This window comes from Vigna unguiculata, chromosome 4 (genome assembly GCF_004118075.2).
Source record: "Vigna unguiculata cultivar IT97K-499-35 chromosome 4, ASM411807v1, whole genome shotgun sequence".
Classification (NCBI taxonomy): domain Eukaryota; kingdom Viridiplantae; phylum Streptophyta; class Magnoliopsida; order Fabales; family Fabaceae; genus Vigna; species Vigna unguiculata.
In genome coordinates this window covers 31382979-31449700 of record NC_040282.1, presented here as the reverse complement: position 1 = coordinate 31449700, position 66722 = coordinate 31382979, and the positions used below count along the sequence as shown (strand labels likewise).

At 34.0% G+C, this 66722-nt stretch overlaps 6 protein-coding genes across 12 annotated transcripts; 2 read left to right on the top strand and 4 right to left on the bottom strand.

The window, feature by feature from the left end:
- The first annotated feature begins 9778 nt into the window (after positions 1-9778).
- Positions 9779-10641, top strand: LOC114180744 (glutamyl endopeptidase-like). The gene is made up of 3 exons (XM_028067039.1): positions 9779-9938; positions 10227-10369; positions 10456-10641. The coding sequence occupies exons 1-3, from the start codon at positions 9779-9781 to the stop codon at positions 10639-10641; spliced, it is 489 nt and encodes a 162-aa protein (XP_027922840.1).
- A 15595-nt stretch (positions 10642-26236) lies between these two features.
- Positions 26237-27196, bottom strand: LOC114182371. Its single transcript, XM_028069241.1, has 2 exons — positions 26641-27196; positions 26237-26552 (listed from the first exon to the last, which is right to left on the bottom strand). The coding sequence occupies exons 1-2, from the start codon at positions 26812-26814 to the stop codon at positions 26262-26264; spliced, it is 465 nt and encodes a 154-aa protein (XP_027925042.1). The 5' UTR covers positions 26815-27196; the 3' UTR covers positions 26237-26261.
- A 269-nt stretch (positions 27197-27465) lies between these two features.
- LOC114182370 (DEAD-box ATP-dependent RNA helicase 39-like) lies at positions 27466-34319 on the bottom strand. The gene is given in 10 exon segments (XM_028069240.1): positions 27466-28058; positions 28522-28570; positions 28687-28816; positions 29633-29775; positions 31434-31574; positions 31795-31935; positions 32018-32206; positions 32279-32374; positions 33820-34086; positions 34089-34319. Coding segments are annotated over 10 exon segments (1842 nt in total). The 3' UTR covers positions 27466-27603.
- Positions 34320-40771: 6452 nt separating this feature from the next.
- LOC114181356 (small ribosomal subunit protein S13, mitochondrial-like) lies at positions 40772-42738 on the bottom strand. Its single transcript, XM_028067782.1, has 3 exons — positions 42535-42738; positions 42210-42443; positions 40772-41324 (listed from the first exon to the last, which is right to left on the bottom strand). Exons 1-3 carry the CDS (start codon positions 42592-42594, stop codon positions 41172-41174), a joined length of 447 nt encoding a protein of 148 aa, XP_027923583.1. The 5' UTR covers positions 42595-42738; the 3' UTR covers positions 40772-41171.
- Positions 42739-43164: 426 nt separating this feature from the next.
- On the bottom strand, positions 43165-44769 carry LOC114180743 (pentatricopeptide repeat-containing protein At5g59600-like). The gene has a single exon (XM_028067038.1). The coding sequence runs from the start codon at positions 44767-44769 to the stop codon at positions 43165-43167; it is 1605 nt and encodes a 534-aa protein (XP_027922839.1).
- Positions 44770-62424: 17655 nt separating this feature from the next.
- Positions 62425-65112, top strand: LOC114181203 (hexokinase-1-like). 7 transcript variants are annotated; one of them, XM_028067585.1, is made up of 6 exons: positions 62425-62737; positions 62929-62999; positions 63135-63599; positions 64120-64270; positions 64348-64530; positions 64789-65112. In XM_028067585.1, exons 3-6 carry the CDS (start codon positions 63409-63411, stop codon positions 64846-64848), a joined length of 585 nt encoding a protein of 194 aa, XP_027923386.1. In that variant the 5' UTR covers positions 62425-62737; positions 62929-62999; positions 63135-63408; the 3' UTR covers positions 64849-65112. The 7 variants fall into 7 exon arrangements, with proteins under 7 accessions (XP_027923386.1, XP_027923385.1, XP_027923387.1 ...); XM_028067584.1 differs by having other exon boundaries at positions 62900-62999; XM_028067586.1 differs by lacking the exon at positions 62929-62999.
- The last annotated feature ends 1610 nt before the right edge of the window (positions 65113-66722 follow it).

The window sequence follows — 66722 nt, the reverse complement described above, 5'->3', positions numbered from 1 at the left end:
GTTCTTCTTACCCATATCAGTTGCAGACCTTATTTTGGGAGCAAGTTGGTTGAACACAATTGGTCCACATATTACAGATTATGATATATTGCAATTGAAGATTTTTAGGAGGATGGTAGATTTCACACATTATAAGGGGATTCTAGCTTGGTTCCTGAACAAGCTCAACTTCAATTACTGAGGTTTATAGCATGCAAGTTACCCGCACAAATGGAGCCTGAACTAGCTTTGTTGTTGCACACCTATAGTGTTGTCTTTTATACACCCACCATTTTACCTCCTCAAAGATCTCATGATCACGCATTTCCCTTGCTGGAAGGATCTCAACCTGTTAAAGTCAAGCCTTATAAGTATTCGCACAGTCAAAAGGAGGAAATAGAAAAATTAGTGAATAGCATGCTTGTTGGAAGATTTTCTCTGTTGATAATTATTCAACAATCTAATTTCTGTCCAATTTTCAATTTTGTTCCTTTTGTTTAACCATTTGACTAGTTTTAACCAAAATTTGTTCGGAGTTGACTGCTTTGACCATTTAACTGCCGCATGAGAGGCTGCCACGTGACATCCCTTTCTCTCTCTCTAATTAAGGTTTTGCTAGGGTTGCTGCCTCAAGGGATGGATGATTGGTGTTCGTTCTGCTGTGCCTTCGTCTTCAGGTGCGGCTACCGCAAGGGATGGAGGGGCGCGGTGCAAATCTATTCTAACGAGATGAAAGAACGCGTGCCATTGCGAGGAAGGCTTCGTGGGATCAATGGTGATTCTGCAACATTCTCTAGTAACACTTGCATAGATCTCGTGTGTGAACTGCTTCGTGCAGGTGTTGGTTCATGGTTTCAGATCTATGTAGTAGTTGCAATGAAGATGGTGGTCGCTCGTAGTGGATCTTGATGCAAGTGCATGTTTCAAAACTGATATAGATCCATGCTGGTTCGAAGGTGTTGAATCTCATCTCTGGTCCGTTCAGGTGCATGATGCTTCCATGGCTGCTACTGTTCGATTCTTGTTTTGGCGGGGGCAGTGTGAGGAGATTTGATTCGTGTTGGTTGTGTGAACTAATACAGGTTAACATCAATGGTGGTGACATCACGTTTCTATCGTCGATGAAATGAAGATAGCGAATTGTGGTGGTTTGGCGCGACGTTGAACCTTGCAGGTTCCATGGTGGTGGCACGTAGTGGTTGCCGGCGTTGAAGTGCATGTACTGGCAACGTTGAAGGTGGCGGAAGATGCCTAGGTTTTTGGCTGGTTGTGGAGAAAGATGGAAGGTTGAAGATGATGAGGTGTCACTCTCTAATGCAGATGTGTGTGCAAGTATAGTGACATGTGTTAGCATATGGTTCGCCAGATTTGATAGGCGAGGATTGCCAAACATGATCTGGTTGAGTTAGGTTTAAGTGGTAAGAGAGATGTAACTTAGTAGAAAATAGGGATGCATAACAATTCCTGAATTATTTCTTTGGACTTAACTTGTAATGTGGAAAACTTTTAAATCCACAATTTTAATGACCTAAATTAAATTTCAGTTGCATCAACAAATGTTAAAATATCCAATAATATTTTATACAACTAAAGTCACTTTTTATGTCATTTTACCATATAAACTTAATAAGTTCAATAATCACAAATCTTGATTAAATTAATCCTTAAGCACAAAAAATCAATTAAATAACTAAAATTAAACATTAAACGAGGACAAAAATATGAACTCATCACTCTTCTTATCATCATAGTTTAGCAATGACGCTATTGCTGCTTTTGGTAGGCTTCCACTATCCATAAGTTCATACATAGAATATGGTTAAGATCCCAGTCAATTACAGGACTCTTTGAACAGTTATTTTCGCAATTTAAAGCAAATATATTGAAAGCTCAATAATATATGAAAATGCAGGCTGATAGAAAGAGACAGGATTTGCACTTTAAAGAAGGAGATTTGGTTTTGGTGAAACTTCAACCTTATAGGCAACATTCTGTTACCTTAAGGAAGCATAAAAAAATAGGAATGCAATATTTTGAACCTTTTCCAAGTGTTAGAGAAGATTGGCACGGTTGCATATAAGTTGCAATACTAGAATCGACAAGGATTCACCCGGTTTTTCATGTGACACTCCTTAAACCATTTCAAGGAGTGATTTCGTAGCCTTATGTTCCCATACCCCTTACATCAGCAGAGATGTGTTCACTCCTCAATCATGTTAAAGTGTGGGACATCATAATTATAAAAGGACTTAACAAGGAGGTTTCACAAGTATTGATTCAATGGGAACACACTGATGTCATGGTTGCTATGTGGAAAGATTTCCAGGACATTGTTGATTCTTATCCTCAGCTCAACCTTGAGGACAAGGTTGTTCTTGATGGGAAGGGCAATGTAACATGTGTCAAGAAAGAAGGAGAATTAGTGCCAAATGTCGTTAGAAAGAGTGGACACATGGTTGTTGATCCAGGTGAGAGGAAAATCAAGATAAGCACAAGGCTATAAGGAAAGAGAATATATTGCTGAAAGATTACGTGTGAAGGTAGTCCAGGTTTTTGCCCCTTTTGCTTTGTCTCTGAAATTCTTTCCCCCTTCTAAAACCCTCATCATTCTTCTTTGTCCCAATCTTAATTATGGCCGGTATATCTTTTGGTAGAGGTGAATCGCAGAGCATGAATCGAAGAAGGCAAATGGCCGATAGAATTGAGTGTTGAAATTCAATTTTAATATTTTTTTGGCACTGTTGCACATTGCGCTTTTACTTTCAATAATATAAATAGACTGCGTTACAACTTCCTTTATTTTGTTGGCCAAGTCCAAGTGTTTTTCAGCAACTAAACTTGTTACCTTCCCTGCATGAGAAAAGAACATTTTAGATATTCCAAGTAAAGCTACATATCTGTAACAATCACAATGCAATGTCTAATGTACAACTGTAATCTAAGTTATGATGACTAAGATGTAATAAGGTAGCATGGATCTGGTATAAATATAGAAGAAACCTTGTATAACCCGATATGATACATATCAAGATCTTTTTCTTCCTTTCTTTGCTTTGGTACAAAATGACCAATTTTTTAGCGTAGTTAAAAATGCTGCATGTAGATATTTAAGTCAATTTCAAGGTGACTGCAAGTGAAAATTCTTTGCCAAAGTATATACCAACCTAGGAACATTGACCACAACTTCCATTTTTACAAATATTAATGCAATACTGCTTGTAGAATAAAGATCATGATTATCAATTCATGTAAATGAATAAATTAAAGCTTAAAAGATTTTAATTGCATCTTAACTTTTAAAAAAATTCTCAATTAGGTCCTTTTCAGTAAAAAAAAATTACTAACATTGTTAATTGCATGCACATGTCAATATCTGATTCTTTTAATTTTTTAATTTTTTAATCGTTTTTTTTATTTTGTTACCACGCATCATGTCTCTTGTGTGACACGTGACACTGTTAGTGCCACATGGAACTGCCTACACACACTATGTGTGTGCATGGAAAACAACATGTATATATAAATTATTTTTTTTAATTAAAAAAAACAATTTCTTACATCATTTTTTATTCAAAATAAGAACTCATGATATAAGTCAACAATATAACAATAATATATATGAAAGAGTAACATAAAGTTTATCTTCAACAATAATATATAAAAAAACAAAAGTTACCTTTAGTCAAAATGTTCCTCCAACTTTTAAAACCTATAAAGAAACATTCAAAAAGTTAAAACATGTTAATGACAATCAACTTATTGCCAATTAGAATTCAATGAAAATAAACTCAATTACTTGTAACAATGAAAACATCTGAGTCAGGTCATCCGCTTGATTTTTTACTAAAAAGATAGCACGATAAGTAATATGTAGCATCTTTTAATGGCGAATACTCTAACCATGAAGGAAATAAGCTAAACCATGTGTACTGAAATCTTCTTGGATGATCATTTTTACCAGACAACGAATAATTTTCTAGATGCATTTGATATGGACCCCATTTTAGATAAGCCCTTCGTACCTCATCAATTTGATTTGGTGGGTATTGTCAGATTTGAAGACGCTTCCCCAGATCACGTTCTAAAGTATTCTCAAATTCATTATATGTAACTTTAGGAACCTTAGAGAGTTGTTTTTCGTTTTCTTCAATATTTGGATTATCATGAAGTTTCTCAATTTTAGATGACATAGATGCATTTTTTTTCATCTTCAACACAAACCTTCCTCTTGAAAAAAAAATCAATTCTTTTACTCTTTATCATAATTTTTTTAATATAAATTTGTCAATTGTCTTACAAAAAGATAAAATTATGAATACCTCAAATTAAATCTTAAAAGTAAGACTTAATATTTTAAGAAAACTAATAACTTCTAAATAATTAGCTTCCTTTACCTTAGAGTAGATTCCTAATCTTGCTCTTCCCTTACACAACTTCAAATCCTAAAATAAATCTATCTACACAAAGAAAAGTTTGATCAACAAGTAAAGCATGATTTTATGATCTATAACAGATAGATATATGCTTAGAGCATAGAAAAGCCACATACAAAAAGAAAACAAATTGCTTAAAAAAAAGAAGGGAAAAATGAACTTACTCAAAAGAAGAAATTGTTCAGTCCAAAATGTTCATTAACTCTTCAATTTTGTCGTAGTGCAATTTGATTTTGAAAATAATAAGAAAATGATGGTGAAAATTGAGATGGAAATAAAACGAGAGAAAGAGATGGAAGGACGGAAGAGAAAAACCAAATAAAAAATATAAAAAATTATAATAGAGAAAAAAAAACATAATTTTTAAATTTTAAAAAAATTTCTAAACTAAATTAATATAAATAAAGTAACAATATATAAAGTAGTAACGTATAAATAAAGTAATAATATATAAATATGTTTTTTAAAAATATATAAAAATAAAATGAAATAAAAGTTAATTAATATAAATAAAATAATAATATATAAATATTATTTTTTAAATAAATAAAAAAAAGTAAAAAAAATGGACGGGGGGCTTCCCTCTGTCGTAACCTTCTTCTTCCGCCTCTGTATAAGAATGGGTAGAAGATAAGCTAGTTGTAATTTCATCCTCAGTGTTATAAAGAGTAGAAAGATATTTTTATCCGTTCATCTTTGAAGCTTATATAGTTCGCATGCATGTGAAAGAGTGTTACACTGTTTTCAACCAGAAAAGCTATGCTAGCCAAATGCTGGACGATGGATCCATATACATTATCCGTAAACCATAAATATCATTCAGTAAATAATCCATTAATGAAGTGCAATTTATAGCCATTAGAATTGGAATAGTGTTCATGCATGATGGTGTTGACTTGAAAAGACTTCAGCATAAGGAATTATAAAGCCAGAATCATTGCATCAGATGAACCAGACAGCAGTTGCTGAGTTGAGGACCGGTGATTTAAATCTGAAGATTAATCATATTCTCAAAAATTTGAATTTTATAAAGCTTTAAAAAAATAAGACCAAAGTCTTAATATTAGAATTACATTTGAAATATTTATTTTTGGTCTAGTTTTAAATGATTTACCTTCAATCTTGGAACTATATTTAAATAATTTATCTTCGTAAAATTTATCTTTTTTTCTCTATTTAGTTCCAATCTTTTCGATTTCAATGCATCCATGAATATATTGTTGTTTGCACTAATTATTTTAGCTGGAGAGGATCTGTGTTGTTGAACATGGGGAGTTAGGCGTGGTACTAATTTGTTGGTTCAAGTACTTATTGAATTCATATTTTTTTTAAGTGGGTTGATTTATTTGTTATTGTGAAGTATTCTGCTTTGGTATCAAATGAATTATCCTCAATCTTGGAACCATATTAAAATCCAACTTGTTTTTAACTGTTTTACCAGTTTGACCGGTGCGTACTTGATGGTGTTTTTAATAAATAGCTAGATATTTTCTCTTTTTTCTTGTTAATTTAAAAAATATTTTAAATCAAATTTTAAAATATTTGTTATATCAATCATGTTTAAGAATGCTTATTAAAAACAAGTATTTATAATTAATTACCAGTTACTCCACCTTTAAAAGAGTTATTCTAAATCCTAATATTTGAATAAGTTATTATATAATTTTAAATGTTACAGAGTTTTAACCGAATGGAAGGAGAATCGAAAGTTTTGGCGATTGAAATACAACTTTTAGAGACAGAATTGACTGAGCTGCTTCAAAATGTGAAAGCTCCATGGATGAATTCCACATGCAATGCGTTTATATGGTATCACCAACTATCCATGAAAGTAATTCTAAAGCTTACACACCTCACATTGTTTCCATTGGCCCTTATCATCACAAACCATATTACCTTAGTAAGGAAGACAACAATTTTGAGACAATGAAAAAGCTTAAACTCAAGTATGTCAAGGGATTTATAAATCGAACACAACTACCTATGAGAGAACTTGCTGCTAGAATTAAAATTTTGGAAGAAAAAATTCGAAGTTGTTATGTAGAGCCAATTAAATATAAAAGTAATTATTTCTTGAAGATGATTTTAGTTGATTCTAGCTTCATAATTGAGTTTTTACTAAGATGGCATAAACTCGAGGATTGGTTGGAAAAAGACCCTTCGTACCTCAACCAGGGATGCAAATGGATATTGGGCATGACTTGATGCTACTGGAAAATCAACTTCCATTCTTTGTTCTTGAACAACTTTACAGCCTCACTGGTGTGAATGAGAAATTTCTTGACATTACTTTCAATTATTTTGAGATGAAAAGTTTAAGAAACATGTGTCCAAGAGAGAGTCCAAAACATTTCACTGATTTGTTAAGATCTTCTATAATATCATCATTGGTTATCTAAAGATTATTGCTTAATTAATTATTGTTGTAGATTTACAAATTAATTAATGTAAAGTTTCAATTAATTTGTTGGCGTTTTCACTTTCAACCAAAGTACAGTCTCAATTAGAAGTGAGAACTTTTAGATTATGCACAATAAATTCAACCAAAGTACAGTCTCAATCAAATTTTACTATGCCTAACCATGTCTATTCTTTTACCTCCTCACCAAATAAAAAGCTTAATTAATCAAAGTAAAATCTCAATTAATTTTCGTTAGAGTAAATACCTTTAATCAAAGTAAAGTCTCAATTATTGGTAAAAACTCATTTATTCACATGAAAGTTTCTAAATAAAATCAAAATAAGTCTCAATTAAATTTAAAAACCCTTAGACTCATATGATCAACATGCATATAGATTTAAAATCATTACTTTTTACGTGATTCAAAGATAAAAGACATAGATGAATTAAAACCTCAACAATAATAAAAAAAACAAAGAAATTAATTGATCTAACCTCAGAATCCAATTAAGAAATTACAATGGAATCAACCCAAGAAGTTTAGAACTCCATGAATGCAAAATAAAAATAAAGATAGAAGAATGGAGAGAGAGAAAGGAAACGAAATTAGGCCCCCTAAAGGTTCCTAAACTCCGAAGTCCCGAGCTTGCCCTTTTCTACTTCTCCCTTGGTCTCTTTATATAGGCTTTGGGCTGGACTTTTCAATTGCTAAAACCTCCCAAATATCTTTTAAAATAAAGATAAAGATAAATATTCACAGATATTTGGAGAGATATAAACTATTTGACAAATATAGTTGGTTAATAATTTATGATATAATTAAATTAATTAATTATTTAAAGATATATGATAAATTATCACCAAATAATATTTGTATTAATTTTCTAAATAACCCATTTTCAATCCTGTAGTCCAATTTTGTAGAGACATCTAAAAATATCAATATTTACAAATAAACCCTCTCCTTTGACCAGTCTTTGACTTTTTGACCAGATTTGACCAACTTTTGACTAGTTGACTATTTGACTGTACATCCATTGGTAGGATGAAACGTGGCAGTTCCTCTCCCTCTCAAAAATTAGGGTTTCGCAGATGCAATGGAAGCTTGAGCTGCTGCAATGGCGGCTGCCGGCGCACGGTTGCTTCTAGCAAGGGGTGCTGACGGAACTATGTGTGGACGACGAACGGTGCGCGTCACTAGTGCGGTCTTCTTCTTCTTCCATCTGGTGCGCGTGCTCTCTGTATCTGGTTCGTTCTCGCTCGCGGAGAAGATGATGGTGGCGCTACTGCATTTCTGTTGGTGATGGTTGCGCTACTGCGTTTGCATCGTGGTCGCGACGTGAACGAAGGTTGAAGATGGTGCAGGTTCTGGGTTGTTTCGCTGCTGAATGCGTGGAGGTGCGCTGGTGGCTCGCGGTGGTCGGGAAACTTGTTGCTGGCAAGGGTGGCGGCTGCAATGGTGATGGAAGGAGAGGAGAAAATTAAGGTTAGGGTTTCATGTGAGAGATGGAGGAGATGATGACATGGTAGTGTCTAATTGATGCATATGTGTTTGCAAGGATTAATGCCACGTGTCAGCGTATGGTTGGCCTGATTTGAAAGTTGAGGATTAAATGGTAGGAGGGGTGTAAATAAACATATTACGGGGTGTAGAATAGGTTTTTGGTGAGACCCATTTAGAAAGAGGAGAGTGTATAAGTAAAAACTAGGGGTGCATAAGTGATTTTTCTAGAACTTGCTAATTTCAGCCTTATTTAAAAGTAGTTTGTAACTTTAATCAATTTATTTTCCCACCTTGAATGAGCTTAATCTTAACTTCAAATGCATCAACAAACATTAAAATATCCAAAAATAATTTATGCAGCTAAAAATCACTTTTTAACACATTTTTATCACACAAGCTCAAATAGCCTAATTGTTAGAATTATCAATTAAATCACTCTTTAACCACATAAATTCAATTAAATACCCAGAATTAAACACTGAATGAGGGCAAAAATACACACTCATCAATAGGCCCCTAAACATTAGGGCAGAAAATAAGTGGGCCTTACACTTAGATTACAATAAAAATTTTAACTTGTAAATACTCTCTACTTTTAACAAGTATTTAAATAATATATCACTATTTTCATTATATCATGTAGTTGAAGGAAACTCTAATAGTGTGTTTGGATGAGGCAATTTAAGAGAGTAATTTATTTATTTAGAAAATTTCAATTTCTTTTAAGTAAAATGATTGATTAGATGAGGAAATTAAAAGGAAATTGAAATTGAGAAGTTTTAATAAAGTATTTCAAATCACTAAATAGTAGAATTTGAAATTTACTCAGGAAATTGAAATTCCACACTTTATGGAATTCTTCATTGTTCAAGATTAGATGTGTCAATTTGACCCATACGACCTAGATGACTTGGATGGGCTGGGTTGGGCCGACAAACACACGGGTCGAGCCAGCCCGATGACCACACGAGTCAGGCTGACCTGACGATCTTGACAGACCAGGCAGAAAAGAGTAGGTGGGACAACGATTAAGGTGGGTTGGCGGGCCCAACTACCAAAATGAACTTGATGACCCAAACCGAACAAGCGGGCCAAACGACCCAAATGGGCCCAACGACCCACACAGGTCAGACGGGCCCCACAACCCAAATGAGTAAGGCAGGTCCCATGAACCAGATGGGTTGGGGGGCCCAACAACCCCAACAATTCGGGTCGAGTCGATGAACTTAAAAAGTTCGACCGCCTGATGGCCCAAATGAGCCTGACCGCCCTGATAATCTAAACAGGTCTAAATGGCCCGACGATCCGGATGACCGATTGGCCCGACAACCTTAATTGGTCAAGCGAACCTGATGAATAAGACGAGCCTAACGACCCAGATGGCCATGTAAGGCTGATGACCTCGACGAGCTTGGTTGCACTGACTACTCAAGCTAGTCAGGCAAGGCCGATGACCTTGACATGCCCAACCAACCTGATGACTCAAACATGTCTCACCGGCTCGATGACACAGACGAGCCCGACCAGCTCGACAACGCAAACAGGCTCGATCAACTCGACGACACAAATAGACTGAGTCAAGCCGATGACCTCAATGAGCTTGGCTGCACTGACGAATCAGGCTAGTCAGGCAAGGCTAACGACCTTGACGAGCCCAACAAACCCAATGACTCAAACATGTCTAACTAGCTTGATGACACAAATGAGCCTCACTAGCCCGACGATGCAGACTAACTCGATCTGCCCGATGACCAAGATGGACCAGGTCAAGCCGATAACACAAATAGGTTGGACCCAGTCGACGCCCTATAGAAGTTGGGTCGGCCTAAAAACTCGGACGAGTCGAGCAAGAACGACGGCCGTGACGGATTCGTCCAACCTAACGATGCAAACAGGCCCTATGACCCAGACGGGATTGGCCGGCCCGACGATCCAAACAAGTCTTGCCAGCTAACCGACGTAGATGGGCTTGACTGGCTCGATGAACCAGACGGGCCAAATCAAGCAATTTCCCAAACAAGCCGAACTGAGACAACGACACAAACGAGTCAAGTAGGGCCAACGACCTTAATAGGTTCGACCTGCCCGACGACGTAGATTAGCCCGACGAACTCGACGATCCAGACGGACTTGATCAGCCCGATGACCAAGACGAACTTGATCAGCACGATGACCCAGACAAACTTGATCAGCCTGATGACCTAGACGGGCATGATCGGCCCGACGACCCAGACATGTCGAGCCGTGTTGATAACCCAAACATGTCGAGTCGTGTCGATGATCCAAATGGACCGGACCGAGTCGATGACCTTGACAGGCTTTAACAGCACGGCGATCAAGATTGGTTGGACTAGTATGACGACCCAGATGAGCTGTGTCGGCCCTATTGTCTAGATGACCCCATGGTTTATTTTTCGTTTTTTTGGCCTTGTGGAAATTTTTAATGTCTAAAATTGTTCGGTGAAATTTGACCAAATTCCACTAAGTCGGACATGTCTAAAATTGGCCAAATTTGGTCGAGTTGACTTTGGTCGAAATGTGGTCAAATTAGGCATAGTGAGCCCTAGCTGAATTAGACCGAATCGGCCTCGACCAAAATTTTCTCCGAATAGGATCCAATCGGCCTCGAGATAAATTCAGCTGAGACGAGCTTGTCTTAAATTCTTCCAAATTTGGTCGAGTTGACCACGATCGAAATTTGGAAAAATTTGGTCGAGTCAACACCGACCTAAATTTTGCTGAATGTGACCGAGTTGGCTCCAACCTAAATTTGGCCAAATTGGATTAAGTTTACACCAGCCAAAATTTGGCCAAATTCGGTCAAGTCGGCTCGATCGAAATTTGACCAAATTTAAATATTTTAAGTTGACAAATATATTTGTTAAATTTAAATTCAAAATTTATGTTTTAAAATGAAATTTTATCTCATAAGAGAAATTGAATTATTTTATTCAAACAAGAAATTGAAATGTGAGGTATTCCAATTACTCTATCCAAACAAATTATTTAGAAAATGAAGGGAATTCAATTGCAAGAATTTCAAATGCAATGCATTTCAATTTCTTAGAATTGTTGAAATGTTTCATCCAAACACAAGGTAATTTTTTTCTACAACAGGACGGATGAATTTTTTACCAAAGTTTGTTAATACAAACATCCTTTCTTTTACGCTTCTCGAACCAAGTAGTGTACGTTTATGTATTTTTTTTTTTTTCTAGAACATAAGGCATTGTGCATTAAAATTGGAAAATAGATCGTAAATTGCAAGAAATATAAAATTGTGAAAATGGGTTTTGAACTAAATATAGAACTTGAGCTTTGATCAAATGGATTTTGATCTTTGTTTCCAATAACCTTTAATGTAAGCTAGATTAAGGTGATCACATTATACTCCTTAGAACTCAATCTTTAATCCAAATATGAGTGTAGATAAAATGCAAAGATTAAAATTATTCAAATAATACCCAAGAACATGTTCTTTAGGTCAAAACTGGAAAATGAGTTTTCAAGCATCATTTGTACATTCAAATTGTATAAAGTGTAAATGGAAACTATAAATTGGACTAGAAAGTAAAGACTCCAAAGCAATGAAAGAAACGTGGAAATTGAATTGCATTAAAAGTCGAATGTAAAGCCCGGTTCAAGATTACAAATACAATGAACTCTAGGTATTTTCTGCTCACATCGTAGTATGAACAACCAAGGACTTCACAACACAAGCTTCTTCCCAAACCCAAAAGACTAGAAGTAATCAAAATCCTATAACTAATGAAAATTGTAAGGTGTTATGTTTATGAATGAGTTGTTGATTTATGTTATGTGTTATGTGTAACATCCCGTCAGAATATTACGAATTTTAATAATAAATAAAGAAATAATAAACAGTTTCATTTAATAATACCTCATTTCTCAAAACGCGGAAAATTTAAAACTTTATTAGATTAACAAATGATTCGAAATCCATAATTACAAAACTGAAAGTGTTATCAACTAGGCCATGAGCCTTACAATTTATTACAAATCCAACGATATAAAACTTAAACATAGAACTCCCATGACATCACCAGCACCACCTGCATCAACATCATCTACTCATGTGTGCCGCGCACACGATCATCGCCAAACACAAGCAGATAGGGTGAGCTTAACAGAATAAGCATACAAATATATTCATATATATATATATATATATATATATATATAAGTCATTTATATATTTCATGCAACATGCCAAATAAAATCCCTCTATCGATTTCATCTCCCCTAGCCACAACCAGGTCATTCGTGTTCTACCTCTTTTAGTAATTACCCCAAGGTGACTTGCTGTCATACTTATCGGCCACAACTGATAGAGCATGTACGGGAACCATTGTTACGGATCAAACACCGCAACGCCAAGTGGAGTTCCCAAATACGAACATAGTTCGTAACATCCTAAGACTACCAAACTCGTTAGCTAACTACTGAGGAGGGCAATCTCTCTAGACCCATCCATACTGGCCACAACCAGCACACTCCCACCGGCAACACTCACCAACTTGAGCTCAACTCAAGGGTTTCTCGTGTTCATCCGCCATCCCGAGCTCAACTCGAGGGATGCCATTTCGAGCTCAACTCGAGGAATGCTAAGTGCTTAACCCCTATCCCAAGCTCAACTCAAGGGATACGTTCCGAGCTCAACTCAAGGAACACCAGCAATCCCACCTTTGAAGCATCACCAAAAGCCTTGTAGATCACACATGTAGAATCAGCCACTCAAAGTTGCAGCAACAAAATTGTCTGGCGGGGGACACGTACCGCCAGGCACAGCCGCTTCCAGATCGCTTAGCGGGGGACGCCTACCGCCAAGTGCCAAGCGCCTTGTTGCTCGTTGTTTCACCGTCACCGCCTGACGCATCATCCGTTATCGCCAGGCGCCACACCCTCTGATGCTCACTGGGACTACAGTTATTGCCTAACGGTCTAAACCCACTGCCAGACGTTGTATAAGTACCTGCACAGTTCTAGTATTTGAGTATTTCTGCACATATTTGATTCTTCACTCCAAGCATCAATATTCACGATGCCTTTCACCAATCCAGTCGAATCGCTTCCCTAGTGGCTAACTTACTATCTAGTTTCCTACTTCCATCTAAGACCAACCGTCCAAGCGTACAAAATTGGTTTTCTTAAGTAAACCTTATTCATCACTCCATAACACAATGTACTCACAGTGCTTATTCCTTAATATCATAATTAACTCAATACCAGATTCACTCTATAGATCATGCACACCCCTCCAAGTTAACTAAATAACAAGCAAGATACTCCACTGTAGGCCAAAGACACAAAACTACCTACTCTTACTACCACTTCTCCCTGCTGCCTCAACTTAAAGCAATTACACTTATTGATTAACAACAGGACCCTAAGTGATTCCTCTAAAATGGCACCACACCATTTTTCTTCCCTTATTATTAAACATATCCAAGGTTCATCTAAGTATTAATTAGTCCCAAATACATTAAGAACATCCTCCACTTGGCTAATTCTATTTAGGCTTAAATATACATTTAGTCCCTATTTTTGTTGATTTTATTCAATTTGGTCCCTATTTTCGTTTTATGTTCAATTAGGTCCTCATTTTCCTGAAATTATGGTCAATTTGGTCCTTTTCACTAACGGTGTTTAAATAGTTAATGTTTTTGAACAGTACATGCCACGTGTCAGCTCCTAATTTTTTTTAATTTTTTTTAATTTTTTAATTTTTTAATTTCAAAAAAATGGTTCACGTGTCAAGACACAATTGTGTCACATGTCAATGCTAGTGCCACGTGTCAGTTTGTGGTAGTATTATTATTTTTTTTGTTCAATTTAGTCCTTATATTCGTTATTTTTGTTCAATTTAGTCCCAATTTTTGTTAAAATAAATCAATTTTGTCCATTTCAAATTGACACTAAATTTAATATTTTTTATACAAATTATATTAATATCTTTTTTAAAATTGACCTTTGAATTTATTATTTTTTAAATTCAATTATAAATTATTAAATTTAATTATAAGTTGAATAAATTATTATATTTAATTGCTAAATATTTTTAAAATTGATATATAAAAATATTTTAAATATTCAAAATATTTTAGAAAAATAAACTAATATTTGTAAAATTAACATTTACATATAAAATATTTTAGATTTTAATATCTAAAATGCAATAAAAGTATTAAATATTTTAAATTTAAATGTGAATTTTAAAAATGTTAATATATATTTTTAAAATTTTAATAATTCTATTTTAATAATATTTAAATAATTATATTCTCTTTAACCATTGAATCTAAGAATTATATTCAATTAATAATTAAATTTAAAAAATAACTAATAATAATGTCAATTTTAAAAATTAAATAGTTCTATTTTAATAAAATTTGGGACTAAATTAAACAAAAATAACCAATATAAGGACTGAATTGAACAAAAATAACGAATATCAAGACTAAATTGAACAAAAATAAATAATACAACTCTAAGCTACATGTGGCACTAGCATTTGACACGTGGCACAATTGCGACTTGACATGTGGACACTTTTTTTGAAATGAAAAAAAATTTTAAAAAAAATTTAAAAAAATTAAAAAAAATTAAAAAAAAAATTAAAAAAACCAGGAGTTGACACGTGGCATGTACTGTTCAAAAACGTTAACTATTTAAACACTGTTAGTGAAAAGGACCAAATTGACCACAATTTGACGAAAATGAGGACCTAATTGAACATAAAATGAAAATAGGGACCAAATTGAATAAAATCAACAAATATAGGGACCAAATGTATATTTAAGTCTTCTATTTATAGAAACCTATACCAATTGCGGAAATAATCCTGACCTCTACCACACTCTAATTATTATTAATTTCCTTCAGCACCATTAAACCATTCCAATTCTTTCTAGTATAATTCACACATCAATCACCCTAGGTCTTCTTTCAATCATGTTTCTTCATAATAACTCGGTATTAACTTAGTTTTCCACGGACCCAATTTTTTCTAGGCACCTTCCAGCCACACAGATTATTTAAACTGCGTTGGCGCCTGACAGTTCATTGCGTGCCACCAGGCGGTGCATAACCTAAACCCTAAACCCTAAACCTGTTCCCACTTGAAATCACTCATCATCATAAAGACTCACATTCCTTTCACACTATTAACCTTTTTCCAGCATAATTACCCCACGAACCTTCCTTAAACCACAAATCCCCAATTTTTCCAACCATGTCAACACCCAATTTCGTCCAGCTAAATAAATAATAGAATAAATAATAATAATTTGTTTTTTCAAAAATGGTAAAAAAATAATAAAAATAAATAAGTTTTTTTCTTTGGTTTTTTATTTGTCTAAATAATAATAATAGGATAATAATAGTAATAATAAATAAATAAAAAGAAAAAAAAAGATTGTTTTACTCTTTTATTTTTTTTCTTTTGAGGCTTTGTTTCTTTTTTTAGCCCAAAATACTTTCTACACCCACACCGTTTCTTCTTGCAACTAATGGCAGCCCAAAATTTCCACTCTATGCTTTGTCGTTTCTGCTCCAGATTAAGAAGTTAGTCTAATAATTAGAAATAGAATATGATATAATATTTATAATCATTTACTCTGATTTTGTGCTATGATTTTATGAAACCTTTTTTTCCAGATAAAGAAAGTAGTAATATGATTCAAAGCAATATCTCTTTTACTAATTAGAATCAGTTTTGCTGATCACGTTTGATTTTGTGCTTTGATTTTTCTGTGATTTGATTCTCATAATGTGATAATATTAAAACCAGTTTTTGCCTTTTAAATTTCTTTGTAATCAAGACTGACTTTATTACGAGATTACATTAGATTTATAATGTTGTGTATATAAACCCGTCAAGCAAAAGAATAAAGGATTTTTTTTCTCTCATGATTTTGAAGACCTCTTTCTAATCCTAAGCACACAATTTCTTTTAACCCTCGCATATCAAAAACCCACTCACCTCCGATCACCACCCCCACGTGCTTCTTGCTTCTTGGTGTTCCAACGTAACTATTGTAAATCCGATCTCTCGTTCAGGTTCATAAATTTTTAATTCTTGTTGTGGTATGTGGTCTTTGTTGAGATTTGGTTATGATCTTTGTTGAAGATTGATTTTTTACCATTTCTTCTTGGTGTGGAAAAAACATTATTGTCATGCATTTTGGGGTTCATTAGTTACGAATAAATAAGAGATCTCATGTTTTAACATTTTATGAATATGTTGTGTCATGTTTTTCATATTAAGTTTTTTAAAAACTTTTTATTTAACATTTTACAAAGAATAAAAAAATATGTTTAATCCTAAACGTTATTTCCTAATCTTTTATTTATTTATTTATTTTCCTAATGTTTTCATAAATTGGATATAAATAGTAACGCTTTTTTCGTATCATATCTTATTTCGAAAGTTTTTCTCTAAAGAAATAATAATAAATAAATAATTTAAATACCCTTTTTACTTTTAAAATGTATAAGTGCTTGTATGACCGCTCGCGTCGTCTTAGTACTTAATACCTTCGCTCTTTTATACAATTACTAAAAGGAAAATACAAAATCTTCAAAAATAAAAAAAAAGGCGATATCAACCTCTTCAAACAAATTGTTTTTTTCAAAAAGTTTTTCATAAAGAACTACGTGACTCTGATTCTCCATTATGAATGGAGATACGTAAGAGCAAGGAGTAATCCTTGTCGGGCCCAAAAAACAAAAAAAAAAATTTGTTTCCTTTATTTTTTCTTTGTCATCTTTATTTATTTTTATTTATTTATTTATTTTATTTTATTTTATTTTATTTTTTTAAATAAACATTTAAAGGAGACCACATTAATTTGTATCTTAATTAAAGGTACTGTCTTAAGATGGGCGTTGTAGGATGCTAACACCTTCCCTACGCGTAATTAACTCCCGTACTCCCAAACTTTGTTTTCGTAAACCTTGCTCTTTTTTATGGTTTTTCATAGTTTCCTATAATAACTATGGTGGCGACTCCAAAATTCTTTTTCAAATTTTATTTTTGGTTTGTCCTCTCGTCACGATTTCGGTTGTGACAAACCATAAAAGCCTTACTTCACTGTTTCATTCAATCACACGCCCTATGACGTGAAATCATTCACCATTTGACATTCAAACAACCCAGATCACAGAAAACATTAATTTCGAGCCAATTTGCTCGCATCGCCTGGCGGGCCACTCGCTACCGTCGGGCGCTTCATATAAACCCAAAAAAAATAGGGGAAACACTATGTGTCGCCTGGCGGCCGGGAATATGCCGCCAGGCGGTTCCTTCTCCAGGAACCCAGAGACGCCAAAACATGATGAGCCGCCTGGCAGCTATGCATAGCCCGCCAGGCGGTTTCTGGAAATTTTCCAGAAATACATAAATTCAAGCAAAATCAAATGACATTGATAATTTACAAGATATAGCATGAGATTTAGACTTAACATATTTTAGAACGTGTAAAACTCCCCTAACCTAGAATTCCTTTGCTTAAAATATAGTGCTTGAGTTCTTTCCTTGACTTCCAACAATTCCTCTAAGCTCTTCCACTGTCTAGCCCCTTAATTCCACTCCCTAATCATTCACATGATCATATATATATATATATATATATATATATATATATATATATATATATATATATATATATATATATATATATATATATATATATATATATATATATATAATCACACAAATAACACATAAATAACATACATAGGACTTGCACCCAAGTTCTCTCACACAATCAAAGTACTCTCAACCACTTGAGCTAGTACTTTTTCACATCATACATGTTAGAATTAAATGCCATAAAAGCTCTCCCTACCTGCATTTATTTATTAATTAATTATTTATTTAATTAATTAAATTCTACGGGTCTTATATTATGTATAGGTGTATTAAAGATCTTTGTGCAAGTGTGAACACATAGCAAGTAGTAGTAGATCTTTCTTTTATCAAAGATGACTTACAAAATGTCAATCAACATATCCTCTGATAACTAACTTTGATCCTCCAAAATATAATGCAACAATTGAGCTTCCTTTGTGCATCATAGTATTGTACAAATCATGGCATACATTCCCACAATAGATGCATACAATAATTAAGACAATTTAATCCTCTTTACCTCCATAACATGACTCATATACTTGATAATACAATTGATAGAAATTGGGGTAAATTTTGTGTATAATCTTGCATGTTCAAGCATTGTAAAACTTTTACTAAGTAATTCTTTGAGAAATTCAAATCCTCTTATATTTTGTCTTAGTGAATTTCCATCCTTAAAATCTTGTTTGTTGGTTTTAAATTCATATCAATATTTGTTGTGGCTATCACCATGTTATCCACATACAATCAGATGATAAAATAATTCTCATCAAACCTATTATGTTAGGTACAATAGTTTGAACTCAGTCTCATATAAACATCACTATTAATAATGGAATCAAATCTTTTACAACAACACCTAGGTGCCTACTTAATGTTGTATAAAGATTTGGTAAACCTTTAAATTAAGTTTTCTTGTCCTTTAGAGCCCTATAGTTGAATAAAATATATCTTCCCTTAAAGTTCTTTGTGAGAAAAAAAAATTATACATATAATTTCTCAATATGTAAACCAAATGCAACACACATGAACAAAACAACTCTAATTGTTGTTATCAATATAATAATTAGCAAGAATATATAATTGAAGTCAATATCTTCATCTAAACATATCCATTTACTACCAATATATCACAATATTGTTCCACTTGATGGTTGATATATCATTTGATCTTATTGACCCATTTGCAACCTCTTAAGAATTTTCCATGTTGTGGAGCCTTTATTTCTTCATGTTTAGTCATCATCGACAAAGAAGCATTTGGACCATTTAGTCTTTTGAAAATTTGAAAGCTTTCCTTCTATAGTTAGAAGATAATACACATCATTACAGTTATCATTGAGCTCAAGAAATTTGAGCCAAGTCCAACCTACCACGGGTTGGTGGGTTAAACAGGTTGGCTCACATATTTAACCAAAATCCAAAAAGTTCAAATCTATTTTAAAATTTTGTTGTTTCTCATTTTAGAGAATAAATAAATTATTCATCCCAAAAACTAAATCATAATTCTAAATAAATACCCCTTTCTACCTTAGACTCGAACTCGTACCGAGTTGGCTCACAAATTTTAACTCATTTTGACATCTCTATACATCATGCCTTTTCATAACATATTTTAAGTGCTAAAATGATTTAAATTCATCTCAAGTTGAATGTTGTAGTCCTCCATTATTAATCTCATTTGGCTTTTCTTCTTCGTCTCCTGTTCTAACATGGAAGAATCATTTAAAGACTTTTTTACTATTTGTAATATGGTATTTTTACTTCTTAAAGTTGTCATTTATCTACTTATTTTGCAGTTCATTTTCTACAAAAACTACATTCTAACTAGTAAAATCTTATGGTAGTGACATCTCATAGATGATACTCCTTCACATTGTCACCATAGGTTAAGAATATACATTTTCTAGATTTTATGTTTGTCTTTTTTCTTTCTTGAGAGTCACAATACATACATAGAAGAACCAAATATATGTAGTACAAAATAATTAGTTGGCTTTCCTTCTACATCTTCTTCTATATCTCCAAAACAATCATTGTTAGCGATGATCGATTTATCATACATGTTATTTTAACTACTTTTGCCTTAAAAAACTACATCACTCTCATTGTTCTCAACTAGCTCTTGTCTATCTAAAAGATTGTGCATCCACTCTATGTCACCATTTTTGTTAAGGTGTATAAAGAATAGAAGACTACAAAAATTTTCGTAATAACTGACAAAAATGAATTTATTGGTAAATTAACTAGTAAGATTCGAAGGCAAATTAGAATTTGTAATACTAACAAATATTTTCGTTGGTACCTATCTAACTGTCAATCCATCACTAACTAATAATTCTAATTATCCAAGTTTTATGAAAAACTTTTAAATATTAAAAAGAGATGAATGAGAAGAAAAAAAGAAAAAAAAAGATAAAGATGATTGAATAAAAATTTTAGGGGTGTCAAATTTAATTTTTTTTATATCTAAATTATATTTTTCTAATTAAATAAAAAACTTTTCATTTTCTTTACTTAAATCATTATCATAGAGTGATTCATGTATGCACTTTTCAATTTCTAGTATTTATAATTCATTGAATTCACACAACAAAAATATTTTAATTTCTATTCTAATCCAAGATTATCCTACTAATTCATTATGAGCAACGAAATTTGTAATGCAACCCAAGATATATTCATAAATTTTACCATATGCAATAGAAAACACAAAACTCCTTAAATTTCATACTTTAGAGTTGTACTAATTTGGGTAAAAATATAATTAAGGTCTATGTCAATTACATAAAAGAATTCCTAAATCATAGTAAGGGTTCCTACTAATTTGGGTAAAACTTAATTTGGAAGAAACATCGTAATAGAAGATCATAAATTTAAAATACATAAATCATAATAGAATACTAATCTTGATTTATGAGAGATATTGTGATAATATGTTCTTCAATCTCTCTATCCTTCAATCTTCGTTCCCAATTTATCTCCGTACTTTTCTTTCTACTTTAATACTTTCTTGATGACTTATTGAAAAATAATTTTATTATGACCAGAGATAAAAATCCTAATTACTTTTATTAACCAATACCTATCAAATTAGTTTTTATTTTTAAACAATAATGATATACAAATAATATATATATATATATATAGAATTGTTAGATAGTTTCCTAAATTTAATATAAATAATATTATTATATATAAATATAATTTTAAAATATATAAAAATATATATTAAAAAATTATAAAAAAAAAAATTGGGGAGCATGACTCTCTTATGTCCTAATAAAGGACCGCCACCGATGGCAACCACATTGGTGACTTTAGGATGGTGTGGAGGCACAACAGTGAGACATGGTAGGTAAAAGAAGGATGAGCTAGAAGTAATGGTGATATTATAAACAAAATTATATTATTTTCCTAACTAAAGATAAATAATAGTAGAATAATATTATTTACAAATTTACATTTTGTTCTAATTAATGAATTGCATCACATATATATATATATATATATATATATATATATATATATATATATATTCTCAATGTCTCAATGTACAAAAAATATAAATACTTTATTATAAATAAATAATATTATTTTCATATTTAAAATTTTAAATCAAGATAACTACATACTTTTTATAAAAATTGAATTGAAAAAATCGATTGGGGCCAAAATCCGTCCCCTTTTCTGGCAAACATGACTTTCACTTTTCAGTTTATGAAATGTTTTTTATATATTATATTAGGGTTAATTATGTTTTTAGTCCCTCAGCTATTATCGTTTTTTGGAATTGGTTCCTCTCCCAAACGTTAAACCATTTTGGTCCTCGTGATTTTGGAACTACTGACTTTAGTCCCTAATTTGTGAACGGCGTTAAGTTTGTGACTGCGTGGCAAACGGCGTTCCACCTAGGCTGGTCATCTGATGACACGTGTCTACTCAGATGCTGACACGTGTTAAATTAATATTTATAATTCATAAATTAATTTTTTTTTCTTCATTAAGTCGTTTAATAATTATTTTATAATACAAATTTTAAAACTGTGAATTTGAGCACGTGCTTGGCATTATGAATTAGCAGCGTCATTCTCTGGTTCCTAAGTTAGGGAGAAAGATTTTCTCCGCGAAAGCTCATTTGCTGTGCCGGTGAGAGTGGAAAACCAAACGTCGAGATTCCATTCTGGGCGTGGTTGTTTGAAGTTGTTGGCATAGCTGGTGACTGGCTTTCTCGACGAGGTTGCAAGAGCAGAGCATTGGTTGGAAGCAGAGGTAAGTTCTTTCCTTTGTCACTCTGATTTAGGGTTTCAGTGGTTTTCATTTGGGGGGAAATCTATTGCGCATTTGGAGGTCCAATTTGTAGCGGCTGTGTTAGTGTGAGTTTGATTTGTGGTTGGGTTTGATGGGTTTAGGGTTGTGTTTTGGTTGTTATACAGATGGCTTTTTCAGTGGTTTTCCGGCACATGGGGAAGTTTGAAAGATTTAGGGGAAGGATGCTGCGTTACGAAGGTGGAGAGGAGCATGTAGTTTGTGGACTGGATCCAGATATGTGGTCGTACTTCGAAGCATTGGGTATTCTGAAGAAGGATTTTAAGTATGATGGAGAACTTTATATGTGGTGGAAGCCGAAGAAGGGGAGAATGGATAGAGATCTAAAGCCATTATGTGACGATAGACATGCTTTGGAGTTGGCCGAATATGCAGAAAATAAAAACGAGGAGGTTGAGATTTATGTGGAGCATGTGGTTAGTTCTGCTCAAGTTATTGAACTTATTGAAGGGGCTGTTGTTGGGACAAATGAGGAGGTTGTTGCTGCTGTTAATGTTAGTGTGATACTTGAAGAACAGGGTGTTGCTGGGGCAAATGAAGAGGCTGGTGTCGCTGTTAATGTTGGTGTGATAGATGAAGAAGAGGCTGCTGTTGCTGGGCCAAATGAAGAAGAAGAAATTGTTGTTCATAATGGTGGTGAGGTGAATGAAGAAGAGGCAAACGCTGCTGCTGCTGGGCCAAATGAAGAAGAATCAACTGTTGTTCGTAATGGTGATGAGGTGAATGAAGAAGAGGCAAACGCTGCTGCTGGGCCAAATGAAGAAGAATCAAACGCTGTTCATAATGGTGGTGAGGTGAATGAAGAAGAGGCAAACGCTGCTGCTGCTGGGCCAAATGAAGAAGAATCAAACGCTGGTGTTGAATCTGGTGATGAATCTGGTGTTGTTTCAGGTGATGATCAAGGTGATGAATTGGATGAGAGTGAGGAAGAAAGACATAGAGATGATGATGACTGTTTTGGGTTGGAAGATATTCCACGCAGGAATTTTTCTCAAGTTTTAGACAGGTGGAAAAAATTCAAGCAAGAGTGGAAAACTAGGAAGAGGTCAAGAACAGCTATTATACCTACAGCTGAAGGAAACCAAAGTGAAGGTGTGGGTACTTCTACCACACAACAAAGTACTGCTGATCATGAAATATATGCGAACTACAGCACTGATGAGCTAGATAGTGATGTTGACATTGCTTATGGGGATGGTGGCAGGAAATACCCAATATTCATGGGCGAAGACATGTGCAAGGAATTCAAATTCAAACTTGGGATGGAGTTTTCTTCCTTGAAACAATTCAAGCAAGCTTTGATGGAGCATTCTGTGTTGAATGGCAGAGAAGTTAAATTTGTGAAGAATGATGATGTCCGAGTAAGGGCTATTTGCAAAAGGAAGTGTGGATTTTTGATTTTATGCAGCAAAGTTGGAGGAAGTCAAACTTTTAGGGTGAAGACCTTGATTGATAGTCATAATTGTGGCAGAGTTTTTGTTAACAAGAATGCAAACAAGGAATGGGTTTCCAAAATTGTAGTTGATAAGTTTAGAAATGTTGGGAGAATGACAGCCAATGAAATAATTGATGATGTCCGAAGGTCGTACAGTGTTGCAATAACCCCCTGGAGGGCTTGTAGAGCAAAAGAGATTGCAATGGACATTCTTGAAGGAGATGGGCAAAAGCAATACAATATGCTATATGATTATGCTATAGAGCTAAGGAGAGTGTCTATTGAAACAACAGTTAAGATAAAAATTAATCAACCTCAGCCCATATTGTAGCCACGGTTTGGTTCTTTCTATTTGTGTCTAGATGGGTGCAAGAAAGGGTTCGTGAATGGCTGTAGACCATTTTAGTTGTTGTGGCAAGGGATCCAAATGACCAGTACTTTCCACTGGCATTTGATGTTGTAGAGAATAAGTGCAAGGAGACTTGGAGGTGGTTCCTAACATTATTGTTAGAGGACATTGGAGACATTCAAAGTAATCGATGGGTATTTATTTCGGACCAGCAAAAGGTAAATTCAAATTCATGTACTTAAGTGTCACCAATTAAATTATATGTATGATTGACTTATTGTATATGTACATTTTACAGGGACTGATGCAAGTATTTGATGAACTATTGCATGGAGTGGAGCATCGATTTTGTCTAAGGCATCTGTACAGCAACTACAAGAAGAGATTTGGTGGTGGTATAGTCATTAGGAATCTCATGATGGCTGCTGCTAAAGCCACATACTACCAAGGCTGGGAAACAAGTATGGAAGAGCTCAAGAAGGTCAATCAAGAAGCTGCTGAATGGTTACATGCAATTCCACGTAAGTCTTGGTGTAAACATGCATTTAGTGCATATTCTAGGTGTGATGTCCTCATGAACAACTTATCAGAGTCATTTAATAGCACTATATTGTTAGCTAGGGATAAACCGATTATAACAATGATGGAGTGGATTAGGACATACTTGATGAGTAGGTTTGCACATTTGCGGGAAAAATTAACTGCATTTACGGGTGTTGTAATGCCTAAACCTAACAAAAGGCTAGATAGGGAAATAGAGAAAAGTGGAAACTGGTTTGCTGTTTTGACTGGAGATGGTAAGTTTGAAGTTACACAAGGATTCACCATGGATAAATTCATAGTTGACCTCACAAACCACAGCTGCACATGTTATTTTTGGGACTTAGTTGGCATACCATGTAGACATGTCGTGGCTGCAATCAATTACAGGGTAGAACAGCCCTCTGATTATGTGCATGCTTATTACAAAAGGGAGGCTTATGAAGCTTGTTATGGGTCACCAATTTCACCCATTAATGGCCAACAACTGTGGCCTAAAAGTAATGGACCACAAATCCTACCCCCAATATTTAAGACTCCTCCTGGGAGGCCACGAAAATTAAGAAGAAGAGAACCTGATGAAGATGTCAGCCACTCTAGGTTAGGGAAGAAGCATCTTAGAATGAAGTGCAGTAACTGTGGCCAGTTTGATCACAACATCAGAAGCTGCAAGCAGGGAAAAACTAACAAGGTAAATTTGTCTATCATAATCAAATGAAGTACGATATAATTATGAAGTTGAAACTAATGACTGTGCGGTCTTTGCAGGGAAAACAGAAAAGGAAGAAGTTTGCAAAAACTGCAGCTGCTACTAGCAAGGCATCCGGGAGGAACACCACTTTAAGATCTGCTACCACCACAAGCAGGAAATTTAATAGGAAAGGAGGAAGGTCATGGAAGCTCCCAAGCGGCGCACCAACTTTAGGTTCACAAGCAAGTTCAAGCAACCCACCTAGCGGACAACCTATGTGAACAATATTGGGAGTTGTGTTTTGTAGTGATGGTCACATGGATATTTTGAAGTAAATGTATTTTTTGTTAGCTGTGATGCAGAGTTCCAGTTGTTGTTGTTTTAGCTTTAGCAGACATCTAGGACCACTTGGATCACTGTTTTCAATAGTATATGTCATGCACTGTTAACAATCATGGGCAGGTTCTAAATTGATGCTCCATTTTCTAAATTGGATTATTAAAGTGTACAAATTTGGGTTAATGGTGCCAAATATAAATGGCCGTTAATGGTGCCAATTGGGTTATTAAAGTGAACAAAAGCATGTGTACAAATCTGGATTAATGGTGTCAATTACAAATCAGGGAAGCAATGCGAAAAATTCTTGCTCGCGGGCACATTAATGGACTTCAACTGATTCAAAATATGACCAATTAAATCTGTTCAAAATATCATACCAACCATTCATGTCATTACTGCTCCCAATATTAATCCAAATCAATAAAATTTTTTAACAACCTTAAATTCAACATTCCATTCCAGAATCTAATCTAAATAACCAGCTTTAACAAACTTAAATTCAACATTCCATTCCAGAATCTGCACTTCATAACATTGACAGAAACAAAAACAGAATCTGCACTTCAATTCAACAACCCATTCTAGAATCTGCACTTAAATTCAACCTTATTCCTTACAATTCGTCTTTAACAGAAATAGAACACAAAGTATGACAGTAAAACCCCAAGATAAAATGAACAAAAATAACTTTATTTCTCCCATTTTTCTCTCCATCGATAATTTCTTCTTTAGTTTGGCATTCTTCTGCAACAACTGAAGTATCACTGTATCACTGCCACTTAAATTTTCATTCTCTCCTTCTTCACATTCAGGCTTTCGTTCGTCACATTCAGGCTTTCGTTCGACTTCACCTTCTACCGCATCAGCCCATCGGAAATAGTTACAATGTGATTCAGTCTACAAAACAAAGTAAGAAATTTTAGAAAACTGAGACATGCCCACAAACAAATTCACCAAAACACACACCATAACAACATATACGTACAGCCCAATTTCGACACCTGAAGAAAAATCTGTCATTATTCTTTGTAGTAGTTGCTTTAAGAAGCAATAATTGATCACCACAACCACAAACTTTTCTTCCAAAATGAGAAGATCCCACTTGCGCAGAAGAAGACGAAGACAATGGACAACCCTTCGACCCAACACTCCTCTTCATTTACAAACCCTAAAACACAAAAAATTCCCAATTAATCAAATCAACCTACCTTTATGTTGATCCACAAATCTTGAGCACTTCAATATTCTATGATGGCGTGGTAATGGCTTTCTATTTCCGTTCCTTCAGATTTCAACATCCACATCTTTCTTCCAAACTCTTTCTCTTCGATGGCGTGGTAATGGCTTTCGATGGATTCACAGACTTCCACAAACCTAACGGTTCCACACTTTAAAAGGCCAACTGCACGTGCTCAAAATGAAGAAAAAAAATTTAATTTATGAATTATAAATATTAATTTAACACGTGTCAGCATCTGAGTAGACACGTGTCATCAGATGACCAGCTTAGGTGGAACGCCGTTTGTCACGCAGTCACAGACTTAACGCCGTTCACAAATTAGGGACTAAAGCCAGTAGTTCCAAAATCACGAGGACCAAAATGGTTTAACGTTTGAGAGAGGAACCAATTTCAAAAACATAATTAACTCATTATATTATGATCCTCTACATGGTTGTTTTAGTCCATATGCTGTAACGACATACAAAATATTCAGAAACTGCTAAATTTTGAGGGAAGTAAAAGCATGAATTAAAATCTTATCTAATTAAATGTTTATCCATTAAATTATCATGTGTAATAGCTGCCAGAAAAAGAAAAAAATAGTAAATTATTATAATATTATAATAATTTAACTACAGAATACTTATCTAACAGAAAAATACTTATCTAGTACACAAAATTGAGAGGCATTTACTCCCAAGATACAAATATGACGCACTATCCACTTCACAAAACCGAACCATTGTTATTTGAAGATGAGTTTTTTCCCCGAAACCCCACAACATTAAGTTTAGAATTCGTAGATTTGGTGGCACTGACCACTTTAGTTGTTTGCCTCCTTTCTGAAGATCCTTTTCTGATGGTGCTACTTGCACTAGAAGATTTTCCAGATTTTGAAACGTTAATCCCTTTTTTCATAGATTTGACTGGTGAAGCTTTCCCAGATTTTATACCTGATCTATTATTTCCAGAACTGGAACGACTACCAAATTTGCCCTTGACTTTTGAAACTTGAACCATTTTTCTACCCTTTCCCTTCTGCTCTGTGTTTTGGGTCCTTGCAGTGTCCCTTCGAACACTTTCTTTTGTGATAGCCTCCAAACTCTCATTCTTCCTTATTGCTTCCTCTATTTTGCTGGCCAAGTCCAAGTCCTTCTTAGCAACTAAACTTGTTACCTTCCCTGCATGAGAAAAGAGCATTTTAGATCTTCCAAGTACATCTACATATCTGTAACAGTCACAATGCAATGTAATCTAAGTTATGATGACTAGACGTAATAAGGTAGCATGGATCTGGTACAACAAACAGAAGAAACCCTGTATAACCCGATATGATACACATCAAGATCTTTTTCTTCCTTTCTTTGCTTCGGTACATAATGACCAATATTTTACGGCAGTTAGAAATGCTGCATGCAGATATTTAAAATCAAATACACAGTAATCAATTTTGTCTTCTAATTTATAAGCAATTTCAAGGTGACTAAGAGAACATTTGTAGGCAGATTGTATATGCAACCTAGGAACATTGACTGCAGCTTCCAACTTTACAAATACTAAGGCAAATATACTGCTTGCAGAATAAAGATCGAGATTATTGATTGAGATAAACTGATTAAATTAAATTATATAAGAATTTGTTACCTTTTGCACCCATACGAGCAGTTCTACCTGTGCGATGAAGGTAGTCAATCTAAAATAGAAAGGAAAAAGATAGGTTTATAGGCAATTCATATCAAAAGGGGAAGGCAGAAAGAAGGTACTCTGACCTAATAGGCCACTAAATAAATTAATAGATATGATGCTCACAGAATTCAAGGGGAAGTCAAACATGACAACATGATCTACATCCAAGTCTAGACCCCTAGCAGCCAGGTCCGTGCAAACCAACGTAGGACAATCATCACCATCACTCTTGAACTTTCTGAGATTTTCAACCCTGAATTTAAGGGAAAAGCACTATAAATAAGTGGGCATGATATGAAACAGAGCACCGGAGAGGCAGTGGTTCAAATGGCATCATAGGCTCAAAAGCTACCATATGCAATTTTATAGTACACAAATTCCATTTATTGCTTGGCCCATTCTTTCTCTATTTTCTTCGGTCATTAATCAATCTAGCTGCCTAGTATCAGGTCAATGAGTTGTCTAAGCAGTGCCCATCTTCTTTAATGACATTTTAATTTCTGTCATTGTATTTGAAACCCGTTACAAGTTTAGCAAGAATTCATGTATAGTTTTTATATGCCTTTGGTCAAGTGGGTTTATTTATAACAAGTTGAGGAAGTGTTCAGAAGTATTTATTGTCACGTAATGAGTAAAATCTTCTTGGTTAATTTAGCAGTTATTCGGAGTCCCTAAAGCAGAGGGTATTGTTGTCTTCTGATCATCGAAGTTTTAGAATAAAAACAGGCGTGAAGTCAGAGTATTGTATCATATTTATTGTAAGCCTCATTGGTAAAATATATTTGACATATTTCACTTTCTATTACGGTATTACCTCTTTTCCATGGATTGAATTTCTTTAAAGTGACAAGATGCACCTAATTTGAAATAAAGTAGGGAGACGCACCTACCCCTTCTAAACTTGCCCAGTTCAAATCAACATTAGATATACCCTTTCACTTTACATATCTGCTCATTTTAAAGCTTAGTCAAATTCAACAGCTACAGTGTGCCTATTTCTGGGCAGCTTAATTCTGTGCCATAACAAAATAAAGAGGAAGTAGATAAGAATTTCAATATAGCACATTACCTTTGCTCTGCTGGTACCTCACCATGGTAGTTCACAGTAGAAATCTGATTTTCACCAAGAAAATGATCCACAGCACGACTAGAATCCAATGTATTGCAGAAAACCATCACCCTGTTACCCTTTGCAAGGGTTGGTTCTAGTACCTACCATCATGTGATCAGAAAACATATAATGAAAACCCAATAAATCAAGAAAACAACCGAGCCAACTACAATGATAATGCCACACACGTAGTCAAAAAATGACTTAACCAACCAGTTCACTAAAACAATAATTAGCCAAAATTCAAGTTTAAACCAAAGAGAAGTTTAAAAGAACAATTACTCAAATTTCAAACATTAAACAATTCAAATGCTGAAAAAGTACAAAATTAAAAAAGCAAAAAAAAAAAAAAGAACACCCAACCTAGCTCACCATGGGTTGAACTTGGGTTGCCATGAGCAAAGTGAGCTTGGCCAAATTAACATGGGGTCTTCTTGGTGAGCCAATTTTTCACCAACCCAACCCAATTAAGACTTATGGTGGGCTAGGTTTGTGATTCCTTTTGACAGCTCAAAGTCTATGATTTGAAAAGCATGCACCATAGCTTTTATTACAAAACAACAAAAGCGGATAAAAATGTTGAATGTGAACAGAAAATAAAAGAAAAATTGCAAAAAAGTAGAAGTTTCCTCAACTGAAAAAAATATTTCATTTTTCTTGTAAAACTAAAGATCATAATTTGGACACCCTTACTAGAAGGAAAACTTACCATAACTGGGAACACAAATAAAAATGAAACAATGCAATATTAGAATATTGAATGTGTTAAAGTTCTCAGTGAAACACACACACATCAATAGATCAGCAACATTACAAATTTAGGGTCATATCTCACCTTTTGCGTAGCCAAGTGTTTAAAACATGCAATAGGCACCAAATATTGCAATTTTCTTCAACTTTTTAGAAGTTTTTATGCTTTGTTGTCAATCCTCAGATAATATCTTAGTTAGTTGTATTGTACAGATATAATATAATAAAAACATTCATGTGCCCTTGCCTATTAAGCTTAAACTTTTGAAATATAGTTGGTTCCTGACATGGTTTAGGATCTCTACGAGACCAAGTGGTCTAGACTTAGATGCTTGCTACTTCCAGTATTCTAAGAGAAAATTGACTTCAAGATAAGGTATGTGGCCCTGTGCATTATTCACATGTCAAGCTCAATGGATAAATCATTCATGCATCTTCACATAACAGATCTAGCTTTTAGAGTAGTTAGTTCACAACATTATGTGTAAAGTCATTTTATAATCAAAGAAGTCATGTAGTACTCTTTTAAAGTTGTAATTAACATTATTCTAGTACTCTCAATAGTCCCATATTACTTACGAGTTGGGACAAGGGTAATTTAAATACACTTTCATCTCCAAGACACCTTTAAGAAGGAAAAAACTATGAAAAGAGTTCTGGATTCCAAAGTGGACAATAACTTGAATACGGTGATCAACCCTAACAATGTTATCTTAATGGACTTGGGGTCAGACAAATACAATCATTAGTAACTAGTATACACGTATTCCCTCTATTATATTTTTTAGAGTTAGTTGGTACCATCACATCCTAACTCCAACCAATAACAGCCTAGACTTATATTTCATTAGCTAAAGTGAAAGAAAAACAGCCTGTGTGAGACTTAATCCCAGGACCAAATAATCCCAAACAGACTTGGTGCCACTTGATTACACATCCGAACACAAACTAAAATTATCAACCATAGGTTGACACATGTCAAACACACCAAAATATATAATAAGTATACCTGCAGTAATGCTTCGAGCTTGTTCTCAGAACCTGAAAGTCTAATAAAATCATGACGAGCAGAAGAAATTTTTTTATGCAATGTTGATGTGCGCAGATGAACAATGCCTTGAAACTCCTCATCAATCAGCTTTTGCACAGCCTGCAAGACTCAAAGAAATCAATACTGAAGTTCATTGTCAAAAATTGATCATGAAAAATGCATCACACTGAAATATAATAGGGATTGTCCAGAATTCAAGAAAGTGAAAAACAACCATCGGACTAACATTTATACATAAGGGCACCCATATTATGAATAATCTTCTGAACCATTAGTATTTAAATTGCATGTAGCCAACAAGAATATGGTGCTCACACACCTTTGTCATGGTTGCAGTTACCAAGATAGTCTGAAAACCAAGGCCATCAGGTTTTGAAGCACGACTTTTTAGCGGGCCCAGAAACTTGCGTATATCAGGACCAAAACCCCGATCAAACATTGTGTCTGCCTCATCCAATACCTGCAAAGCAAAGACCATCATCAGTAAGTGAAGCTTAAACTCATTGTTGTCTATTAAAAACTGTCAATTGTGACATACTCACCAAGTATTTGATCTCACCATACACCATGTTTCCCTCATCAATATGCTGAAGAACCCTACCAGGGGTACCAACTACCATATCAATGGGGTTGTTAAGGGAATCCTCCTGAGGCCTAATCCGGCCACCACCACTTACCATGGTGCACCTAAATCGTGCATGATGGCTTATCGATTTTGCTACTCGAAAAACCTATAAAGCCCACTTCACATTAATGTAATCCAACTTAATAGGAGTGATCTATACAGCTTAAATGCAGTTTACCTGCTCAGATAACTCCCTTGTAGGACACAGCACAACAGCTCGTGGACGCCTGGGCTTCAACATTATTCCATTCAATTGTTCATCCCGTCTTAGTAACTACAGGTACGTCAACAAATTAACAGTGTCTCAGCAGCTACATAGATGCTACACAAGTTTGCCTAAGCTAAATCTAAATAACATTCCAAGACAAGTAGGTGCAAACATTATTCACTTTAAGATTATAACAAAAGTTATTTTCCGGAAAGTGAACTATATGGACCAACATATTTTCTTGTTTGGTTAAAAAAAAAAGTAAACTAAGGAATAGCAAAAACAAATAGTGAACTAGGGAATCTTATTCTCATTTCAAGGTATCAAAAGAGTGATTAATTTTTTAAGTAAACTAAGGAATAGCACATACTCATGTTTCATACAAGTTTTGCCAAAACCAACCCTGCATAGGTTTATTCTTGTTGATTCCCATGAAAATAAAATGTTTGTCTCACTTCTTATTCCCATGGTGAAAGAACTGTATTTTACATTCTCGTGAAAATGGAAGTTACTTTCTAACATAACTACTCATCTTCACTACATTTTTCACACTCCTACTTCTATTTTTCAATTCAATATACTTTAATTATTCTTCTGAAATTATCAAAAGGCAGCCAAACATGCTCATAGGATCAGTATTCCTCCTCATAATATCACAGTAGATACAATATTATACCTTGAAAACTCTTTAAAGTTTAAACATTAAAAATTAAAAATACATTCATATAAAGTTTAGGATGAATGACAAATTTGGTCCTTGAATGGGTACATCAATGTCTATTTTAATTCTTAAATGTGTAAATCGATGACAATTTAGTCCCTAAAAGACCAAAAAGTATTATTAAGTACCTGAATGTGTAATTAAGTTTTGCTGGACCACTTCATCATTAAGATGGAATATTTAAGAACCAAGTTGATACTAAGTTATATTTTGACAACCAATTTGACATTAAATAGTAAAATTCAAAAACCAACTTGTTTGTAAGTTAGACAAAAGGATGTAATTGTCTAACTTTTTCCACATTGGGGACAAACTCGGAACTTTCTTTCCTTCTGGTACTGAATTTTCACACATTCAGGAACCAAAATGCTCATTTAGCCTAAAATTACGTAGGGGCATTAGTAGTGTCTAATACTCTTAAGTGTACACAACATGGCGAGGTTACGATCTTAAAATTTTTAGATCATCTCAAATGCACAGTTCATAGCCAATGGCATAAGTTTAAAATTTGTGTCTTACATGACACCTTATTCGAACATGCTAGTGTGACATGAAACGAATCCGAAGACCTGGGACTTAGTTCACAAGAATTAAAAAAAATGGTTTCAAGTTTTGAAAAGTTAAATTACAAACAAAAAAAAAAATATTGAAGTGTAGGATTGCATTGAAACAAAAATTCCAAGTTATCATAAATTATATGAGGGAGTATAATATAACTAACACTCTTGTATTGGAAATGAACTTAGTTAGCTCACAAATTTCCATTTTCAAAACGAATGCAGAACAACACCTGAACAAGAGGAAGCAAGTAGGCGAGAGTTTTGCCAGAGCCAGTATGCGACCCCAAAACGACACTCTTCTCTTCCAAAACGGCGGGGATGCCAATTCCCTGTATCTCAGTGGGTACTTCGATGCTCATTTCCCTAACCGCCCCCATAACTTCCTCACTCATTCCCAACTCCTCGAAACTGGCAACCACCTTCTTCTCCTTCTTCGCCCTCTCTTTCTCAGCCTCAGCAAAGGCGGCGCCCCTGGCCTTCTTCCTCGGTTCGGGGCGATTCTCGCGGCATCCCTGAGGTGTCGCGCCCGGAGCCTCTCCAGGAGTAAAGAATGCTTCGCGTCGGCGGTTTCCGGCGCAGCAGCGACGGAGCAGAGTGGGCGGAGGCGGGGGAGAAGTGGGAGGGGTTTGCGTAGTGGGACGCGCTTGGCGAGGAAGCGCGTGAATGAAGAATAAGAAGAAGAGGAAGAGAGGGAGAAGGTGAAGAGGGTTCTTCCTGTAGCTCCCGCCATGGATGCAAAGTGTGGGGGTTTTAGGATCACATAACAGAGAGGTGCTTTTAGAAGCATTGTTGATAACACTTGTTGCAGGATCAAGATAGTTTTGCAAGCCAAACAAAAGCAGCATCAGATATTTTAAAATTTTAAAAATTTAAATTAGACTTAGGAGAAGAAGACATATTTAATTTATAATTTTTTATATAAAAAATAATTATGTTCCAAATGTATAGCTGATAAGATACGGATAGTAGTTCCTCTGTATCTAAAGCTGTCAAAATAGGTTACCCGACCCATTAAGTGGCCAATCCGTTATGGACCGAGCCGGGTTACCCATCTACAAGAAAAAGAGAATGTTAACTAAAAATATTAAAAGATTAAGTATTAAATAATTAAATTATATATATATATATATTAATTTAATATTTAAAATTTATTGGCGGATTGGTGAGTCAACCCGGCTCATCACGGGTTCAATCCGAATGAATCGGATTCTTAATGGGTTGGATTCATTTTTAACCCGTACTGAAATTTGTAATTTTTTTTCAACCCAAGCCGGCCCGAACCCGTGATGAGGCGGGTTGGCTCGCGGGTTATAACCCATTTTGACGACTCTATCTGTATCCTACTTGCTGAATAAATATCTGTCTCATATCCGCAGTCATATCCGTGTAAGTATCCATTATGCGGGTCACATATTTTGTTTAACATTCACAGGTACCCGCAGTATTTAAAAAAAGAAAATTTAATATTTAATCTACTTTAATCATAAAATCAAATAAAAATACAATGCTTAACAATCATAAATTTCAAACAAAGTGTAAATAACTCATTAGTGTTGAATAACAATTTACAAATAAATGGAGATATTTTAAAACCAAGTGATCCAAAACAACTCATTCAAAATCAATATATTAATGTTTTAATCATATTTTTTTTATTGTTTTTACATTTAAATTAGAGTAGTGGGTACGGGTATTCATAGATATGGATCCTATAATATTCGTACCCGTCCCATTAATTCAAATATAAAAAAAAAATACTCATACCCATTACTTGTGTATATCTATTTATAATATTTATTTCCTATCGTTACTAGTTTTATTTGCACATAAGAATTTTTTTGAACATTCTACTTGAGATTTCGTTATAAAAATGGAGACCTCTGAAATGATTTAACAATAATATTTCTAATTAGATGTGGTTTGGTCTTTTACTTTTTAATTTAATTTAATCGTGTTTAAATTCAATGAAAATAATTTTTTTCCCATGCTTTGTGAGTTCAATATAAAATAAAAAATGTTGATTTCTTATTTAAAAATATTTTCTTTGAAAGTGTGACTTTTAAAAGTATTCAGATAGGTTTCTTTTTAGTGAATAATTCCTAGCAATTTAAAATTATAAGAAATTGTTTACAATAAGTAGGTACGGGAGGGAAAGGAGGTCAGTTTTTTTTTATTATTTGTCAAAAATCACACATTATAAATAGTTATTGGCATTTAGGAAACTATTATTTTTGTGTTAAACTTACCAACGGTGATTGAACAAATCATTTTATTCATTTTAAAATTATAAGAAAATAATTTAACTCTTTAAAAGATTAAAAATTATATTGGTCTAATAAGAAATTCATGATACTGTTTAATTATAAATTGTTGTGTGAATAAAGTTTTTGAAGTAAATATTTATATTTATCATTATTAAATATCGATTCACCTTCCATGTCCATTATTTTATGTTATTAAAATGTATCCAATGACTTAAGTAAAAACATTATTAAGTAACTTCATCTTTAACAACAATATATTTATATTTTTGAATTAAATATTTATATTTATCATTATTAAATATTTATTCACCTTTATGTGTGAGACCTATTTTCTTTTTACACCTTGTTCTGTAAGGGGGTTGGGTCTGACCTTTTCGAGGGCCCGTCCACAGATCAACCCATTTTGGACCTCCAAGACCCCTCTCACAATTACTTACTCTTCATTCTGTCACCTTTACAAAAAAATAGTTCCCTCTTCTCCCTCCAACTATTGAGGAGCAACTTTGCTAGGGCTTACATAAGTTCCTCGATTCCAACAGTTGAAGCCTTCTTCAACCACCTCATTAAGTTGTTCCTAGTCCTAGTTTTCCTCCACTAAGAGTCCCTTAAATACGTTTAGCTCCATTCGAGGTAAGGGAAGCTAGGGTTTAAAGTTTTTTATGATTATTGCATGTTTTCCTAGTTTTAAATCATGTTTATGATGTTTGCTCGCTATTGTGGTTGTCTATAAAGGGTTGAAATGTTGTTTGGTACTCCTTTTTTTGGTTTGCATGCATGAGCAGGGGAGAGCTCTGTTGTTTTCATCTAAGTGAGCAACCCTCGCCTAAGCAAAATTAACAAGAAGTTTACCCCTAGGTTCTACTCGAGTTGTCGCTCAGGCTACGAGCTCTAGTTTTGAGCGAGAGTAATCTCGCTCTAGTTTTGAGCGAGAGTAATCTCACTCAAGCAAGGAGGCCTCGCTTAAGCGAGAACTCGCGAACCTTCATAATGTCTTTGATTTCAATCTCGCCCAAGCGAGAGCTTTTCGCTTGAACGAGAGGCTCCTGTCGCCTGAGCAAGAGCTCTTTAGCTTGAGCAAGATTGACAACAAAGTTGTTTGAATGTTTGTATGCTCCCATGATTGATTTGTATACCCTTTTAAAGCATGAAGTATGATGCCAACGTTTTATGCAATGTGTTTGTGTTTTCTTTAGTTTTTGTTGTTTGGGATTTTGTGCTTTTGCATGTTGAAACCAGTGAAAATTTGTCAGTTTAGCTTAAGCGAGACCAGTCTAGCTTAAGCGAGAATTTCTAGCTTAAGCGAGACCAGTCTAGCTTAAGCAAGAAATTTCAGCTTAAGCGAGAATAGCAGAATTTCACTTTGCTTTTTGTTTGAATTTTAGCTTAAGCGAGAATTTCTAACTTAAGCGAGATCAGTCTAGCTTAAGCGATATTTGCTGCAAAATTTTAATTCCTTACTTAAACTTGAACTTGTGGATTGATTCAATTACTCTTAAAAGCATGAATTTGTGATTATGTATATTTCATGTAATATTGACTTGTTTGGTATGAAATGAAATAAGAATGGGGTGGTTGGTTGTGGTGCATTAACATGTGAAATGTTGTTGGTAAAGGAGTTTCATGGGAAACTCTTGGTGATGGTGTGGTTAATGTATACCTTGATATATGAGATGTTTAGATAAATGAAGGTATCCTGAACTCTAATAATTATTCACACTCACATAGAGTAGAATAATTTATGTGGTGAGAGTGGCAGGAAGTCCTAGTCTTGGGACATATTGGGCCCAAGACATTAGAGGATTAACCTTGTGTGTGGTTGGGTGATAACCCTTTGCGTCTAGACTTTGTAGAGTTTGGAAGTCAGCACAGACACATACTTCCTTTAGAATTCTATATCAAGAGTATGATCCGGATATTGAGTCATAGAGTCTTAAAATTGTTTGCTTTCACATGATTTGGGTGCCTACTGCTTTGACTATGCATAATATGATTTGAATATTGATTTGCTTTATAACATGATTAAAACATTTTTTACTCTAGCTTACCCTCTTGCTTGTGCCTAGGGGTGGCAATGCGGCCTGGCCCGGCCCGTTTAAGCCCGCCCCGCTTAAGGCCTGCACAACGCGGGCTGGCCCATCCCGCCCTGCATACTTTATGCGGGCCGAAAACACTGGGCCGCCCCGCATAGTCCTTGGCCCGCGGGCTCGCGGGCCAGCCCGCTTTTTTTTAAATTTTTAAATTTTTTTTATTTTTTATGATAAAACTTTCAATGTTTAAAAATTGGGAAACTTTAAGAAGTTCACAAAATTAAGTAAAGACTTTAGGAAATTAGATGATAAAGTGATAATTCAACATTTTCATCATATTCATACTATCACATACACAATGTATTCTTTAAATTTTAGCACATTAAAAATTACATAATACTTGTCTTTTCCAGTTATACAAGAATTTGAAACGTTAATGTAAGAGTCCATAAAAGAAGTAATTAATATACACAAGTACAAGTTTTTTTTTTTTTAATTTTATGCGGGCTTGCGGGCCGGCCCGCGCAGACCGCGGGCTAGCCCGAGCGGGCCGCGGGCCGAGCCCGCGCGGGCCGAGCCCGCGCGGGCCTGCGGGCTCACTATCCTAGCCCGCCCCGCATTTTTTCTGAGGGCCTGCGCGCCGGGTCCGCGGACCAGGCCCTAATTGCCATCCCTACTTGTGCCTGTCTGTTTTGTGTGGTTTTCCTTTTGCAATGATCACCAATACTATTGGTGTGAGTAGATGTGGAAACCTCTGGAGGTTCTCAGAGTGGTGACGATGCTGCGATGTAGGGTGGGTTCCTTGGTCTGGGTTGTGGTTCACTGTTGAGCTCCTTTTGAAGAATTCTTAGTTTATTGTGAACTTTTTGCTCTATGAGCAATCTTTTGGAAAACAATAGTACTCTTGTGTTATGTTTTTATGGCATCATAATATACCTAAGCTTTTAATCCAAGTATATTATGGATAACTGTAATAGTTAGTACATGTATACTTTATATCGAGTGCTTTTTTATATTATAATTATGTGATGCGAAATTTTAGTAGGTTATTCTATTAGAAATGGAATGCCACATCATGCTCATTTTATGTTATTAAAATGTGTCCAATGACTTAAGTAAAAATATTAAGTAACTTCATCTTTAACAACAATATAATTTAGACAACTGTTTTATTCTAAACTTTTGTGTTCATATAGTATTTTATCGCATTAATAGTTAACAAAGTTATTGACATGTTTTATACATAATTTTCTTTTGTGCGATTACATCACTATTTTCTCATTTTTCTTAATTAATTGGTTTAAAAATCACATAGAAAGAAAACATTTTAGAAATAGCTTCACTTTTTTATTTTCTTTCCTTTTCTATTATTTTAAACTCTCCTTTCTAGAGATGGACAAAAATTTCATTTTCTTGATACAATTCACTATTACTCTAATCCAATTCATTTAAAAATCATTTCATTAAAATTCAATACATTTTTATTAAATCTGGATTTCAATCTAAATTACGTTTTATAATTTTTTTTTGAATTGGATATCCATTCTGTTTATTTATCAAGCGGTACCTATCTTAATCAAGAGAAAGTTTTTCGACTCCTCCTGATGCATGCATTTGTATGAGTCATCTGCCCACAACAGGGTAAGTTATCCACATGTTTGATCCCACGGTGGCATTCAATGTCGACCAACCTTACTACATCTCTAGTTAGGATGGCCGAAGGTCAAGACAGACCGGCTCATACCGAAAGTCGAGAGGACTAGCCCGGGCCGAAGTTGGGTTGGACTGAATTAAAATTTGGCAAAATTCGATTGAGTCAACTCCAACCAAAACTCAATCAAATTCGACCGAGCTGGGACCAATCGAAACTCAACCAAAATTCAACTAAAACTCAGCCAAATTTGGCCAAGTCGACCTCAATCAAAAAGTTGGCCTAGTAAACCCGGCTAAAATTCAGTAAAATTTGGTCAAGTTGGCTCGACAAAAATTCAATCAAATTCAGTTGAGTCAACCCAACCAAAATTCAACCAAATTAGGTCAAGTTGCCTCTACTCAAAATCCGACCAAATCAACCCTGACCAAAATCCAACCAAATTCGAGGTAATTGGGCCAAGTTGACCTTAACCAAAATTCAATCGAGTTGGTTTCACCAAAATTCAACCGAATTCGATCAAGTTGACCCTAGCTGAATCAGATTGAATTCGAATGAGTTGACCCTAACCGAAACTCAACCAAATTTGGGTGAGTTGACTCCAATCGATAATCGTCCAAATTTGGTTGAGTCAACTTTGGTCGAAAGGTCGAGACTAGCCGACATGGACATGAGATCGAAATGGATTGGTTTGGGTCGCAAGTCAGAGGGGTTGACCTGGATCAAAGGGTGAGACTATCCTGAACCAAGGTTCGAGACTGGTTGGACCAAGGCGAGGATCGAAATAGGTTGGGTCATGCCAATGATACAAGTTTTAGAAAATTCAATTTAATTTTTTTATAAAAAATAGATTTTGGATTTTGAACTTGATCCAAATATTTGGATCTAAATTTAAAAAAAAAAAAATCAAACTATTTCTACAACAAAAATGGATTTGGATCCAAAATCTCATCAAATTATTTGAATCTAGATTGGATTTTTAAAAATCCAATTCATACCCACCCCTACTCCTTTCCGTCTCAGAAAAAGTATACAAAGTATTTTTAGTAGAGAAAATTGGAAAAAGAATTGATAGCTGGATAAGCACATGACAGTGGATGCCATACTAATGAGCCACGAAGAAAAAGAAATAGTGCGTCAATGGCCACCAATATGCTAGAGGAAAGTTGGTTATAATAACCAACTAACAAATTCCACTCTCACTCTAAACTGCCCACAACGCTTAAAGTGATCACACCAGTAACATCAACACTGAGGCTTTATAAATAGTTTGCAACCACACTTTCAATCCTAAAACGAAGGCTTTTTGGATATCCATAGCCTCTGGGAGATCACAATTACAACTGATTTACATTTGTTTGTAATTTTGCACTGCAACAAAGCTACAACCACAATATAAAACCTTGCCCAGTATAAACGATTAAAAACTTTCAAATAAAAAAGCACATTAGCTGGCCAATCAAACAAGACAACAAACCCACCAAATGCAGAGAAGACCATTAAAGCTCTTGCAAAGAAAAGATGAAACCACCAAAGGCAGATTGAACATGTAAATATCAACATTGATTTCACTTAAACCAGCTAAGTCTCTATCAAAACTTATTTCATCATCTCAAACTCATCTGTTTCTCAAGCGGTACCTATCTCGATCCAGAGAAAGTTTTCCGGCTCCTCCTGGTGCGTGCATTCGTATGAGTCCTCTGTCCACGGCAGGGCAAGTTATCCACATGCCTGATCCCTCGGTAGCACTGAATGCCCACCAACCTTACCACATCTCTCTCAGCGCACTTTTTCTGAAACACACATACACATGACGAAACAAACAAGCCTATTTAGATAAAAATTCTTCTTAAACACATAAGTAGAAACCGAGAAGGTAAAAATACATCAAACCAATTTTATAAGTTAAAATCAAATTATAGATACACATTTTATAGAAGCTCTTTCATCCGAAAACCGACAAACATACGTTGATTTTCACCAATGAGAAAAGTTTGATTCATTTGGCTTTGAGTGAATTATACTGACCCAAAATTTTGTCGAATTTCTACTGCCACCCCTCCTTTTTTCCATCCCTAACTGTCCTTAATCATCTGAAAAATATTATACTGACACCCCTAATAGACCACTTACTCGCTACACTAACCTTCCTTAGTTGTTTTTTTTTTTTAAAAAAAAAACTTCCTGTAATAATGTTTTTGTAAACAGAACTTAAAAATTTTGTTAGTTAATAATTCTGGTTAAGTCTGTTGTAAACCAGAAATATATATAGGGTTGTTTGGTCTTTGTGAGGGAATAATCTCTCGTTCTCTGTACTTCCACTACAATTTCCTTGTTTAGTGTTGTGAGTGAGTGAGTGTCTTTGCTGTGGGTGTGTAATAGTGTTGGTGAGATGCGTGTAAGTGTTATTAGTCCTGTTCTCACAGCGACATAGTGATAATTCAGAAGAAGAAGCATACATATTCTTGTTTATCACACTTATATTACAAGATATACCACTGTACACAGTAAAGGAGATTGCACACAATGCTGCTGAATACGATAAAGAAGAATAGGAGTTTTCCGCAGTCTCGAAATTAAGGTGCAATTTACTCTTTCTTTCTTTTTTTTCTTTTTTTTTTTGGTATTTTTGTACAAAAAAAAAATAGAGTAATTTATGCAATGAGGGAAGAAAGTACCAAATCATTTCCGATCAAGTACTTGGAGAGCAACTCGCGAATGGAATAGAGTTCCCTCTTGCTGAGATCCTTGACGAATTTGTTCTCAACGCCGAGCTCGCACACGATGTGGTGCGCTTTCGAGCGCCCTATTCCGTGCAGGTGCTGGAGAGCGTACTCCAGACGCTTGTTGTCGGGGATCTCGCCTCCCATACCGCCTCCGATGTTGATGTTCTGCACGCGCACACCTCGAAGCTGCAAAACGGAAGAGAAAAGGACAACGTGAAGCTCTAGAATGTTCGACAAAGCCCATGGCGAAGGCGAATTGAACGGAAGGGAAATTTACCGATAGGTTTTGGCGGAGGCGCAGAGCGACATCGGAGAAGATTCGCGCGGAGCCGAACATGGTGGAGTTGGAGGATTTGAATATGCGACTTAAGAGAGAGACGCACTCTGAGTAGGTTTTCCAATTCAACGTTTTGTTCTTTCAGTATGGCGCTGCCGCTGTGGACTGGGAGGTGCAAATGGTGCACCAAAACTCGAAAAAAAAAATTCCAAAACAAAATAAAATTTTATTAATTTTTTAAAATATGTTGTTGAAATTCTCTTATAATAATTTCAATTATCAATATTTAATACTTTAAAATTGAATTAAGATAGTTTTCAATTAATAAAACTACAAATAGAAAAGTGTTTGTCCGACAATGAATAATTTGATATTATGATATCAAAGTTCTCAAGATATAAAATCCTTTTTAATTCTTTTTTCGCATAAACAAAATTAAACAATCGGTCAAATCTTTTAATTTTGTTTTTAATATTGATGAAATAATTTTAAAATAACTCGAAAATCGCACAAATAAATCAACCAGTCAAAATAAGAAATAATTTAAGTCTACGATCTTTTAATCTTGTGTTTGCATAAGTGCATTAACTATACTTTGATGTATGTACACCTTCTTTCTGTTTCCTCTCTTCATGTAACCTCACCGGGCTTTTCAAGCCAACTAAAACCAGGTTGCTTATGGACATTTTTTTCTTTCATCACATTCCTTACATTCCCAACCTCTTCCCACTCACCCTCAGCAGCATATATATTCGATAGTGTAACAAAGCTACCTGGTCCCTTTAACCTCATTCTCATTATTTCCTCTGCCATCATTTTAGCTAGATCTCTTCTTCCATGGACTTTGCACCCATGCAGAAAAGCTCCAGCCATTGACTCTGTCACTTGCATTGGCAAGGCTTTGAAAAAATCATATGCTTCTACCGTCCTTCCGGAGCGGCACAAGAGATCAACCACACAACCATAATGCTTCTTGCTTACCTCAATCCCATAACATTCATTCATTGATGAGAAAATCTCTAAACCTTTCTGCACTAAACCACCATGGCTGCATGCTGAAAGAATGCATGTAAAAGTTACTTCATTTGGCTGCAATCCTTCTTCCTGCATTCTTTTGAACAGCTCCAAGGACGAATCAACCATGCCACACTTTCCATAACAGCCAATCATTGCATTCCATGACGCAACATTCTTGAATGGAATCTTGTTAAATACATTTTGAGCATCTTTCAAACTCCCACACTTTGAATACATGTCAATGAGAGCGCTAGCAATGAAAACATTCGCATCAAACCCCTTCCGGCATACAAATCCATGAATCTCTCTTCCCCATTTAATGCAACCTTCTGATCCACATGCAGGAAGCAGTGCAACGACAGTCACTTGATTTGGCTGAATCCCTGAAAGTATCATCTCCCTAAACATCTTGAACGCTTCCCTGAGTTGATGACTTTGTACAAGCCCAGAAATCAATGCATTCCATGCAACCACATCAGGAACAACACCTTCCCGTTTCATTCTCTCGAAGAAAGCAAGAGCTTTGCTGCTATCACTTGACCGAGCATACGCTGCAATAATCACATTCCATGTGAAATCATTTGGCTCCAATCCTTCCAGCCTCATCCTCTCAAACAACACCAATGCTCGCTCAATTTCCCCCACGTTACAAAACCCACAGATCATTGACGTCCACGAGGCAACATCCCTTTCACGCATTCCATCAAACACGCTGTGGGCACAAGAAATGGACCCACATTTGCCATACATATCTATGAGAGCATTGGCAACGGAGACATCATTTTGAAAACCCATTTCATAAACCATGGCATGAATCTGTCTCCCCATGTTCACATCCATCAAACCAACACAGGCCTTAAGAACAACGGAAAAGGTGAAATTGTTGCCCATGTGGCCAACCTCACGCATCCAACGAAAGTACAACAATGCATCATCAAAGTGACCATTGAAAGACAGCCCCAAAATCATCCAATTGAATGCAAAAACATTGGGGTGTTCGATCTTTTGAAACAAAAGCCTAGCTGATTTCAGGTCAGCACAACCAGCGTACATTCCAACAAGCTTTGAATTAAGAGACAAAATGTTCGTGTTTGTTCCACTAGTGACCACGGTGGCATGGACCTGCATGCCGGGTCTCAAGGTCTTTGCTTTCAGGCATTTTTCAAGGCACAAAGCAAATTCATGTGGTGACCATCTCAATTGTGAAGAAAATGGCATAGTTCTCATTCTTCTCTGATGCTACTCTTTCTTGTGACATGCATTCCTTTTAACATGAAAATAGTAAGCTTATACTCTAATATTTTAGATTAAATTACATTAATGTCTACCTATGCCTAATAGTTTACAAATTTTACAAATTTCACACAAACCACTCGTTTGTTTTGAAAACATTATGGTATGCTTTTAAGTTTTACACTCTTACACACATTACACGCCCAGTATGAGATAAAAGGATAATATAATGATGATGAGAGATAAAATGTTATTGTAAAAGATTTGGTAACCGTTGTTGCTATGAATGTAAACATTCTTCAATTTTCTAAAAAAAAATTATATAAATATTTGTTATCTTCTGCCTATAAATCATTATATGAGAAAAATAAATTACAAATCATGATGTTAGGAAAAAACCAAATGTAATTAGATTATTTAAAGTATGTAAATATAACTTAATAATGTGACTTAAACTATTAATACTTATAAATTAAGTTTTAATTATTTATTATAATAAAGCAATTTACACATGTAAAAAACTTAGTTTATTTAATTATAGACATTAATCAATCAATTAAAAACTTAAAATATATTTATATACTTAATTTTAATATATATATATATATATATATATATATATATCACAATTTAATACAAATAAAATTAAGAAAATGTGGTAGATTGATTAGTAGAATGTACTAAGATTTCTAATTTGTGTTATTGTAGCAACTCGGTACTCTTACGTACTAATTATATATAAAGACAAAATGGGTTGAGCTTGTCCATTTACATTATTAAACTTTGGAAAAAAAAATATGCTTAATTATAAAGTTTTCACAAATCAAATTTAGATGTTAATATATATATATATATATATATATATATATATATATATATATATATATATATATATATATATATATATATATATATATATATATATATATATATATATATATATATATATTCTAGTTACTCATATTATAGTAATATCACAACTCAGACATCAACACTCACATTGAATTCTTAATAGTTAGTTATGAACATATTTCTTAAAACCATGTGACTCTATGTAATTTTCATATGGATAATAATGATATACTATCCCCTTTATTTGACCCCTTTTTTACTACCTACGTGGAATACCATATTTTAATGTTTTGTTAAATTTGAAATGAAAATTGACGCGTGAGGTTAAGAATCGTTTGTAGGTCACGCGCTCACACAACAAAACAGAGAAAGAAAAGGTGAAGAGTGCGGTTTTGGAAAAACAGAGTTTTCGTCTCTTCTTCATCCACAATTGTAAGTTCTAATTTATCTATTGTTCTTCTCCAAATCAAAGGTTAATTTGGTATGTTTTTCTTCCCCGACTGATTTCCCCTATTTATGTGTTGTTCTTCCCCAAATCAAATCCTAATTTCATATGTTCTTCTTCCCCGAGTGATTTCCCCTATTTATGTGTTGTTCTTCCCCAAATCAAACCCTAATTTTGTATGTTCTTCTTCCCCGAGTGAAATGACATTTTTATCTATCCTTGTTCCCCAAATTGATGCTCTCTCAATCCTAAATGTTGTTGTGGACTGTTAATTCGAAATGTGAATGGGTTTGGGTAAGCAAAAATGGTTCGAATGTGCGAATGCTTTTGAAGAAGAAGCGTTTCGGCAGTTAAGTTTGGGTGGGTACAAAATGCAAACTGCAGTTGTGTTGTTGGATGTTAGAAAGTGAGTTTGTTGGTTTCAGCATTTATGCTTGGGTGGGTACAAAAAGCGAACTTCATTTGTATTGTTGGATGTTAGAAAGTGAGTTTGTTGGTTTTTGACTATGTTGTGTGTAATTTTATTGATCCGTGCCGAATTTGTGTAAATTAAATTTGGTTAATGCGTTTGATAATTTTAGTTTAGTTGACATGAGTGACGTTAGTGAAGGTTTAGAAGGTAGTGAAGTTGGAGATTGTAGTGATCCAAACTCTGTTCGTAGGGTATGGTCCAAAGAAGAAGAGGATACCAAAATAGTTGCTGGAGTGGCAACAATGTGTGTCTGTTTTGTTTTGTTTGATGGAAATGAAATATCATTTTGATTTGTGTAATTTAAGAATGGTTAATTGTAATGCAAATGTATGAAACATGTAGGTGTGAACAATTTGTTTTGTTGTGTTTTTGTACTATTATGTTGTAGTTCATGAATAATGACTTTTCATAAGTATTTGTGGTGCTGTAATGGAATTATTTAGCAGATAAATGATGTCAGGGAAGAATAATTCTGCTAACTCTATGGTACAAAAACCACATATGAGAAAGACACTTATTGAACTATAAGAAAACATGTCCTGTGCGAGATATTAATGTTGGGCTTGAACAGCAATTACGTAGGCCCACTCCAATTCTTCTCTCACTTTCTCTCCTGATGCTTCCACACCACACGTGTACACACTTTTCTCACCTACCCCTCTTTCTCCTTTTTCTCTGTTCTCTCTCTTCACTTTCTACTTCACACTAAGCTTACGTTCGAAGCTTCTTCTCCACTCCACCGTCAAGCTAAGACTTGCTTCCGTTCAAAGCTTTTTTAGAGAAGGTAAAATCTCTTTTTTATTGAATATGCGTGTGTATCTCACAAGTACATGAAATTGAAGCAAGTATTTATATGTTGTTAGTTTGCTATGTTTCTAACAGAAACAAAAACTGAAACTGGAACTAATTTTTGGTTACAACTGTCAACACCCCTCTTAATCCAAAAATTCTAGGCTAGTCATCCCAAGATCCTTCCTCAGCTTGGCGAACCTTGCTTGCTTTAGAGGCTTGGTGAAAATGTCCGTTGTTTACTCTTCTGTGTGACAGTATGTCAGTGTCAACTTCCCTTTGCTCACTTGATCATGAAGAAAATGGAACTTTATGTCAATGTGTTTGCTCCTTCCATGTAATGTAGGGTTTTTTGATAGGTTGATTGCAGATTTGTTATCAATATTGAGCTGAACTGGTTTCATGTATTCCAGGTTCAACTTCTTCAAAACTTCTTCCAGTCATATACTTTGACAAGCTGCTTCTGAGGCAGGTATGTACTCTGCTTCGCATGATGACAAGGCCACAACATTTTGCTTCTTTGAGCACCAAGAGATTGGTGCACTCAAATATCTGAATAAGTACCCATATGTACTTCTTCTCTCAACTCTATCCCCACACCAGTCTAAGTCTGAAAATGCCTCAAGCATTGCTCCATTCTGGTCATCAGCCTTTGGGAAGAAAATTCCCCAATCTATAGTGCCTTTTAGGTACCTTAGGATGTGTTTAGCAACTGCCAAGTGGGGTGTTCTGGGGTCATGCATGAATCTGCTGGTCAGACCTACTCCATAGCTCAAATCTGGCCTGCTATTACGCATAAACCTGAGTGAACCTACTATCTGCTTGCATAAAGTTCCATCTACCACTTCAGCCTCCTTTTCTTCTATCAGTTTTACTCCAGGCAGCACTGGAATTATAGCCTCATTGCACTCTTCCATCTTGAATCTCTTCAGAATCTCCTGTGCGTATTTCTTCTGGTGTAGAAACACTCCACTGGGAGTGTGTACAAACTCTAGCCCAAGAAAATAGTTCAGTGTTCCTAAATCTGTCATCTCAAACTCAGCCTTCATCTTTTCTTTAAATTCTCCAACCTCTGCATCTTCATTTCCTGTAATGATTAAGTCATCAACATACAAGCACACAATGAGTGTATTTGTATGACTTGTGTTTTTCACATACACACCAAATTCAACTGTGCATTTCATAAATCCCAGTTTGGCTAGAACTGCATCAATCAACTTGTTCTAGGCTCTAGGGGCTTGCTTGAGCCCATACAAAGCCTTTCTTAATCTGTACACAAGGTGTTTTCTCCTTTCCTTCTCAAAACCAGTTGGTTGTACAATGTATACCTCTTCTTCTAGTGGGCCATTAAAGAAAGTTGACTTCACATCCATTTGAACCATCTTCCAGCCTTTAGAACTTGCTACTGCTGTAACTAGCCTCACGGTCTCCATCCTAGCTACAGGGGAAAATACCTCTGTGTAGTCAATTCCTTCTTGTTGTAGGAAGCCCTTTGCTACCAATCTGGCCTTATACTTGGCCACACTCCCATCAAGTTTCAACTTTAGCTTGAAAACCCACTTCACATCAATAGGTAGTGTATCTTGTGGTAGTGTAACTAATTCCCATGTTCTATTTTTCTCAATTGTCTCCAACTCCTCTTTCATAGCATTCCTCCATTCTCTCACCTTTAGAGCTTCCTTCTAGGTTATGGGTTCTGTGTCAGCCATCAAAGCTTGGTGAACTAGATCACCATTTCCTGTAATTACACCATTTCCATAAACTTCATGTCCAGTAAGCCTAGTGGAGGGAAACCTCATCCTCTGAGTCCTTCTGTTGTCTGAAACAACAACTGAATGCTCAGTTTTATCCTCAAGAACACATGGAATATGTGTTACCGTATTCTCCTTCTCTTCCCAACTCCAGCTGGCTGTCTCATCTACTACCACATCCATGCTAATCACCATTGTTTGCCTTTCTGGGTCATATAGCTTGTATGCACCTGTTGGATAGTACCCAATCAGGATCAAGGGCTCACTCTTGTCATCTAGTTTCTTTCTCTTCTCATCTGGAATATGTCTATAGCATATTGACCCAAAAATCTTCAAGTGTTACACGTGTGGCTTAACACCAGACCAAGCCTCTTCTGGTGTCACAAACCTTAGTCTTTTGGTTGGGCACCTGTTAAGAATGTAGGCAGCAATAGTTACTGCCTCTCCCCAATAGCCATTTGGCAGGCCTTTACCTTTCAACATATACCTTGTCATATCAACCAACATCTTGTTTCTCCTCTCAGCCAGCCCGTTGTGTTGTGGTGTATAAAGGGCAGTCACTTCATGCACTATCCCCTTTTCTTCACAAAATTTGCTGAACTCTCTGGACTTGTATTCACCACCTCCATCAGTCCTCAAAATTTGTAACCTGCTGTCAGCCTGTCTTTCAACACGGGCACAAAAATTTTTAAAGACAGAAAACACCTCTCCTTTCTCCATTATCAAGTACACCCATATTTTCCTCGAAAACTCATCTACAAATGTGAGGAATTATTTGTTTCCTACTAGTGATAGTGTGTCTAGGGGACCACACACATCGGAATGCACCACTTCCAGTACTTGTTTGGCTCTTTTTGGTGCAGAGTCGCTAAATGCCTTCCTGGGTTGTTTGCCAATCACACACCCTTCACAGATTTTGGCTGGTAACTCGATCTGTGGTAGCCCTTCCACCATTTTCTTGCTACTGAGTTGGTTTAGGCTTTTAAAATTCAGGTGACCATATCTGTAATGCCACAACCAACTCTCATCCTCCACATTACCAGCTATTAGGCACTGTATTTTAGTAGTGTCTAGATTCACCTTAAATGTCCTGTTCTTGGATAGTGGTGCCCTAATCACGAGCCTCTATTGTGAGTCATAAATCTCAATCAATTTTTTATGCATGTTCATGGTGTAGCCCTTCTCTAAAAGTTGTCCAAGGCTGAGTAAATTATTCTTCATGCTTGGAACGTATAGAACATCATTCATGTAGGCCACCTTGTCATCCTTCCTTGTGATCATCACCTTTCCCATTCCTTTTGCCACAATGGAGCTATTATCTGCAAATTTAACAATGTTTCTCATACATGGATTAAGATCAATCAACCAAATCATGTTTCCAGTCATATGATTAGAGCACCCTGTATCCAAGTACCAAGACATGTTATCCTCTTCACTGCCTGTTGTCGCCATCAGTAGTACTTGGTCTGAATCAGACCCATTTCCTTCCTCCTGTGCCATATTTGCTTCTTCTCCTTTTTGCCCCTTTTTTGATCTGTCCTCCTGCCAACACTCATAAGAATAGTGTCCGTATTTTTCACAATTGTAGCACTAAACTCTTCTTTTATCATATGGTCTCCAGCCACCTTCTCCTCTTCCTCTGTTTTGATATCCGCCTCTACCTTCAGACCCATTGTTCTCAGATTTTTCTTGGGTCTCTGTTTCACTATTTTTGCCACCACTTCTGCCTCTAGATCTGCCTATAGACCTTCCTCTACCTCTGCCTCTCCAGCCACTTCTACCTCTGCCTCTAACTCCATAACTCACCTTGGCTTGTAGAGCTTGTTCAGTCACCTTCTCACCATTCTTCCTTTCATTCACTCTCTGTTCATGTGCTTCAAGAGAGTTATGCAGTTCTTCTATTGTCATAACATCAAGATCCCTTGACTCTTCTATGGCCACCACAACGTGGTCAAACCGTGGAGTTAAAGTCCTAAAAAATTTCTCTACAATTCTGTTGTCTTCTATGTTCTCATCACATGCTCTCATGGCATTGGTGATCACCTGCAATCTGTCAAAATACTCTGCCACAATCTCCTTTTCTGTCATAGAGAGAAGTTCATATTGCCATCTCAAGGATTGCAGTTTCACCTTCTTCATTTTCCTAGAATTTCCATACCCATTTTGCAAGATCTCCCAAACCTCTTTTGCTGTAAGAACTTTTGAGATTTTTTGAAAGATAGGGGCAACAACACATTGATGCAGCAATACACGAGCCTTGCAGTCCAACTTCTTCATCTCCTTGTATGTTTTCTTGACTTCTTCATCAACATTCTTGGGTGGTTCTTTGAAACCCACTTTCACGACCTCATCAATTTCTTGAAATCCAAGAATAGCGTCCATCTTTACACACCAATCATCATAGCCCTTTCCATCAAATATGGGTAAGCTTCCCGGGATCAAACCTCCACTAGCCATGAGTAGAGCACACAACAATATTCCCAAGATTCCCTTTCTTGAACCTTGCTCTAGATACCACTCTGTTAGGCCTGAACAACAATTACGTAGGCCCATTCTAATTCTTCTCTCACTTTCTCTCCTGATGCTTCCACACCACACGCGTACACACTTTTCTCACCTACCCCTCTTTCTCCTTTTTCTCCGTTCTCTCTCTTCACTCTCTGCTTCACACTAAGCTTTCGTTCGAAGCTTCTTCTCCACTCCACCATCAAGCTAAGGCTTGCTTCTTCTAACTCTCTCTTTGATAGCCGTGTTTCTCTATTTCTCACTCATTAACTAATTCTTATCTATTTGCAGGACACACACCAGTTTTCATACAAACTGGAATAATGAAGAAAGAAAGAAAACAACAAGGGAAAGATGTGAGCTTTTTTAGAGAAGGTAAAATCTCTTTTTTATTGAATATGCATGTGTATTTCACAAGTACGTGAAACTGAAGCAAGTATTTATATGTTGTTAGTTTGCTCTGTTTCTAACAGAAACAAAAACTGAAACTGGAACTAATTTTTGGTTACAACTATCAACAATTAATAGGCTCTAATTGACATGTAACTAATATTTGTATTATTTTGGCACCGCGAAGTTAAATTTATGTACTTAAAATAAATTGTAATGAATTAAAAATTGTTTATGGGGTGAATTAAAATATGGTGACATTATTAAGTTGAAGATTATATTTATTTGAAATGAAATAAATTTTGTTTAAAAATGTCATGTTCATGAATCAGTTTTTTTGCAACTTCGTTGTACATAAAGTACATATGAAAAAGGCAGTTATGGTACTGTAAGAAGACACTAACTGAACCCATTTGTAGGTGCTCCATTTGATTTGGGAATGATGGTTTAATTGTTGTTAGAGTATTATGATCAAGAATTTATGTATTTGAAATGAAATAAAAAAATAAAAAAAAATGTCATGTTCATGAATCAGTTTTTTTGCAACTCTGTTGTACATAAAGGACATATGAAAAAGGTAGTTATGGTACTAGTAAAAGACACTGACTGAACTCATTTGTAGTTGCTCCATTTGATTTGGGAATGATGGTTTAATTGTTTTGTTTTAGAGTATTAAGACCAAGAATTTATGTATTTGAAATGAAATAAAAAAAAATTAAAAAAATTTCATGTTCATAAATCAATTTTTTTGCAATTCCGTTGTACATAAAGTACATCTGAAAAAGGCAGTTATGGTACTATAAAAAGACACTTACTAAACTCATTTGTAGGTGCTCCATTTGACTTGGGAATGAAAGTTTAATTGTTGTTAGAATATTAAGATCAAGAATTATATATTTGAAATGAAATAAAAAATTTTAAAAAAATATCATGTTCATGAATCAATTTTTTTGCAACTCCGTTGTACATAAAGTACATGTGAAAAAGGTAGTTATGGTATTGTAAAAAGAAATTTATTGAACTCATTTGTAGTTGCTCCATTTGACTTGGGAATGATGGTTTAACTATTTTAGAGTATTAAGATCAAGAATTTATGTATTTGAAATGAAATAAAAAAAATTTAAAAAAATTGTCATGTTCATGAATCAATTTTTTTACAACTCCGTTGTACATAAAGTACATCTCAAAAAGGCAGTTATGGTACTGTAAGAAGACACTTACTGAACCCATTTGTAGGTGCTCCATTTGACTTGGGAATGAAAGTTTATTTGTTGTTGTATTAAGATCAAGAATTTATGAATTTGAAATGAAATAAAAAATATTAAAAATAAGTCATGTTCAAGAATCAGTTTGTTTACAACTCTGTTGTACGTAAAGTACATATGAAAAAGGAAGTTATGGTACTGTAAGTAAACACTTACTAAGCCCCATTTTTAGGGGGCTTCATTTGACTTGGGAATGATACCTGAATTATTGTGGCAACACAGTTGAGTTATTTAACGATCAAAAGCAATGAAATGCACAAATGTAAGAACGTTATTGTCCTTAATAATGATTATCATAAAACTGGCATGTCATGTGCTCAATTATATTGTGCAATTAATTGCGCTAACATGTTCTCTGTTCAAAAAATATTCATAAACAACACACATGTTGTATCCAACAAAACCAAATACTGCACAAAATATATAATTCTGGTATTGTGTGTTAATTGCAAAAATATCAAGTGTCATTAACAAACATCAACCACATAACTTATAATGTGTTTGTCAATGTCATCGGACTTCAATCATGATAGCGTCCTATCCACACAAAAAAACGTGTTATCCACTGAACTTACAACCTGCAAAAAGAATATAATTTGTTACATTGTGGTTCATGTAATGAACTAAATATTTAACGAAATTCATATTATATTACTGTACCGTAATTGGGACGATATTCCAGACATTTGAGTGTTGAACTCATTAGTTTCAAGCGAAGTTAATAAGGACATGAAACCTGAATTTGGAACACTTGAATTCTGCATCATAATTAAAGAACACTAAGCTAACAAAGTGGAAGTACTTTTTTATAGTTTAACTTAGTAAATGTTTTGTACACAAACCCATTCAGGTGTATTTGTTCCTTGATCATCATAATGTTGGTTCTCATTGGAGACATGAGCATCCATAGGTGCCTACAATTTATTTGAATGTTTTTAGTGGCAAACTTATTAATACATGGTAGCTGTTATAATGCACAAATTACTTACATGAGTGTTGCAGTGTGTTTTTAAATTTGGTTGGGCGGAACAACTAAGCATTTTGGGACTAACAAGCTTGAAAGACGGGTTTCTCACGAAAACCTAGCGGGTAACGATTGGTTGTGTGAATGCCCTTCAATGAAGCAAAAAAAAAAGGCAACGAAGACTGCGACCAAGCAATGCGCCCAACGGTACCCACAAATTTCCGGCGAACCAACGGCGTCCAACAACCCAATCCACTGTCGACAAGTCCGCTCTCCGCTTGGACTACTACCCACACCAAATATCAACAAAAGCAACCTTTGTGGAAGAAGAAGTTTTGTGTTTGTGTGAGCTTGTGGAAGAACAACGTTTGCAGAAAGAAGAAGAAGGAGGGAAAACTTTCGTGAAAACTGCTCTTCTTTTACCGTAGCAAGTCAGTTCATTTTTTAAAAATGTTCCTTCAATTTCACGCATGTGCACACTACGCAAAGTAACCTTGCACTCTGCCTCCAATCACAGTAACACTTTAAAACATATTAAATAACATATGCCACATAGGCGGATAAATTTGGGGTCAAAAAAATGAGTCACTGTATCATTATCCTTTTCATATATACTCTAGTTACTCATATTATAGTAATATCACATCTAAGACATTAACATTCACATTGAATTCTTAATAGTTAGTTATAAACATATTTCTTAAACCCATGTGACTCCATGTAATTCTCGACAACACTATGTAACATGCAGAGCAACTTTGATTCTCGAATGTTACAAAAAATGTTTTATTAATAATCAATTTTAGTAAAAAAAAGATATTAGTCACTATATTGACCAATTTAGATATCAATTTACAAAATAAAAAATTTTAGTCTCCATAAAAACCAATTATAGTTTTTTATTCATAAGAGTGACTATTTTAATAACTAATAATTTTATATTTTGTAAATTAGTATATAAATTGACCGCTATAATAATTAACAACTTTTGATCACTAAAATTGATTATTAATGAAACATTTTTTTAATGGAAGAAGAAAGGAAAAACGAAGAGATATGAAAAATGTATTTCATTAGAATGAAAGAATAATACAACTTGATTGTTTTATAAAGGGTAAAGGTATATAGAAGAAAAAAAAACGGAAGACACATGCATACGGTGCATGTGAAACAATAAATGCAGACGTGGCTCTCAACAATGAAAGGTAGCATCGCAGAATACTAAGACCCCTCTAGCAGTATATATTGTGAGGGTCAAGCTTGGCATTAAGATTGGAGAATAATTATGATGGTAAAGCTTTTGTTAGAATACCGGTCAATAACTGGTTCGTACGAGAAGAAGTTTAATCAAGTCATGCTGGATTTTTTCTCTTACACTGTGAAAATCAATTCCCACGTGCTTGGTTCACTCATAGAAAATAGGTTAGTAGCTATCTTAATAGTTGAAGCATTGTCACAATAGAGGACAATATGTGACAGTAGGATCAGGATTCTTCATATGAGTTATTTCATAAGAAATTTGAGTGAGCGCCCTTGATTCTTATACTTTCAACTTATTGATGACTCTCCAAGGTAGACAATGTAGCTGGTTACACAAATGTTGTTGTTGGCATAAAGAAATATATTCAGATATCGCGGCATACGAAAAATAGCTTGGTGGGTGCAGAAACATACTGGCTAATTAAATATTAGTTAGTATTGGTTCATACATCTTGATTATATACATTTTGCATGTAACTTGACAGAAAAATTCAAAGGAGTGCTAACACGAGATGAATTTATCATTGTCATTTAATAGATCAAAAGTGTATTTTCGTTGAGATAGATTAATCCTTATTTGTTTCAGGCAACTTCAAAATAAGAAAATAAGTAAGATTGCCTAAGTTCTTAATTTTCAAATTCTTATCAAGTTGTAAACATAATTTTGATCATTGCTGGTAAGGATGATATCATCACGTAGTTGCACAAGTTTCAACAATTTTAATATCAAGAGAGTGTTTCTGCTCATGTTCGTCGAAAACCATGTTTCAAAATAAAAGTTGAGAGTTTTGCATACCATTGTATATACTTGTCTGCTACAATCCGTATAAAGATTTATGTAGGAGATGTTAGGTAAGCCCGCCCAAAGAGCATTCATATGTATGGTTTCCTTCAAATCTCCATGGAGAAATGCATTATTCACATTTAACTGTCTTAATTTCCAGTCTTTGGATGCAACGGCTAATATGAATCCAACAGTTGAAAGTTTGGCAATCGGTGTAGGCATCATAGAAATCCATGCCTTCAAGTTGGGTGTATTCTTTAGCAAGAAGCATCCCTTGTGTCGTTAAACGTTGTATTTTACCTTATACACCCATTTGCAACCCACTCTATTGTAGCGCAAAAGTTGTGATATGCCATGTATTGTTATGTTTTAAAGCTTATAACTCTGGCTAATTTCGGTTTGGATCTTGACAACTTCATTATAATATTAATAATTTCACAAAGTAAGAGACAAAGAAAGAAACCATTTGATAGGATATTTAATATTACTGGTAATTATTCACACGATAATCTTGAAGGTATATAGGTAATTTTGTAACTCTATTAGAATGTTTTTTTTAAAACTAATTTGTTTCATTTAAAGTTTCAAAACTTATTTAAAACATTAAAAATACATAACCTATTAACTCAATTAGTTAGAATATCGTACTAAAATATTACAAAGCTGGCAGGTTTAAGATATGCATATGCCATTATTTTCGTTGTTTCTATCCTTTTAGAATTAGTTAGTATCAAATTATTTTTGTCAATACAAAAGTTTAATCGGTATCTGCTTAAAAATTAAGAAAACAAACTATTAGAAATATTACTGTAACATCCTTATCTAATTATCTGACACATGTTTAATAAATAGGTTTTTTCGTCATTTTGGTATCCTGTAAGAATAGTTGAAGCAGTTGAACACGTTATTACGTTTTTGTCCCTGTTTTCTGTTCTGTAATGAATTTGTGATTGGGTATTTCGTAATTTCACAAACTTTTAAATGCATCTGACTGAGACTTTTGAAATGCTTTTTGAAATAGCGCGAATATTCTACATGATTTGATTGGATTTCTTTTCGAAGTCAGAAAATTGGTGAAGATTCTTATTGAAGACTCAGGCGGATTAAAATTTTTGAAATGGCTTTCTGAAATTTGAGATTAAACCAGAAACGTTACCTCCTTCCTCTCCCACTGAACTTTCTTAAACCCTAGCAAACCATTTTCTGATTCGGGAAACCAAAACACCTTTTGCTTTCGTATGTCAGTTCTTCTCCTTCCTTTTCCATGCTTTATCAAATTTCTTTGCTTTCTATTAATTCTTCAAATCCTCACAAATGTCTGTCAAAATTTATTTGCTTTCTATGATTCTATCAAATTGCAATCTCTGTTTCAAGTTATATTATTTATTTTGTTGTATCAGTTCTCATCAGGCATGGGATGTGGTGGCTACCATGGAAGTTGCATCAGCAAGTTTCCATTTTTGTCTTCTGGATTCCAAAGTTTTCATTTTTCGTTATTTTTACTATCATTTCGCCTTTGTCGAACTTGTCGTTTGGTTTGATGAACGTTTCACAACTTTTTTTATTTGATTTTGCAGTATTTTCTCCTTTCCCACTCACTTCATCTTCACCCCAGTGCCGTTTCTTTTGGATTATTCATGGTTATGGTTGACGAGTTGTGTAAGTTTTGGGGTTTTTGAAGAGAAGATAGAAGGTTTTTGAAGATCTGAAGTTCTCATGCAAAAAGACGAAAAAGGTTTAACTTTTATTATTTCTCCATTTTTTTAGTTTTATTTTAATATTTTTGTTCTCTGGACCAATCTGTTCCAATGTTTACTGGGTCATGTGACAAATGATAACGTGTTTCAGGCTCTTTTAATTTTGTGGCAGCAAAACAAAGGAGTTCTTCCCCACTACATCTCAATCCATACAGCTGGTCAAAGGTATGTTTTATAAACAATATGGAATTTTGATTGGAAATAATGATGATTTATTGTGTTAGTTATGTTTTCAGTGTTTGTAATTCATGATCACTCAGTAGTTATGTTTTCTCCTTATCAATTTGTATGTTGTTTTTTATTATAGGTTTCAATATTATATATTTGGTGTCATCTGAGTGTGCGTTGGATGAGGCAATAAGGCTTGTGGCATGGATTAGAGTTGTAAGCTCAATACATATTTTGTTTTCTTGGATCATTTAAGTGATTTTAGTTTTTTAGGATGTGAAACATTCCATTGAAAATATGATGTGGAACAATGATTGTTGTCATATTATTTGGTTCCACTATGTGAAAAGGAGGTTGAAAATGCTTGTATGTGTGGTCACTAAAATGAATATATATATATATATATATATATATATATATATATATATCCAAATAAACAAAGTCTAAATTAATATTCTATCTAAATCTATTTGTGGCGATACAAAATTCTAAGTTTTGCTTAACTGTCTTGGCAGTGGAATCAAATTCATGATCATGGTACAAGTCATTTATGTGTAATAGATCTTGAGAGAAATGACATTTCCATGACTACTACTGTGAATGCATATTTTGGTTCAAAATCCTTTCACCAAGTACTGAATAATGAGATGGATGATTTTTCCATGCCTAGAAATGTTTCCAAGGATGTTCCACCGCTAGCTCCTGCCAATTTCATTGTGTCAGGAAAGCGGCCACCATCATCCATGACACCAACTATTGCCCTCAAGGTATCAAATCCTTGACTCTTAAATTTGACTATCTTTTTCCACATTATCATCTATGTGGTTTTGAAATGTTTCATTATTATTAGTTAAGGTACTCATTGTTCTCTTGCAATGATTTCTTACTATCTCCATGCAGAATGGGAAGCTAAATGTTGTAGTAGGTGCAAGTGGAGGTGCTTTCATTATTGGTGGAACTTCAGAGGTTCTTTTAAATCACATCGGGAAAGGACTAAATCCTTTTTCTTCTGTAACGGCTCCAAGGGTCTATCATCAGGTATCTTAAACTTTTAAATTCTTTTCCCTGACTCTAATTGATAACCTCTGGTTTGCACAAACTAATATAAACTACTTTTCTATAAAACAACAGTAGAATAAATGTTGATATAGAAAGTTGAACAAAAAATGATTATTGTTGATACTATTGCTATGGACCATTTCATGATTGTAGAATAAATGTTGATATAGAAAGTTGAATTCGCAAGAATCATTATGAAACCATGATCGTTTTTATTCTATTTTTGGTCCAGTTGACGGTTTAATGGAACAATTTTATTTTATGAATCAAAGAAAGCATGGCGGTTTATTTTGACGAATTGAAAAGTTTTACTATGTGAAGCATGTGTTTATTTATTCATGTACTGTTTTAAATCAGCATCTATATTAGGGTGGTAAATTGTGTAAATTAACTCTGTTGGGATATCAACTGATATATAAGAAACAAAGGTGTAACATATGCTTTCCTTTTCCAGTTATTAGAATTTGATGCTTTCGTATCAGCTTTCCCTGATGGTGACAGTATTTTTACATGGATTGGTACAGTTAAAGATGGAAAAGGAACTTCGTATGAGGGTTTATCTTATAAACTCTCTTTATGTTTTCCCCCCTAGACTACCCTTTTAAGCCCCACAAGTGAAGTTTGAGACAATGTGTTTTCATCCAAACGTTAACCAGTTTGGCAATATTTGTTTGGGCATCCTTCATGTATTCATTATTTGTGTTTAATTGGGTTTTGCTCTACCATTAATATGAATTGCCAAGTATATTTATAAATGAAATCTTGATTTTCATTGCATCAATTTGCACCAAGTGTTCCATCCATCACACATTATGTTTGGGCTAATAATTGTCCTACTTGTGTGTTTCTACAGGATAAGTGGTCTTCAGCTTATGATTAGAGCATTATTCTTCTGTCTATTCAAAGATTATTGGAAGGTTTGATCTTGATATTGATATCTTTTGAGCTTTGCATTCAACTTTTCATGCTTGTCTCAGAAATTTACTTTCTAATGACAAAGCCTAACTTGGAGAGTCCTCTGAACCACTATGCTGCAACACTATGGAATGATAAGGAAGGTTTGGAAAACTATTTTTAAGCTACCAACGTTGTATCTGTTATAAACTTGTAATGATTTACACAATCTACGTTTATTGTTTGGCTCCCCAGTTTTTTTCATTTGATTTGCTCTTTGATCTAGACAAACATTGTTGGATTTTTCTTAACTTAAGTTTGGGAGATTTTGTATATTTTAATTGGGACTGTGAATGAAATATACCTTCAGATTACCGGAGAATGGTTCACAAACAGTATTTTTCCAGAGAAGCTCTTGAAAGTTGATTGATACAATTCCAAAGCAAGATCAATCAGTTTCCACGTCATTGTTGCAAATGTTTGTCTCAAGAAACAGTTTGCTCTTTATGAATGTCAATTTTTTTTTTTTCATTTGCTTTCATACTGTAACCTAAAACTACGAGAGTTCTAAGTGGTTTGAAATACTTTTAATAAAATTTTATATAAAAGCAGTAAAAGTTGTCATTACAAAAAAGTTATATGATCCAGTTGACTTCTTTGTTATATATTTTTTTTCCTCGGATGTACAATTCTTACAACTTAATATAGATATTACACGTAATATCTACTTTATGATTAAACATTTTTGCGTAATCATGATTAAACATTATTATTGAATATATTAATTATTGATTATAACTTATAATTGATTTATACGATTTATTTCTAATTTTTTTATTAATTACTCAATTAATTCTATTAATTATTTTTTATTTTCTAATTATGAGTGATTTTTTCCTTTATTGTATATGTTTTGAAATCTTTTAAATTTGTATATTTTATATTAACAATTACACAATTAATTTTTAAATATTTTTTATCAATTACTTTATTTTATTAATTATTTTTAATTTGCTTATTTTATTAATTAAAAAACTAATAAAACCAAATCATAACATATAATAACAGCAGTTAATGTAACAAGATTTTATCATTTATCCTAATACTAAATTTAGTAATTGATCGTGCTCATATGTAAAACATAGATTGATTTATACAATTAAATTGATTTATACAATCAATCATGATTATTTTTAAATCTTTTCATTAACTGACTAACTAATTCTATTAATTGTTTTTAATTTTTAATTATGAATGAATTTTTTTTATTCCATACGTTTTGAAATCTTTTAAATTTATCCATTTATAATTAATAATTACACGATTAATTCTTAAAAAGTTATTATCAATTAGTTTATTTTATTAATAATTTCAAATTTCTTTAATTGTGAACTAAGTTATAATCGGTAATTAATAATACTATTATAATTACTATTGTTTTTGTTATTATTATTTGAATCAATAAATATATTTTATTTTAAATTATTTCTTTAATTATTACTCAAAAATCTTAATCAATATTTATTAAATATTTTTATTACATTTCACTATTTTCATTTACCATGTTAGTTTTAGTATTACTTTATTTTTATAAATACCGTATAGATAAACTATTTTAATCATAGTTATTAGTTGATTATGGAAAAAAAAATCAAGAATCAATTCACGTCGTCTTTCTTAATTTATAATCTATTTATTAATAATTATTATTCATTTTAATACTTTTTTCTCGATTATTAATGTTACTTTTACTATTATTTTTTGTTATTATAAATATAATCAATTGTTATATTTTATTTTAATTTATTTCTTTATTTATCAATTTATTAATGCTATAATTTTAACACTCAATGAAGATTGAATTTATATTTATTGAAAATTAATAAATTTATTACACTTTATTATTTTCATATTTAGAATATTAGTAAGAAAAAAAAAAGACTATTTTCAATACTTGGACTTCATTGAGTGCACAATTACATGATTAACCTTAAATTTGATTGAACAGGTGCTAAGTAAATATACCATTGAGTCCTGTTTTATCTCTGTTGTAATTGTGTGACATTAAACACACTAAAGTTTTATCTTTAAAATCTTTATAACAAATATTTATCCATTACATTTATTTAAAGAAATTAATATTCAAATAATATTATTATTTTTTAATTAATTTGTCACTAAATAATAAATACCCACTACAAAAAAATCAGTTAATAGAGGAGGTTATTTAGCAGAGGTTTGTTGGACCTCCACGAATAAATTTAATTAAGGGAGGTTTTTCTAACTTCCATTAAGTTTTAAAGGTTTATTCTGAAAACATTTTAGACTTATTTCAAAATCTCTAAAATACTTTTTTATTTCCCTCAATTTTTTTCATTCATTCCTCTTACCTTATTTTGAACCCTAATTTTCGATACTCCACGGCCAATGCATCAGAACTCTCCACTACTGAATTTGGCCTCACCACCGTCATTTCTCACCCTAATTCTTCCGCAACTATACCGTAGGACACACTTCAATCCCCTCATATTTTCGTTTTTTTCTTCTTGTTCCTCGAATATGTATGATGCGAAGATCTCCACAGTTCAGATGCACCTGGTGAGTTTAATGCCTTGCACACTATTTTCGTTTCTGTTGGAATCGATGATAGGGAGAACGTTTTAGTGTCCCTCTTCGGCCTCGTTTGTGTGATGCAGATTTCTAGGGTTAAGGTTTATTCTATTCTCATTCTCCCGCTTCCACAATTATTTTTGTAATTAGTTTCACGGTATGACTTTTCTGAAACGAAGCTCTCAAGTGCGAGTGGGAGTAAGAGGAGGGAAGGGAAAACTCTGGAGGTGTTATGGTTTCGAAACAATGGGTGAGAATTTGTTCGCTCCCAGTGAAACATCTTGCTCCTTTCCCTCCATTTTTTTGATCACTCTATCTCTCACACTCTTTTACTCCAACTTGTGTGGTGATGATGATGTGTTGTGTGGGGATTATTTATATGCAGTGAGTGTAAAGATGGATGATAAAAGAAAATCAGAAATTGAGGGTGAGTGGGGGTGGCTGGTGGGGCCTAATGATGTTGTGATTTCTTATCTTTTTGGTCGTCCAATCCTTTCAATTCATGAATTGGTTTGAAGGAGACTTTGTTGGAAGACTATGATCAGAGCAACAGACAATGGTAGCGTCCTTGCTGGCACGCCTCTAACCACGCACTTGATGGCCCACTGTGCCATTTTTCCGGTGAGTTGCACCTTCATGAGTTGGTGGTGCGCCGCCGAATGAGGAGCTCCGGAAAGTGGGGTCTCGCGGTGGCCATGGTGAAGGAGTTTGAGAAGCAGTGTGGGACCTCAATTGCGAAGCTGAGACAGGTGGCTGATGCCATGGACATTGAGATGCACGCGGGTCTTGCTTCTGAAGGTGGCAGCAAGCTCAAGATGTTGATTACCTTCGTCGATAATCTCCCTTCTAGGTTTGTTCTCTTCAATCCCACAACCCCTTTTCTCAGGATTTGACTTTTTCTGCTTTGATTACACTCTGCTTTCATGGCTGTTTTTTTTTTTTTTTGTTCATGGTGGTGATGGCTTAGTGTGTTCTTGTTTGGTTTTTCATATTGTTTGGATAAACTTCTTCTGATTTAGCATGTATGAGAAGAAATAATGAGGTGACATAAATTAAGGTAAAATTATCTCTCAGACATGCTAAATTGGAGTGCTTTTGTTGCTATGATAAGATGAAATTCTCCCTAAACATTATATAGGAGAAGAAAATAAGGTAATTCTGTGACATTATGGGAGAAATTGGTTCCATTTTTCTTTTTGTGGTGTGTGTTCTAGGCATTCTAAAGGAAATATGGTGAAAGAGGGGGTTTGAATGACTGAGCTTTTCTGTGTTTTTTGATTGATGAAAAAGAATTTTGTCATATGAATTTGTAACTCTTGAAGGTTTCTTCCTTTTCTGATTCATTCTTTACTCTGTTGCATTGTTTACAGAGATGAGAAAGGATTCTTTTATGCGTTAGACCTTGGTGGCACAAACTTCAGAACACTTCGTGTGCAATTAGGTGGGAAAGAGAAAGGTGTTGTGAACCTAGAGTCTGAAGAAGTTTCCATTCCTCCTCATTTGATGACTGGTTCCTCACATGTAAGTCTGTTAGAAATTCTGTCAGAGTAATGAGCCTAACCACTCTCTCTAATATATTATTTATCATGGGATTGCAGGAACTGTTTGATTTCATCGCTGATAAACTTGCAAAGTTTGTTAGTTCTGAGCCTGAAGAGTTTCACCCTGCCCCTGGTAAACAAAGGGAACTGGGTTTTACCTTCTCTTTTCCAGTGAGACAAACATCAAATTCATCTGGGACTCTAATAAAGTGGACCAAGGGTTTCAATATTGAGGATGCGGTAATTCTCGTTACCTTGATTTTGTTATATTCAATTCTATCTTCCTTTTATTGCTATTCTTTCTTATTGTATCTCATTTGCGTTATAGTGTTTTAACTTTGGAATTATTATGCTGACCTTTGATGGTTTCCAAATTTATCATACAAACTTTTCCAATGAAGAATCCCTTCGAGTTTTCTCTGCACCTCTCTGCTACTCTTTAATTGAGCAGGCTTCTGACAGTTACTATTGTATTGATTTTGTTTGTGATGTTTGTAGGTTGGAGAAGATGTGGTGGGTGAATTAAACAAAGCCTTCAAAAAAATGGAAGTTTACTAAATCTTATTTAGCTATTATCTGGTACAAGTTTACTTTGACATATATTGGTGACAAAGCAATATTCACAAGTCATGCAGAAATTTCAGTCTTGATTTTTATTGGCTGAGATAGACTATTGATTAGGCATTGAAAATGTTGAATGACGGTTACCAAAGTTTACTGCGACGCAAGCCAGGTTACTAATTTGGTTCATTTGACTTTATTGGCCTTTCTTTAGTCATTTTTGAATGTAAGTAATCAATCTACAACACTTATTCTACTCCTGATTCATTTTACAATCTTCTTTTTGATTTATCTCTTTTTTTTATTTATCTCATATTTTTAGTTATTTTTTTTTCATAATGTGAATATTTAATTATGGTGCTAAATAAAAAATGGCCAATTGGGTTTGATCTCAAGACCTTAAGGAGTAAGCAAATGCTTTACCACTTAGTTAAACACTATATGTTTTTAAAAGGAATTTAAAAAAAAAAAAATATATATATATATATATATATATGATTTTTGTGTATATTTTTTTCATGAAGTATTTTCTTTTTTAATATTTATATTGTAATTGTTAACACTTTATCAAATCATCAATAAAATTAATTTTAGTTCATTTTTGTGTACTTTTCGAATTTATATATTTTATTTATTTTTTATTATAAAAATAATTTTATTAAATTAAGAAATTATAAATGCAGGTGTGTAATTGTAAATAAAGGATATTTCAAATCTCTATAAAAAAATAGTCACCAATAGAAAATGTTAAAACCTTCAACAAAACAACTTTCATAATATAATTTTGGAAATAGAAGAGGTTAAAACTCTCCACAATATAATTCAGATATCAAGGGTTGTCCAAAACTTTTGTAAATAGTTTGTGACGACTTTAATTTTGGAAGTTTAGAAAACTTCCACAAATTAATTTGCAAGAGGATGATGATTGAAAAAATAACTTCCACTAAATAATATTTTTTTGTAAAGTGACCCATAATTAATGTTTTAGGTTTTTTATCATCAAACTCTCTTTTAAAATATTATTTTATAACTATATATAATTATAAACTTAAATATAAATTAAAAAGAAAAAACAAAAGAAACATCGACTCCCTGCACATCTACTTTTTTTTTTTAATTTCATTTGGCTAATTGTTTTTAATTATTGTTTTAAACTCAATTTAAATCTTTTGTTGTATTTATTTTGTATCTGACATGTAATGCATAATATCCTTACATTTTATTTTTATTCCGACTGTGAATATATATTTCATTTTAATATAATATGTAACTAAATTTTTAATTATAAATTTTAATCATACAATCATATTATTTTACTATACATAATGAGTAATATATTAATATTATTTGTGTTAAAGTGATTAGTATTTAATGAATATTTAACAATATTACTATTATTTTACTTTACTATTGGTATTATTATTATTTTGTACGAGATATATAATTATAGACTATTCTATCATTATTATTATTATTATTATTATTATTATTATTATTTTAATTAATATTATTAGTATTAATGAATATTTAGTATTGTTAATTTGTATTATTATTATTATTTTTTTACGGAATCCATAATACATCATTCATATATATATATATATATATATATATATATATATTACTTTTTATTATAATAATTTATATTTAGATTCACATTTTTTATAATTTTATATCACCAATTCACTTTAAATATTAGTACAAGTTTATGTTTTTTGTTAACAAATTTTAACATCAATTTTATTTTTATATTTATTTTATACAGGATATATAATGCAAAATGTACCTACATTTTATGCATTTCATACGTTTTTATTACATCTCACACAATATTAAACTTATTTAATTTAGAAAACAAATATATACTAAGC

What these genes read in the sequence shown, in the direction of transcription:
- LOC114180744 (XM_028067039.1), top strand. Translation starts at nt 9,779, where the DNA reads ATGCCCAACCAACCTGATGACTCAAACATGTCTCACCGGCTCGATGAC. An exon ending in TGGCTGCACTGACGAATCAG is followed by an intron (nt 9,939 to 10,226) that starts GCTAGTCAGGCA and finishes CCTATGACCCAG; the next exon opens with ACGGGATTGGCCGGCCCGAC. An exon ending in CAACGACACAAACGAGTCAA is followed by an intron (nt 10,370 to 10,455) that starts GTAGGGCCAACG and finishes GGACTTGATCAG; the next exon opens with CCCGATGACCAAGACGAACT.
- LOC114182371 (XM_028069241.1), bottom strand. Translation starts at nt 26,814, where the DNA reads ATGAAGAGGAGTGTTGGGTCGAAGGGTTGTCCATTGTCTTCGTCTTCT. An exon ending in TCAGGTGTCGAAATTGGGCT is followed by an intron (nt 26,553 to 26,640) that starts GTACGTATATGT and finishes TTTGTTTTGTAG; the next exon opens with ACTGAATCACATTGTAACTA.
- LOC114181356 (XM_028067782.1), bottom strand. Translation starts at nt 42,594, where the DNA reads ATGTTCGGCTCCGCGCGAATCTTCTCCGATGTCGCTCTGCGCCTCCGC. An exon ending in GCCTCCGCCAAAACCTATCG is followed by an intron (nt 42,444 to 42,534) that starts GTAAATTTCCCT and finishes TCCGTTTTGCAG; the next exon opens with CTTCGAGGTGTGCGCGTGCA. An exon ending in ACTTGATCGGAAATGATTTG is followed by an intron (nt 41,325 to 42,209) that starts GTACTTTCTTCC and finishes TGTGTGTTTCAG; the next exon opens with AAAAAGTGCGCTGAGAGAGA.
- LOC114180743 (XM_028067038.1), bottom strand. Translation starts at nt 44,769, where the DNA reads ATGCCATTTTCTTCACAATTGAGATGGTCACCACATGAATTTGCTTTG.
- LOC114181203 (XM_028067586.1), top strand. Translation starts at nt 63,409, where the DNA reads ATGAGGAGCTCCGGAAAGTGGGGTCTCGCGGTGGCCATGGTGAAGGAG. An exon ending in GTCGATAATCTCCCTTCTAG is followed by an intron (nt 63,600 to 64,119) that starts GTTTGTTCTCTT and finishes CATTGTTTACAG; the next exon opens with AGATGAGAAAGGATTCTTTT. An exon ending in TGATGACTGGTTCCTCACAT is followed by an intron (nt 64,271 to 64,347) that starts GTAAGTCTGTTA and finishes ATGGGATTGCAG; the next exon opens with GAACTGTTTGATTTCATCGC.